Source organism: Papio anubis, chromosome 5, assembly GCF_008728515.1.
Source record: "Papio anubis isolate 15944 chromosome 5, Panubis1.0, whole genome shotgun sequence".
Classification (NCBI taxonomy): Eukaryota; Metazoa; Chordata; class Mammalia; order Primates; family Cercopithecidae; genus Papio; species Papio anubis.
Genome location: NC_044980.1, coordinates 77,972,155 through 78,044,243, shown reverse-complemented (window position 1 = coordinate 78,044,243; position 72,089 = coordinate 77,972,155). Strand labels below are relative to the sequence as shown.

Below are 72,089 nucleotides of genomic sequence, written 5' to 3'. Positions count from 1 at the left end.
TTGGGCACTGGTTCTCAAAAATGTATTTTAAAATAGTATTCAAATATATTTTATCTTTTCTCATAATTAATTTCTTCCTCTGAAGCATAAAACTGTATTTTAGGAGACATTTCTACTAAAAAGCTAACCTATTTCTAAAAATATAAGAATAACGACAATGCTAATGTAATGTTTAAATTATTGTGTTAAATATCAAATTTAGTAATAAAGTCTCAGGAGAAAAGGAGAATAGGTAGGTAGTAAATATGAATGTTTTATGAATGAATGGGTAGGTGAATGAATGAATGACTAAATGAATCAAATTGAGTGAGCAGATAGAGGAGAACACAACGCAGTATGAATGCATCATAGACGAAAGGTGTTAGAAAGAGGGAAGAGTAGTCAGGTAGTGTGATGCCTCCAGCTTTGTTCTCTTTGTTTAGGATTGTCTTGGCTATGCAGGCTCTTTTTTGGTTCCATATGAAATGTAAAGTAGTTTTTTCTAATTCTGTGAAGAATATCAATGGTAGTTTGATGGGAATAGCATTAAATCTATAAATTACTTTGGGCAGTATTTTCATGATACTGATTCTTTCTATGGGCAGTGTCATTGTCATGATATTGATTCTATCCATAAGCATGGGATATTTTTTCATTTGTTTGTGTTCTCTCTTATTTCCTTGAGCAGTGGTTTGTAGTTCTCCTTGAAAAGGTCCTTCACATCTCTTGTTAGCTGTATCCCTGGATATTTTATTCTCTTTGGAACAATTGTGAATGGGAGTTCATTCATGATTTGGTTCTCTGCTTGTCTATTGTTGGTATATAGGAATGCTTGTGATTTCATGCACATTGATTTTGTATCCTGAGACTTTGCTGAAGTTACTTAACAGCTTAAGGAGTTTTGGGGCTGAGACAATGGGGTTTTCTTAATATGGAATCATGTCATCTGCAGACAGACAACTTGACTTCCTCTCTTCCTATTTGAATACTCTTTATTTCTTTCTCCTATCTGATTGCCCTGGCCAGAACTTCCAATAATACGTTGAATAGGAGTGGTGGGGGGGCATCCTTGTCTTGTGCTGGTTTTCAAAGGGAATGCTTCCAAGTTTTGCCCTTTCAGTATGATATTGGTTATGGGTTTGTCATAAATAGCTCTTATTGTTTTGATATATATTTCATCAATACCTAGTTCACTGAGAGTTTTTAACATGAAGCAATGTTGAATTTTATCAAAGGACTTTTCTGTGTCTATTGAGATAACCATGTGGTTTTTGTCATTGGTTCTGTTTATGTGATGGATTACCTTTACTGAGTTGCGTATGTTGAACCAGGCTTGCATTCCAGGGATGAAGCCAACTTGATCATGGTGGATAAGCTTTTTGATGTGATGCTGGATTTGGTTTGCCAATATTTTATTGACGATTTTTGCATCGATGTTCATCAGGGATATTGGCCTGAAGTTTTCTTTTTTTGTTGTGTCTCTGCCAAGTTTTGGTATCAGGGTGATGCTGGCCTCATAAAATAAGTTAGGGAGAAGTCCCTCTCTTTCAGTTGTTTGAAATAGTTTCAGAAGGATGGTACCAGCTCTTCTTTTTATCTCTGTTAGAATTTGGTTATGAACCTATCTGGTCCTCAGCTTTTTTTAGTCGGTAGGCTATTAATTACTGCCTCAATTTCAGAACTTGTTATTAGTCTGTTCAGGGATTCGACTTCTTCCTGGGTTAGCCTTGGAAGGGTATATGTGTCCAATAATTTATCCATTTCTTCTAGATTTTCTAGTTTATTTGAGTAGAAGCATTTACAGTATTCTCTGATGGTAGTTTAAATTTCTGTGGGATCAGTGGTGATATCCCATTTATCATTTTTTTATTATGTCTATTTGATTCTTCTCTCTTTTCTTTCTTACTCTTATTACTGATAAATATTATCATACAAGGCAAAGAACTTTAGGTAATGCAAAAATTTAATCTTGCCATCATATGAAATGCTATGGTCTGAAGGACTGTGTTCCCCTTAAAGTTCATTTAATGAAACTTAATCCTCAGTATAGTGATTTTGGAAGGTGGAGTATCTGGGAATTTAGGTCGTGAGGGAAGAAGCTTCATAAGTGAGATTAGTGCCTTATAAAAGAGGCTTAGAAAACTTGTTTTTCCCTTCTAGCATATTAGAGCATAGCAAGAAGGTGCCATCTTTGAAGCAGAGAACTAGGCCTCGGCCCATACTGAATCTGCTGGCATCTTGATTGTGGAGATCCTGTCCTCCAGAACTGTAAGCAATAAATTGCTCTTATTTACAAACTATCCAGTCTAAGTTGTTTTGTTATAGCAACTTGAACAAGTGAAGATATGATATAAAGCCTTTGTATTTTAGATCATAATTAATAGTTTTTCTCAGAGATAAAACTAAATTTTAATAAAATATATTTCATAAATGTAAAATGTAAATTTTATAAATTTTACAACATCTTACAATGGACCAGTGCACGAATCTATAAGAATTATTTGTTTAAAAAAATCCTGAGATAGATGTGAAAATGTCATATTGGTATGTATCTATTTCATTACTAAGCTAAATATTATGATCATGAGCATAATGTGGCTATGAAGAAATAGTGAATATTTATGAATATTACACTTAAGTATTTAGCTACCATGAAAAAAAGAAGTTACTGAATATTACAATAAACAAAAATATCAAGATTTAACATGTTTATTTCCTCCTAAAACATCATGTTTGGCTATAAAATGTTAATTTGGTGGGAAAAATCATGTTTTTGCTGAAAGAGTTTTACTGTATGTCATTAGGAAGTATTATTATGACCTTTGAGTGATATAACAGATTATTTTATGTTTTAATGATAGCAACCTAACATTTATATTTTTAATTTGCAAAATTTCATGGAGAAAATTATTTAGAAAAAAGAACTTTAAACTAGGAACAGAGAAAAAATCATAGAAAATCATTGAACATTTTATAGTTCAATTCAAAATTATTAAAATCTATTTTAGCATTGTAATATTACCAAATTATTATGAAACCACCTTTTATAAAGTAACTACCACAGACATAGCTGTAATGCTTCTGGAGTAGTCTCAGAAAATCCAGGTTTTGTATTAAACAGAGCAAAGATACAACAAGTGAATATAGATTATTTTCTACTGCAGAAAGTTTGCAGAATCCCAAAAGGCTTTCTGCCTTTTGGCTTTAACCGGTGTCCTTATACAGTCCAAAGTTGCCCAACATCAACTTTTTTTATATGAGGTCATGGGACTAATCCAGTGACCTCATATAAAAAATTAGTAATGGTCTAATCCAGTGACCTCATACAAAATCTGGAGAAGAAATTCTTCAACAGTAAAGTTTTCAATGATTTTTGGGTCAATGGCTGACATAATGTGATAGGAAATGTCACATTGTTAATATAACCTATTTACTTTGTCACCTCACAAATATTAGTCACTTTATGGTCACAATGGATTAGGGCAGAAAGATAGGAAGTTACAGATTTCTTTAGTTAAAAAGTTTCTTTTTTTATTCTTTTTTTTTTTTTTTGGAGCTAATGTCATAATTAACAGGAAGAGACTGGACAATTATTCCATAAGAATTTCTCACCACTTTTATTCAGTTTTATGTACACTTGTGTCCAGTTTCACTAACAAATGAGGTGGGAAAATAAATATAAGCCATCCACATTGAAAAAAGAAGCTGTCTTTTTTTTACAGATAACATTATCACACATGCAGAAGATCCTGGAGATTCTATTAGAATATTGCAGAATTATTATGTGAGTTTAACAGTGTATAGAACACAAGCCGATTTTTATAAAAATCCATTATTTTGTAAGTAATATCAATAACCAATCAGAAATTGAATTTATATGAACTGTGCCCATTCCTATGTCCGAGATGGTATTGCATAGATTTTCCTCCAGGGTTCTATAGTTTCGGGTTTTACATGTAAATGTTTAATGCATCTTCAGTTGATTTTGTATGTGGTGAAATGAAGGGGTACAGTTTCAATCTTCTGCATATGGCTAGCCAGTTATCTCAGCACCATTTATTGAAAAGGGAGTCCTTTGCCCATTGCTTGATTTTTCCTGGCTTTGTCAAAGATCAGAAAGTTGTAAGTGTGCAGTCTTATTTCTGGGTTCTCTATTCTGTTGCATTTGTCTATGTGTCTGTTTTTGTATCGGTACCATGCTGTTTTGGTTAGTGTGGCCCTATAATACAGTTTAAAGTCAGGCAACATAATGCCTCCAGGTTTGTTCTTTATGTGCACTGATTACCTTGGCTATTTGCATTCTTTTTGTTGTTATTGCTGTTCTATATGAATTTTAAAATAGCTGGGGTTTTTTTCTATTTCTGTGAAGAATATCATCGGTAGCTTAATAGGAATAGAAATCAATCTGCAAATTGTTTTGGGTAATAGGACCGACAATACTGCATCTTCCTGTCCATAAGCATGGAAGGTTTTTCCATTTGTGTCATCCCTGATTTCTTTGAGCAGTGTTTTATAATTCTCATAGTCGAAATGGTTCACATCCCTGGTTAACTGTGTACTTAGGTATTTTATTCTTTTTGTGGTGATTGTGAATGGGATTTTGCTCCTGATTGTGCTATCAACTTGACTGTTATTGCATATAAGAAAGCTAGTGATTTTTGTTCATTTGTTTTGTATCTTGAAGCTTTGCTCACATTGTTAATCAGCTGAAGGAGCTTTTGGTCTGAGACTATGGGCTTTTCTAGATACAGGATCATGTCATCTGCAAACATGGCTATGTGCTTTTCTAGATACAGCATCGTGTCATCTGCAAACATGGATAGTTTGACTTCCTCTTTTCCTATGGATTTCTTTTGTTTCTTTCTCTTGCCTGATTGCCTTGGCCAGAACTTCCAGTACTATGATGAATAGGAGTAGTGACAAAAAGCATCCTTGTCTTGCACCAGTTTTGAAGGGGAATGTTTCCAGCTTTTGCCCATTCAGTATCATGTTGGCTGTTGGTTTGTCATTACTGCCTCTTATTATTTTGAGATACGATCCATCAATATGTAGTCTATTGAGAGTTTTCAACATGAAGGGGTGTTTAATTTTATCGAAGGCCATCTCTGCATCTACAGAGATCATAATGTGGTTTTGTCTTTAGTTCTGTCTATGTGACAAATCAGATTTATTGACCTTGCATCTGTGGGATTAACGCCTCCTTGATTCTAGTGGATTAGCTTTTTGATGTGTTTCTGGCTTGCAAATATTTTGTAGAAGATTTTTGCATCAATATTCAATAAAGATATTGGCCTGAAGTTTTATTTTTTTGTTGTGTCTCTCCCAGGTTTTGGTATCAGGATGATGCTGGCCTCATAGAATGAGTTGGGGAGGAATCCCTCTTCTTCAATTTTTAGAATAGCTTCTTAGGGATGGTATGAGCTCTTCTTTTTACATCTGGTACAATTTAGCAATGAATCAATCTGGTCTTGGGCTTTATTTGGTTAGTTTCCTATTTCTTATTGATTCAATTTTGAAGTTTGTTATCGATCTGTTCAGGGAATTAATTTCCTCTTTGTTCAGTCATGGGAAAGGGGATGTGTCCAGAAATGTATCCATCTCTTCTAGGTTTTCTAGTTTGTGTGCATAGAGGTGTTCATAGCAGTCTCTGATGGCTGTTTGTATTTCTGTTGGATTAAGTATATATCCCCCTTCTCATTTCTGATTGTGTCTATTTCTTCTATAATAGCATGGCTAGCACCCTTCTATCTTATTAATATTTTCAAAAAGCTAACTTTTGGATTTTTTGATCTTTTGAGTGGTTTTTTGTGTCTCGACCTTTTTCAGTTCAGCTCTGATTTTGATTATTTCTTATCTTCTGATAACTTTGGGTTTGATTTTTCCCTTGCTTCTCTACCTGTAGTTTTGATGTTAGGTTGTTAATCTGGGATCTTTCTAATTTTTTGATGCGGGCATTTAGTGCTATAAATTTTCCTGTTAACATTGCCTTAGCTGTATTACAGTCATTCTGGTATGCTGTATATTTTTTCCCATTAGTTTCAAAGAACTTCATGTCTCCCTTAATTTCATCATTTACCTAAAAGTCACTCAGGAACAAGTTGTTAATTTCAATATAACAGCATGGTTTTGGGTGACAGTTTTAGTCTTGATTTCTATCTTTATTGTGCTGTTGTCCAAGAGTGTGTTTGATATAATTTCAGTTCTTTTTCACCTGCTGAGGATTGTTTTATATCCGATTGTGTGGTTGATTTTAGAGTATGTGCCATGTGGTGATGACAGGAATGTGTATTCTGTTGTTTTCACATGTATTATGTTTAGGAGTTATAAAGCCACAATAATATAGTGTTGAATTGATGCTAAAATGGGCAAAATATATTAACAAGGCAGAATAGAGTCTAGAAATAGCCAAATACATAAATGGCCAATTGATTTTGACAAAGGTACAAAAGGAATTCAGCTGATAAAATATAGTATTTTCAATAAATAGTGGAGTTTCACTAAAAACAAATCAACAAATAAACCTTTTGTTTCATATTTCACACTAGCGATTTCCTTTTAAGGTGCGCTTGACTGCCTTCATCTTTCATGGTTTATAGGAAACATCCAAACATTCTTTGCCTTGATAAACTCTGAGAATACAGGCTGTTTCCAATCCATCCAAACATGTTCTGCTGTCAAGATACTTTACTTTTTTATACATAAGTTTAACATTCACTCCTGTGTCCCAGTGTCAGGGGACATAGGATAGATAACCTATGCATAGTCACCATAAAGTCATTTTCATGAGACTAGAAATGAGAAAGGACTACTCTTTTACTTCTCCGTGGAATGAGATAAAAAAAATACAATTTAAAATTTTAAGAAAATTTTTCTCCCATTTCCAAATGTTAGTCTCTTCAACTTCACTCTCTGTATATACTATCAAGCTGACAGTTTTTAATTTCATATTGTTTCTTTTTCAGAAAAGTTATCATGATGACCTGTGATGTTAAAAAGCATGTTGTTTTTCTCTCTTTTTTTTTTTTCCTGTATTTGTTGTTTGGTTCTCAGCCTTTTGTGGTCCCATTGAAAACAGTACAGAGCGTGTCTTAATTTTACACACTATTTTTAAATTTAATACTGAGATTCACTTCTTCTGATATCACATCAAAACTGCTCTTCCTGATAAGGAAGTTAAGGTTTTTTTGAAGGACTTCATATATTTTCTGGCCATTCTTTCCTTTTGGTATGATTACAAGTTTCACTTAAATTTCCAGAAATGATTTTCATATCTCTTGGTTTTGTTTCATTCTTTCTTTTCTCATTACATGTTCTTTAATTTTAATGCTATCATCATATTATGAAGTAAGTTTCCCCAGTTTCCATTCATTAATCAAGATTTTAGGAACTTTTCTAGAAACCAAAGTAATCAATGAGCAAGCTTCCTTTAAAGTTTAATTATCCATATTTTTACCCCACGTAGGTAACCAGAAGATAATATATGTCCTCAGAATGATCATGTATAGAATAGCATCATCTAATTCCCTTCCAGTCCCCTGAATTGGGGCAAATTAAGCTTCATTCAAAGGTCTTAATGAATTTTCCATGGTCTCTGGAAGGTTTATGGCAGCTGTTAGTTACAAATCTCATTAATATCTTTAATAAATCACCAAATCCTTATTGAACACCTACTTAAAGACATAAAATATGCTCTGGGGAAACAAGAAATAATAAATCCAATCCTATGAAACTTAAATTCTGGAGCATTGTATGTTAAAATGATTATTTTTGCTATGGATTAAACATTCACAGTGATGGCAAAGGAAGTGACTGAAAAAAAATTACTATTATATAGTTTGGATAATCAAAAATGGACACTATGAGATGATATATTTTGAGCCAAGATGAGGAAAATAATAAACTGTGAGGCTGGGGAAGAGTTTCTCAGGCAAAGAAAATAGGAAATGCGCAGTCTCTGAGGGAGAAAGCCTTTGCACAATTGATGGCAGAAAACCGAAGCTGGTGTCAAGATCTTTGTAAGAATGAAAATGACATAGACAAGATCAGAAGTGTAGGAAAGGATGAAATAAAAGAGGGCATTTAAAATCATGGTGAAGAGTTCGGAGAATTTTAAGCAATGACACAATGATATAATAGAGCTAAGTATGTGTTTTTTTTGTTTTGTTTTGATTTGTTTGTGAGACAGAGTCTCGCTCTGTCGCCCAAGCTGGGGTGCAGTGGCCTGATCTGGACTCACTGCAAGCTCCACCTCCTGGGTTCACACCATTCTCCTGCCTCAGCCTCCTGAGTAACTGGGGCTACAGGCGCCCGCCACCATGCCCGGATAATTTTTTTTTTTCTTGGATTTTTAGTAGAGACAGGGTTTCACCGTTTTAGCCAAGATGGTCTCGATCTCCTGACATCGGGATCTGCCCGCCTCTGCCTCCCAAAGTGCTGGGATTGCAGGCGTGAGCCACCGCCCCTGGCCACAGCTAAGTATGTTTTTAAGAGTCAACTATTTTGTGTGTAGTATAGATTGATGTGTGTGGTGTGGATTGGTGATGCAAAATGAGAAATGAAAGCTAGTTACAAAGTGATTACAGTATGTTGCTGCACAGTAAAGGTAAATTTAGTAAGGTACAGGCATCATACTGATAAATAAGTGGATAAATCAGATTTATTGTGAGAGAAAGTTGTTAGAATTCATTGATGAGATTGAAAATCAAGTTGAGGAAAACAGAAATCAAAGTTTATTCCAAATTTTTTACTAAATAAATTGATTGATCATGAGCCCCATTAATAAAAGAAAAATCTAATTAGAAGATCAAAATAGAAAAAAGAAATCTCCAGTGTTATGCCTCTAATGTTTGGATTTAGACATGGTTCTTTACCCAACGTTTAGAGGATGGATAGAAAAAAAAAAAAAGAATTAGTCAGTAAAGGGGTATTGAGAATGAGTTTACTCTAAAGTAGGAGGATGCTAAAGACAGGGTTGTTTCTCCAAATGGAGAGATTTATTTCAACGGGTAATGAAGTACACAGCTACAAAACTTCAAGTAAATGAAGGAAAAAGGTGTTGTTCTCTCTGGTTACAAAAAGGTTGTCAAAGACTATGAAGTGACAGTTTCAATGAAGGAGTTAGGATGACACTAAGATTAAATTGGATCTGAGAATAAATGGGTAGTGAGGAAATGCAAATACCAATTTTAGACATTTGTTCCAAAAAGATTTTCTATAGATAATAAAATTAAAAAAAAAAAGAGCAATAGATCGAGGGAACATCCGATTATAAAAGGGTTTTGATTTTGTTTGGGTTTGAAACCATGGAAAGTTCACATAGTATGGTTATATCCTGATGAGAATAATTTGGGAGAAAGGGAGATATTGGTGATGCAAAAGGAAAAGTGTGAATAGCTCCAAGAAGAAGTCTCAAAAAGTCAAGAGAGTATAATATTGCAACTGTGAGTTACAGGTTTTACTTTTGATTGACTAAGAATGTTTATCTCAAAGTAACTAGGAATAAGACCAAGAATACAGATAATGATGCAGACAGTTTTGTAAACCAATTAAGTAAAAAAGAGAAAGTTTTTATTTTACCTCTTGTATTTCACAAAATAAAAGTGAGATAAGGCCATCAATTTAAAATGAGCATGGAAGTAGTAAGTTTGAAAGCAAAATGTGAAGATAAAAAACTGATTGGTCCAGGGAATTGAACAGTAAATTAGTAGATTACTCAGGCAGTTTCAAGTGCCCATCTAAAGCTTGCGGTCATTACCTCCAAGCAAAAACAGTCAAAGTGTTTTTCCTGCCACCTCCCTCTAAACTTTCTTCATTAGTGCTTGTGCTCAGGCAAGAATAAAAAAGTAGTCTGGTTTAACTACTGTTTGAGTTATATGTCAATACTGTGATTATTCAGCCTATTTGTGCAATTGAGGAGTAGGCTAGATTGAAATGCCACCAGGTATACAAAAGAGCTAAGTTACCTCCAAAGGAGCAAGCATATGGATATACTATGGAGTTAGAGTTAGTAATGGCACTGTGAGGGCTTGTGGGCAGGTCATGGGTATTGGGAGCAATTGTAGAATCGGTGAATAAGAACTCCAGTTGAAGTTTTGAAATGCAGGGTTCTGAATAAGAATAAAAAATATAAGATAGTTGTGAGAAAATGAGCTAATTGGAATTGAAATTCTGTGGGTTAAAAAAAAAAAGTTGTGGGCCGGGCGCGGTGGCTCAAGCCTGTAATCCCAGCACTTTGGGAGGCCGAGACGGGCGGATCACGAGGTCAGGAGATCGAGACCATCCTGGCTAACACGGTGAAACCCCGTCTCTACTAAAAAATACAAAAAAAAAAAAAAAAAAAAAAAAAAAAAAACTAGCCGGGCGAGGTGGTGGGCGCCTGTAGTCCCAGCTACTTGGGAGGCTGAGGCAGGAGAATGGCGTAAACCCGGGAGGCGGAGCTTGCAGTGAGCTGAGATCCGGCCACTGCACTCCAGCCTGGGCGACAGAGTAAGACTCCGTCTCAAAACAAAAAAAAACAAAAAAAAAAATTTGTGGTGTGACCACCTAGATAGGCTGTGGAAAGAAGAAACCAGTGAATATTTTTGAGTTCTTTGGATGAACCACCTCTGTAGATATTAAAATCCCAGAGAATAATGCCAGAAGTGTATGTAGGAAAATAAATAGTAAGTTTGGGTTGATAAAGTCAGAAAAGAACTTTCTGTTATAAGTCTAAATTATCCTCATAGATGATACACACAAAGAGTAAGATGGAGGTCTTTAATGGGGAGTAATGTCTAACAACAGTAGATGCTAACAGAGTATGGTTATTCTTGGCCAGTATTACTCTGCTCTTATATCTGTATTTTATATCTAGGCCCTTGTAATTTTTCTCCTGTTACAACTTAATAGTTTTGCTTCATTTCTAGTGTCTAGTCCCTGCCTTGTTCTGTACTATTGCCTCAAATTTTGCAGAGCAACTAGTTTCTTGGTAAGGTGTGTGTATTATTTACTGATGCAAAATGTAATTACTTTATACTTACTATGTGCTAGCTATATAACACGATGTTTGGGTTACTATGTGATTTGGACACTTAGCAAAAACTATTGGTCTTCAGTTTTTCCAATGTGCTTATCTTTGCTATCAATTGACCTTTTCTAAAGTGAGTTGTTTTATTATGATTTCTTCAAACATATTCTCACAGCAGAATCTTATGAATACATAAGAAATTTAGCAATATTAGGTTACAAAATAACCATTAAAACACCTTGTATGTATTTCATATTATAAATGATGAAGATCTTAAGAACTATATACAATACTCTAGGTCTCATCTCAAACACTGAAAATGGAGTCTACTGGTGACCTACTCACTTTATATTTACATCCACCACATTTGTAATTGTAAATAATGAGCTAAGCGCAACCATTGATTTCTTGGATTTCCATCAATTTCACAGTTATCATTTAATGTCTTTCTAAATACCTCATTTTGTGCTCTTAGGAAACCTGCATTAAAAAAAATCACATCATCTGTTTGAAAGTTTATGTGACATCCACAATGTACAGAAGCACATGACTTTAATGTTTCCAGAATAAAAAGGCTTTGATGTTTGCACTTTGTGGTGCAATTTTACAGAAAAAAAAAAAAATTAAATGGTATGGAGGCTAATAAATACTTTGAGTAAAATGTTGTCTTTGTTTTGTGCAAAATGCGTAAAAAATATGCCCTTTAACCTATTAAATATTCTTGAAAGATAGAGGTGCTTTGTTACTGTAACTAAAACAATTGTCATTTAATTTTTTAAAATGCGGTATTTTTCCCCATATTTGGTGTATGTTATTTACGAAATAGTGTGTGAACGGTGATTTTTTTCACTTTTCTTCCAAATCTCTCTTGTAAAAAGAGGAATCGATTTTGGCTAATAGATTTAGTAAACCTTTAACATTTTATCTGCCATTTAAACTGTGTCTTCATATTTGAATACTTTATACCTTTTAAATATGTTAAGTGCCATAATAATAATGTGTGCTCATGTTCATTCAGACACATAAGGTCTCAGAATGTGGGGTTATAATTCTGCGGAAGGAATAGTTTGCCAAGTTGTGATATCCTAGTGGGAGACATTAAAAATATAAATAAATGAATAAAAACACAAAACAAACAAGAAAGTAGACCAGGAAACGATTGAAATATCATATAAAAGTAAAATGTATGAGGTTAATTTTAGTGACTTTTGAGGAAAAGTGTTCATGATATCTTACTAAGAGAAAAAACATCAAGTAGAAAAATAGCAGCTCATATTTCAGAATTGATAAATGAGTTGTAGTACATTCATGCAAAGAATATTATACTTTACAAGATTAGAACAAATATTGCTACAGTCAGCCCTAGATTATCTTAAAAACACAGCAGATGGGGTTAACAATACCTAACAGATTAGGTATTGGAAAAAAAGATCAGTAACCTTAGTAGAAAAAAATGAAAATAACATCAGTGAACTGTAGGATAATGTCCAGCAGCCCAGTAAGCTGAAAATATTTCACAATAAAACCCACAGATACAAAGAGGTCAATGAATGCCAGCACAAAAGATAAAGAAAACTATATGAAGGCACTATATAATCAAGTTGTTCATAACCAATTACAAAAATAAAATCTTAAAATCAGCTACAGAAATGCAACTTTATGTAGAGAGCAGTAAACGTAAGAATGACAGTAGGTTTCTCTTCTGAAACAACACAGCTAAAAGGAGAATAAGACATCTTTACATTAATAAAAGAAAAAAAAAACCCTGCCAACAAATATTTCATCATTCACTAAAAGTATCTTTAAAAGTTAAGCAAATCAAAGGCTTTTTCAGACATACTAAATGTAAACAAAATTCATTAACTCTTGATGCACATTTTAAAATATAATACAATTTATATTTTAGGCACAAAGAAATGGTACCAGATGAAAATATGGATGTACATAAATAAAGAACCAAAGTGGTAGACAAATTTCTTTCTCAATTTCTTTAAAAGATATTTCACTATTTACGTAAAAATTAGTGTGGAGTTTATAATATGTAAAAGTAAAATGTATGAAAATTATAAAGTACAAAGGGAAAAAGTTACAATAAACTTTTAATACTATAAGTAAAGTCAAATACTATATTTTGAAAATAGATTGTGAAATGATAGAGTTATGAATGCAACCACTAACATAATGAAACATAATGAAACTAAGTTTTAGCTACTAAGTCAACAAATGAAGTAAGCCAAATAATATAAGTATTCAATTTAGCCAAGAGAAAACAGAAAAGAAAGAGAAACCAAGAACAGATTGAACAGAAAACAAATAAAAGAAAATAGATTTAGCTTTTGCCTCATCAAGAAACATTAAACATAAATGATTTGAATAATGTAATTAAAATAATTAAAACACAGATTAACAGACTGAATAAAAATACAAAGGCCAACTATAGACTGTCTACCAGAAATGGATTTTAAATATGAAATCACAAAGAAGCTAAAAGCAATGGGAAAGAAAAAGAAGGCACACAACACTATTCCTAATTTTAAAATGTTACAGGTATCTGCACTCATGTTTATTGCAGCATTATTCAAAATAACCAAGATACAGAATAAATGTAAATATCTATCAGTGGATGAATAGATAAAGAAAATGTGAAATATATGTCTATGTACAATACAATTCAGCCTTAAAAAATAATAAAATTTTATAATTTATAACCACATAAATGAACCTGGAAGACATTATGCTAAAAGAAATAAGCCAGGTGCAAAACGACAAATACTGGATGACCCTATTTATACAAAAACCTAAAAAAAATTGAACTCATATAAATAGAGACTATAATGACAGTTACCAGAGGCTAGTGATAGGGGAAATGGGGACATATTGGTTGAAAGATACAAAGTTACAGGGAGAAAGCAAGAATAAATTTTTGAGATCTACTGCACAACTTGACAACTGTAGTTAATAATAATTTATATTTCAAAATTCCTAAGAGATTCCAGTTTAAATGTTCTTACCAGAAAAAAATAAGTATTTGAAGTGATGGATATGTTCGTTAGCCTGATTTAATCATTCCACCATTTATACATATATTAACACATCACACTGTACACAATCAATACACATACAGTTATCATTAGTTAAAACACATTTGCTCATATGTGCATCATGGTGCTATTCACTATAGCAAAGACATGGTACATATACACCATGTACTTTTTATTGCATCCCAGCACTATTCACCATAGCAAAGACATGGTACATATACACCATGTACTTTTTACTGATGTGTAGTATTCCATGGTGTATATGTACCATGTTAAAACTATGTCTTTTTAGAAAGATGGATGTAGCTAGAGACCATTATCCTAAGTGAACTAATGAAGAAACAGAAAGCCAAATACTGCATGTTCTCACTTATAAGTGGAAGCTAAACTTTGACTACACATGGACACAAAAATGGGCACTGGGGGACTGCTTGATGGGGGAGGGTGGGAGTGGAGGTAGATTGAAAGGCTGCTCATCTGCGGCTATGATCATTACCTGGGTGGTGGGATAATTTGTACACCACACCTCAGCAGAATGCAATTTAACTAGTAACAAACCTGCACATGAACTCCCAGAACCTTAAATAAAAGTAGAAAGAAACAAAATGTAAAATATTAGAGTAGCTATTTTAATACTAGATAAAGTACACTTCAGATTTTTTAAATGTCATCATAAATAAAGAGGTTCATTTCACAATGATGGATCAATTATTTAGACAATACAATGATCTTAAAGGCTCACACATCAAATAACACGGCTTAAAACTTCATGAAGCAAAAACTGACATTAAGTTTGAGGTAAATAGACAAATCCACAGTTATAGTCAGAGATTTCACTATGCTTCTTTCAATAATTAATAGAACTGGTAGACAGGAAATCAGTGAAGAGATATAAAGCTTAAATAGAATTTCCAAAACAACTTGAAGAAATTGACATTTATAGAACATACCAAACAACAACAACAGAATGAATATTGATTACAAGTACATAAGAAATACTTCCCAAAGTAGACTGTATCTAGGCTAGCAGCCACAAGCCAAATCCTGCCCATGGCTGATTCTAGAAACCCACGAGCTAAGCATGATTTTTATATTTTAAAGGGTTAAAAAAGAAGATTATGTAACAGAAACTGTACATAAATAATTCAAAAAACATACAATATTTGCTATCTAGCCCTTTACAGAACATTTTTTGCTGACCCTTTTTATAAGCCATAAAACAAATGTCAGTATATATAATAGATTCAAATTATACAAAGTGTTTTCTCTGACTGCAATTTAATTACATTAGAATTGAGTAACAGAAGGATGCCTTAGCAATCTTTAAATAACGCACTTTGAAATAACGTATAGATTAAAGAGTAAGTCAAAAGAAATATTAGAAAGATTTTGAACTAAATAAATATTTAAATACAGAATATCAAATTTTGTGGGATGGTGCCTAAGCAGTAATTGGGAGATGGGACTCATGGCATGAAAGGGTCATATTAAAAAAAAAAAAAATTGCAATTTTGTGACTTCAGTTTTAATCTTAATAATCTAGATAAGGTTCCAATTAAATATTAATAAAATAAAATAGAGGAAAATAACTAGAAATTGATTAAATTTAAAAAACAGAGAAATGATAGAGAAAGCCAATATCAGTAAAAACAAATTTTGAACAAGACCAACAACATTAATAAACCTTTATGCAGACCGATCAAAAATAAAAACAGAGAAGGTAAACAAGTCTAAGTAAGTGAAATTGCCACTGACTTTATTTATTTAAAAAGATTATAAGAATATTATGAACTACTTATGCCAATAAATTCAACAAGTTCGATGAAATGGACAAATTCACATGAAAAACAATTAATTAACACTCATTCCAGAATAAATAGATAACTAAGTCTCTTAATCACATTTGGAGTTTAAAATCCTTTTACGCAAAGGCTTCACTAGTGAATTCTCCAGAACATTTAAGGAAGAAATAATACTATTTCTATACAAACTCCTGGAGAAAATTAAAAAGGATGCCTTTCCAACTCATTTTGTCAGCATTACCCTGATACTAAAACTATAAGAAAAGATAAGTGTAGGTCAATATCTGCCATGAACACAGATGCAAAAGTTCTAATTAAAATTTTTAGTAAATTGAATCCAAAAATATATGAATTGGTTAATACATCATACTAATGGAGCTTATTAGTGAAATACATATGGGTGTGTTTTGTGTGTGCATTTTCTTAAGTAAACGTGAGTCTGCAAAGCTAAAATACAGATCTTTGAGAATATAAATGAAAAAGAAGGGGAAGACGAGGGAAAACATACTAAACTTATGTGGGCATGTCTTATTTAATAAATTTTGTATTGTAATCATAGAGCTATTTAATATAAAATATAAATTACACAAAAATAAAAAAAATAAATCTTTTTCAAATTTTTTTCAAAAGAAAAAAAGAAAGTTAACTAGGTTTGTTTTCTATTGCTGCCGTAAAATAATTACCAAATCTTAGCAGCTTAAAACGGCCTGAATTTATCTTATAGTTATACACATCAGAAGTTCAGTATCGATCTCAGTGGACAAAAACCACATTGTCCAAGGGGCAAATCATTTTCCTTGCTCATGTACGTTTATGGCAAAATTCAGTTTCTTGTAGCTCTATTCTTGCTGGCTGTAAACTGAAGCTAGTTCCCGGGTTCCAGAAGACGTTGCCTACCTTGGCTTATGGCCACCCACCTCTATCTTTAAACTAACAAATGTGAGTCAAGTCCTTGTCTTGTCACATCCCTCTAACCTTCTGTCTCATCACTCTGACTCAGATGGAAAGGTGTTACACTTTTACAGACGCATTTGATTAGATTGGGTCCATCTAGATGATACAGAATCCTCTCAACATCTCAAGTTCTATACCCCTTGTCACATTTGCAAAATCTCTTTTGCCATTTAAGATAATGTGTTCACAGTTTCCAGGGAATAGAACATGAACATTTTGTGGGGTGGAGGGGTTCATTATGCTGTCTACCTCAACAGCTTTTATCATAACCTTACATACAAATATATACACACACAAAATATTTCAAGTAAATTTCTATTAGAATAACACAAAGCATAATTATATTGTGATTGATAATATAAAAAATTATCAGCATAATGGAAAACATCACAAATTTTAAATAACGTAGCTTAAATATCAGTGCTAAATTTGTTTTGGGAATGTAAGTTTGAGTTTATACACCATTTTCATTTAAAAAAAAAACTCTAGTAATTCCTAGTTCAGATCAGTAAAAAGCCTAGAATTGACGATGAAAACCTTATATTATATATATAATATATATTATGTATTATAATGAGCACTTATAATATCAGATTGCATTTTGTAACTAAAGGGAAAAAGTCTCTTTCAGGGTGTTGCAGTGGGAGAGGGGCAGTGATTGATCCCAACTTTGGAACAGAAGATTTATATTGTATAATTTAGCTTGGAATAACTTGCCGTGCAGAAAGACTACTGGGATCATGTTATAATGACCTAAATTCCAATCTGAAAGATCTCTTATAAGCCAAATATAAGATACTTAAGCCTCAATGAAATAATAACTTCAGTGATTTGAGATATAGCAGATATTTCAAAATTAATTAATTCTCTTTGAAATATGCTAAGAAAGCTGGGGAAAGGTAGTATTTTCTGTCTCATGGGGCTGAAGACAAATAAATTTAGAAATCAGAATGCCCAAGGTAGCATCTTATTTGAGGATATCTTATTATTTTGAAAAGTATTAAATAAAAAGGATTTTGTAATACCTCAAGTGCTTATCTACACAAACAGTACCTCATGAAAACCAAGTAATTGATGAGGAAAAATTTAAGTTTCTTTAAATAAGTATTCCAACTACAATTTAAGTATAAATGATTCTTGATGTCATCACTTTGCCACTAGAATAATGAATCTAGGCAATGATTAGCAAAGCCCATCCATATCAAAAAAGGGAGATATGTAGAAGTTACATATCTTCCATACATGCCACCTTGTAGAAATATATGACTCTACCAATGAAATATTTTTGCCAAAACTCAAACATGATAAATATCAGCATTCTAGTGGTTTCCCATATGTCCAATAAACAGATGAAAAATGTATCAATCCTAATAGGCATAGCAAAATGTAAAAGTGGTAACTGACCAATATCAAAGTGCTGTTGGTTTCTCAAATGGCCAACAAATAGATGAAAAATGTGTCAGTCCTAATAGTCATAGCAAAACTTAAACAAAACCAAAATGATATAGCACTACAGATATACAAGTTTGGGTAATAGTAAAAGACTGATAACATGTTTTGGCAAAAATGTGAATTAATTGGGATTATCATTATACTACTGGTAGGAATGAGTGTTTGGACATACCTAATAAAGTTGAAAATGCAAGTATTCTGTGACCCAGTACTTTCGCTTTTAGGAATACAGCCAAGATAAATGTAAAAATACTTGGAATACATTTTTTTTTTTCTTAGTAGGAATATTTATAATGCCCAAATCTTGGAAACAACTAAAAGGTATCTAGATATCAGACTTATAGATAGTAATAAAAAATAAATAGATAAATGGCGACACATTTTTCAATGAATACTATTTAGCAAAGAGAGTTGATGAGCCACTACTTTACTCAAAAACATGAATGAATCTCATGAACTTAGTTTTGAATGAAATAAATCAGATGCAAAATAATGTAAATTGTCTGATGCCATGAACATAAATTTAAAATTAAAATATAGGGTTACGGCCGGGCGCGGTGGCTCACACCTGTAATCCCAGCACTTTGGGAGGCCGAGGCAGGCGGATCACGAGGTGAAGAGATCGAGACCATCCTAGCTAACCCGTCTCTACTAAAAATGCAAACCAAAAATGAGCCGGGCGTGGCGGCGGGCGCCTGTAAGTCCCAACTACTCGGGAGGCTGAGGCGGGAGAATGGCGTGAACCCGGGAGGCGGAGGTTGCAATGAGCCGAGATCGGGCCACTGCACTCCAGCCTGGGCGACTGAGCGAGACTCTGACTGAAAAAAAAAAAAATATATATATATATAGGGTTACACATTTATGGCATTAGAAATCAGGAGAGGGATGAGAAGAGCTGTCACTAATAGAAGAATAAGGACGCTTCCAAAGATGTGGTAATGCTGTGTAATTTTTTAAATCAGATTAGTTGTTTCACAGATTATTAAATTGTACAAAGTAATCAATCTGTAGTTTTTATGTATCATTCTATTAATAATTATACTTTGTAAAAATATAATTAGGTACATTTAAAATTTTCAATTAAAAGTTCTTTTAAAACTTGTAAATGTTAAAATATCATGTAAGAAGTTATATTAGTCACAATTCAAAAAAAAAACCTTACAAAGTGTAAATACAATATTCATAAGTACTATAAATAATTACTTTGCTTAAAATGATAGACTGTACAAAAATGTCATACATATACACCATGAAATAGTTTGCAGCTATAAAAAAAAAAAAAGCATGAGATCATATCCTTTACAGGAACATGGATGGTGCTGGAGGTCATTATCCTTAGCAAACTAATTCAGGAACAAAAAAACTAAATACCTCATGTTCTCACTTTTAAGTGGGAGCTAAATGATGAGAACACAGAGACACAAAGAGGGGAACAACACACTCCGGGGTCTATTGGAGGGTGGAGCAGGAGGAGAGAAAGGATCAGGACAAATAGTTAATGGATACCAGGTTTAATACCTGGGTGATGAAATAATCTGTACAACAAACACATATGACAGAAGTTTATTTATTTAACAAGCCTGTACATATTCCCCTGAACTTAAAATAAAAGTTAAGAAAAAGAGACTACTTTGAGGAATTGATAACACATATTTTTTTTTAAAAGTACGTGTAGATTTCAGGAAAATAGATGTTTCCAAATAACTTATTTTTCAACCGTCTACAATTCTACCTTCAGGTTTTAAAAGAGACTAAAGACTTGGGACACTAAGAATGTAGTATAGGTTTGGAACAAATTAATTACTTGAGACATGCCCTTTAATTTATATTAACTATTTTTACACAATATGCTTCTATATATTCTTACACATTAACTGAAAAATATCAGCATTTTAAAGAGTAAAACTTTTACGAGGTTTCTAATTTAACATTAATGAAAGCACAATGGTATCACTGGTCATGCATTGAAATAAAGTAGAAAGATATCAGTAACCTTTCAATGACAGCTTCATGGAAGAATATGAAGACAGCTGCGGGTTATATTCCCACATAAAAATGCTTCCTCATTTAATTGGAATTCATAAAGAATTAAGAGTAAAATTTCAATAAAACATTTCATGTCAAACTATTAGGGGCAACATATTTTAACAATTTTTTATAACTTTTGATTGCATTTTGCCACCAAGTTCTGGAGGCTTTCTTCAACTTTTTGTAAAGTAACATAAAATTATTTATGTAAAGATTAACCCATTTATAACAATTCTATCAAATTGTTTTACAAGTGAGGCAAGACTATAAAACGCTCCAGAAGACAGACGATCATCAGAAGACAGTAATGTGACATTTAACAACTGTATTTTCTAGTCATCAACTTCTTGTTTGATAGTCTGTGGCATGCTTTTAAATTTCTGATGAGTTTGAATAGCACTTGAAAGTTGAAGGGGAAAAAACACCACTGTTTCAGATAAGTGCACTTTTTTTCATTTTGAATAATTCTCTGAAATGTATCAGACAATAGCAGTACCATTTAAAAGTTAAAATTTATATACATATATAGGATAATTCAAGCATTTGTTTTCCAGGAAATTAATCTGGATCCTATATACTTTCTTTTGCTATTTTTTTTCCTTAAAGTCATTTTGGTTTTCTATGTTATCTGAAATTTTAAAAGGTAAGCATGCATGCTCATCACAGGAATAGATCCTCTTGTTAGAATGTGGTAAAATTGTGGGATTTATTATAAATAGTCAATCTAACAGAGGGATGAAGGGGCTCTTAGGGATGTGGTAATGTTATCAGATGAGCCTTAAAAGTATGATACATTAAAATTAATACAAATGGAATGATCTCTTGTTTAACAGTTTATAGTGGAGCAGTAAAGTCAGTGGTAAAGCTCTACTTGTTGATTATTTGCAACCCTGGTACCCTAGGATTGTCCTTCCTACTCCAGAAAGAAGAAAGGGTTTCAAGAACATGCAAAGAAACTCCAAAAGCATCAGTACCTGAAATTACCACAAAGCAAAAGTACCAGACCTGAAATTAGTGGTTATTACTTCAGATCACATAAAAATGTAGTCATATTTGACTGCAAGGGAGACTAATGTAGATAACTCAAAATGGTGAAAACATTATTGATTAGGAAGAAAGGACAAAATATAAAGTTCCACATTTAGATGCAAAAAAATATTACATAGTCATAGTATGATCTTGAATTATACATACCTCCTGTGAAAAAGATCTGAAAGTTCTGGTGGACTGCGAGTATACTATAAATTTTGTAAGTTATAGATACAAACAAAAGCCTCAGGTCAAGGAAGTTAACAATCCCATTTTTCTCTCCACTGACTTGTCCACATATGGAATGGGGAATTCAGTTAAAAGGACATATTTAGTGTTGGATTGACCTAGAGGCTGAGAACTATGTAAATGATGACAAACAAGCAATCACAGGAAAAGAAGATATTTCAGTGAAGTTTAGATATTCAAATGCCTTCAGAGGCTAGAGAAGTAAATCTATTTTCTTGAGATAGAACACATATGTAAGATAAATATCTGAAGTGACTAAATTTAAAATTTATGTGCTCATCTCATAAAAAGGATTTTTTTTCGATCAATAAGAAAGATCGAAGAATTAGAATGTTCTACCTCAAAAACAACAAAACAGAGTTTTGTCCACCAGTGGAAATATGCATATGTAGTTGAAATGATTAACTCTGATGCAGGTTTCAGTACTGGATAAAAGGTTTGATTAAATTTTATGTAATTTATCTTTGACTTATAAAATGTTATTTGATTTTTGAAGAAGCAATTTTCATGTAACTCTTCTTTTTAGGTAAAATGTTGACTTTTTAAAAAAGTTTATGATTTGAATTGTGTTCAAAGGGAATACAATTTTGAAAAGCAAATGAATGTTATCTTCTGGTATTAATTTGCATTATAGTTTTCATATCAGATTTAAAAAAACGGATGTTAAACTCTTAAAGTTGTTCCAAGCTTACAGATAAAATGTCGACACATATGTATACTCATTTTCTCTCAACATTACGGACTATAGAAACACAATTTATTCTGGCTCTGTTTAAGTGAGAAATACAAAACTGCTCTTCTAAATTTTGAATTTTAGGTTTCAGTTGCTATTTTGCCTGTGGTTAAGACAATTGCTAAGGCTTTATCCCAAGTGATTCAAATTGTATGCCAGTGATAATTGTGCCTAAGTGCTCTTAATTTGATTTACATGGAATCTTTAGATGTATTCCTTCTAACAAAAATGTAATTGTAATTTAGTGTTATCAAATTGAAATTCTAGTCTCACATCCCTGAGGATGTTATGGTCATATTCATCTCTCCATTTTATAGCACTGATTTTAATTTATGTGTAAGGGTTATTTTCCTAATGGAGATGTTGATTTTACTGAATTTGCCAACAGAAACAATTGTATGAGAGAAAAATAGCACACTATATAACTGGATAGAATTTTTTTTTAACATTCAACACCCATTTCCTATTTATTCTCAAAATTTATAATAATTTTTAATATAGAATAAACCAGTGAGCTCTTATTAAGTGCAAGACATCCATATAAGGTGCTTACTTGTATTATCTCAGTTACACTTTCAAAAAACTTATGAATACACTGTTCTTCTATTTTATAACTTTATTTAACTAAGCGTTTTTTCCTAAACTATTGATTATATCCAGATTTTTTTTTATTTATTCTGGTGGCAAAGTCAATTAGAAGTTCTAGTTTTTATGGCATATAACCATATTCTCAACTTATTGTCTGTGGGGCAGTAGATGTAGAAGGGCAGAGGGAGCACATTTACCACTGTTAAACTACTGCTACTTCGTTGCATGCTGGGGCGCTATCCTCCCTTTCAGCGCCATATGGCCAAGTAAAAAACATTAGAGCACATTACAGATTCATTATAAAATAGATATCTTGTTGCTACCATACTGCCCTAGATATTCTAGGCACACATATGTACACATGCTGCCAACAGACTGTCATTCATTATAGAGCAGTTTTATACCTTTTTAAGAAGGTGAATGTATTTTGGACTGCAGAGGTGAGCAGAGGGCAGGAAAAGATGAAGATATAGAGATTTAAGGGTCTGAATAATGCCCACAATTGCAACTGCAGGCACATCAGTTTACACATTCGTCAAAATAAGAGTGAGAGTTCAGCCTAAAATTTCCATTTTTTTTCTGTAAAAAAAAAAAAAAAAAATTGGGGGAATTCTAGGAAAGCATTTCTCTCAGAATTGTATTTGGTAAATCCTGTTGCCCATTAAGAAAAGATTTACAAGTGATCTTTAAAAGGGAGTTTGTAGTGCCACACATTAACAGAAGGTGGAGAGTAAAACATCGTCTTAACTACTTTCTTTTATGGCAAGAAGTATTGAAACTCTTTTATACCATTTTAAATTTGCTTAATTTAATCTCCCTATTAATTTAAAAGAACATAAAACTGAAGATTTTTATCATCATGCTTTATTTTTCCCTCTGCGGACTTCTATTTTAATTAATGCCATGGTAATTTTATTCATATAAAAATAGGCTCACCTAACAGCACCTCAATGATCTCACCAATCACTGTGTCATTCACTAAAATAGGGATACCTAATCTTCTCTTCTTTTACTTGTGCTCCTTCGTACATGTATAATGAATATAAAAGAAAGTTCTTTTCAAGGAAAGTAACAAAATGCAATTTTTTCAGTATTTTTCTGCTTTTAGGAACCTTGTGAATGATCTACACATTCTGCCTAGTGTTCATGGTTGCATTTTGGGAGGGGACTGGTAGAGGAAGGGCAAGTCATATGTCCCTTAATTGCGTCTCCTCATTGCAATTGGGACAGTAGTTCTATGTGATTTACAGAACTACTCCAAGGAGACTTTTTTTTGCTTATAAAAGTGTGGCTCCCATGGAACCCTGGCCATTTGTAAAAAGTATGGTGAATACTTTTAGTCATCCTCTGAGGACAAAAACATATCTGGAATTCATTTATCACGGGATTGCTTTAAGATCACATGTACATGAGAAACAAGGCTATACAATCACTTATTTCCAGTGTTCCTTGAAAAACAACTTGCAAGAGTGATCATACTCCTCTTCAATCTAGTCCTTTAATAATTAGCATGTATCTATTAACATTATAATAATATTTACAACCCTTATAGATGCCATACTGTGTATTGAGACATAGCCGAAAATTGTATACTTATTTTCTTACGGATTCCTTATAATTAAGATGAGAATAATAGGAATAGGGAAATAGAATGCAGAACTTTTTGAGTCTCAGATGTTGTCTTATGGAGTCCTGAGATAACAGGCAATCTATCCTAGCAACAAATCCAAGACCACCCTATTACCTGCCTTAACAATGTCCTTACTAGAGAAGATTTCTCTCAAGCTGTGTATGTGGCTACCTTATTTCTCATAAGAAATAATTTCTAACATTTTGGAATTCTCTCTGCAATACTTTACATAGACCCTATTTAAATCTATTACTAAAATATAGTGACAAGATTTAATACAGGTTACAGATAAAACTCCTTAATTATGGTGATTCATTTATATACTTGAACCATTCCTGCAGTTTACACATGGATAAATGGACTCATCTGCAGAAGTAATCAGGTCACAAAATTATTGAAGAAAAATAATTCAAAATGAACAGCTGTTTGTGCCTGATAACCCTGCGTTTTTTTCTCTTTCATGGTTTGTTTTTTTGAACATTTTAAAATATTTTGCCCTTGTTAATATATTTAGAATTGTTCACGTCTAGGTAATATGGCACATTTTTTATGTGCTCCTAGAAATTTAAAGTATTGTGAAACATTCATCTTGTGGAATATAATTACTTTCAAAATAAATCTAATGTACAGTAACAGTCTACAATATAATGTGAATGTAGACAACAACATATTAAGTGACAATATACACATAATTACATACAATATGATATACATTTTATAAATTATAAAAAATTTTTAATGCATATACTCTTTAGAGATAAAATAATATAAACAATAAGGCTGGGTAATCATGAAGACTGAATTTAGGATGTTGGTTGTCTTAAAGGAAGAGGCAAGGATTTGAGATAAGGACAGACCACAGAGGGAGATTTTTGAGATCTTTATTTCTGGTTTTGTAGGTAGATTCCTACGTTCTTATTAAAATACGAACGTATAATTATATACATATTCATACTTATGTAAAATAAATAAAAAGAGGGTTTTATGTAGATTCATGATCAGAGTGTGTTGTGAGGCAAAAATTATGGTGAATCTAACTGTATCTTAACAGAAAAATAAATATGAGTTAATGAGATTAAATTTCAGCTCAGCAAATTTCTAGCTGGGATTTCTTGAGCAAGTAACTTAATACTTCTGACCCTAATTCACTTTATGCATACATGTGTGTGTTGATCAATAATACTTTTGTCTCCAGGGAGTGTTGAGAATTAAATGATGCACTTATTCTGCTTCCTGGTTAGAGTAACAAAGGTTATTTTATTTTTCTTTCTAAGGAATCAAAGTTACTCAATTTTGCACTAAAATTACTGAAAAGACATTTGTGACTAAAATTTCACAAATGTTAAAAATTTATTCACAGTTGTGTTTGCTACATTTCTATGAGTTGTTGTTACACTACGTTCTTTACGATACAGGATTTTTCTTGCTCACTTTGCCAGCAAGGGAACTCCAGCCAGCAACACTTCAGCTCAGGCCTCACTCAGGCATGCTACCTGCTGCAAGAGGTGGCCCACCCACTTGTCCTGCCAGGCCTCACCTGGCTGCTGCACTGGCTCATCTTGTGGCCAGGCTGCACATGCCCCAGCCACCTATATTATAACTCGTACCCACTTTCAGCAGTTCCTGGGTCCAAGAAGAAAGAGAATACATTGACAATTGAAGGGTGAGGAGGGTGGATAATTTTATTGAGTGATGGAACAGCTCTTGGTGGATAGGGAATGCAGGAATAGCTTATCTCCCATTGTGACTGAGTCTGGGGCTTTTATGGGCTCAGAATAGGGGAGTGCATGCTGATTGCTTTTAGTATGCAAAAAAGGTTAAAACAAAGGCACCCCCCAAAGGTGGGCACAATAGTGTAAAAACCAATTAGGGAAAGGTAGGTATATGTAAAATAGGTGAAGGGTGGGGATCAATCAGAGGAAAGCATGGCGAACAGGAAGACAGGTTCTCAATCTGGTCTGTGCATTTGGCTTGTAGCTTGGCTTTCAGGTTTTAAACTGTCTTTGGCTTGGAGGTGGGGTTTCACCAGAGACCCACCCCTCTCTGCCTAGGTATTTGTCTGCTTCCTGCTGCTATTACTTGCAAAAATATATAATATTACAAGCAAATGTATAAAAATAATTTATCACATAAAATGAAGATGTGAAAAATAGTAATTAGGCTCTAAGAAGTTAAAACCTGACACTAGGTGCCAAGAAGTTAAAATAAATTATCATTCTTTGGTGAACCTTAGCCCTTTTAAATACCTTATGTTTTTGCTACCCTGTTACTAATTAGCTCACTTATATTGAATCCAAATAAGCTTATATTTCCTGAGCAGATTTCCACATTCTGGAAATATCTTTTACCATCTCAATTGAAATAACCCGTTTCTGCATAAATTTCTATATATACTTAGGTGTCTTGCAAGAAAAAGTGATAAAATAATTCATGCCAAAGCACATAAGGTGTTGGTACCCTTGTGTTTTACTTCCATAGGTAAAACATTTCTATTTCAACCAAAGACTTATGATATTACAGTCATAGTATCGGAGCAAGTGTATTGTCATATCACAGAAAATGAGTATTCAACTATTTTGACTTGAGATATTCTTGAAATTTTCTCCAATAACAAAGCATTAGTTTTACAATGTGAGGGGAAAGGTGTTTTTGTTTCATTTATTTCTATAGAATCATTCAGGCTTCACCTAACTTCTTTAATAATGTCTTTGGAAATACATTCTTTGAAAACTAGCTATAATTTATGTAGCCAGTCAAAAAGAAATCAAGATTTAATATTGTGTTTCCTAAATTTCAGAGTCAGATTGATACTATAAGAAGCCTATAGAAATACCTCTGCACATTTATTAGAATATACAGATCAATACTGTGGGTTCAATACAACAGAAAACAGCTCTGAAGCAGTGGTGAGTATTCATATACAAATCTTATTCTCAAATTGTCTCTAGCCTATCTTATCCAGAAAAGCTTATGTTTGGATTACAAATTCTAAACCTCTTCTATTTTCTAGTATTTGAATCCTTGGATGTATATATACATATATATGTGCGTTCGTATGTGTGTGTATGGGTGTGTGTGTGTGTGTGTGTATATATATATATAATATATATTTGGGGGTAGAATCAGTAGTATTGACACTTTCTAAGGAAAGTCCTTAATCCTGGTATTAATATTTATTTTTGCAACAAATATTCGATGATTCCTAATTTTAAGGGTATAATATCCAAAGACTAAAGCTCTATGTCAAATATATACAGTTTAAATTTAATAGAATGCTTTGCCCATCTGATTCAAGCTTTTTTTGTAAGTGTTTTTCAGGGAGTATCACATTGAATTTTTTAAAAGTCAATGAAATTGTTGCTATTATTTTTACTCCACGTCACAAATGAAGTAAATAAGCCAGAGATTTTAAATCATCTGCCCAAGGTCACACAGTAAGTCAGTAGCTGGGCTTGGAACCCAACTGCTAACTCCAACCCATCATGTTTTCTACTTACACACTATTGTGGTGTATGGGGAATGATAAATGAGAATTTCTGATAACCAGAGCTCTAAATTTTAATGGCTAGAGACGACACACCAGTTGGCCTGTTAAGATATGGCTCTATTGAGAAGGTTTCATTTGAAGCACAAATAGAACATAGACATGTTGCCAGAGTAGTGACAATATGTTAAAATTATCCACAAGAGAGTACTGCTGAATGGCCAGCTACCATTTATTCATTTCCTTATTATTTTAACAAAGCTTCGTTGAACATTTACTATGTGCAAGGGCTTTTTAAAATTTAATATGTAGTACTAGGTACAAAAAATTATTATAGTATCACTGTTCCAGATCATATATACAGGTGAAGAAAGCAGGATGAATCATAAATTAAATAAAATTACACATATAAAAAGTGGCAGAGGCTATCCAATTCAAAATAGATACTATGACTTACAAGAATACAAGCATGATGATGAGACAGACATTATTAGTAAGGCATTTCTAGTATTCAACCATCATCTACTTTTCTTCTTCCTGGTCACAGAAGTAACAATGTTCTCAGTGCTCTTGTAGTTAAAATAATTAGATTAATTATATTTTATGGATGATAATCAGAAGTGATCCATGCAACTTCTGAGACAAAAAATAGAATAACTGTGACTTCTCCATCGTCCTTCTTTCCCAGCCATGGGAACAAAGACTCAGGGTGAGATGGCAGCACCTAGAGTACCAAAGGAGGTTGGATAGCAGTCAGAAGGCAGCCATACAAGAGAGTTACTCAAACTTATCATGAACACTGAATGAGAATAAACTTGCTATATTAAATTGCTGAGATTTTGAAGTTGATATTTACTGCTGCATAATCTAGCTTAACCAGACTAATGCAATGATTACCCTTGTCTTTTGGAAAATCATGCCTGAAAGGAAGATGTTGTAAAATTAACTGCAGGTCATGTATAATGAGCTAAGGAACTTGGTCTTCATTTTCTAATAATGATTTGCATATATTTGACTAAATTTTTGGGGCCAAGCAGTCATCTCTAAAATCACAAAATTGTATTAGTTATATTTTTCACTTTTAATAGTTCATGACTATATAATGTATAATTTTGAAAAGTTTACAGTGGTAGTTATATGAAAAATATTTTTGACAGAATTGATATGGCCTTTTCCCCTCAAGATGGTAAAGAACATAAAAGATATTACCTGACTTGGACAGCTAAAATGCTGGGGCAAAAGAAGGCATACCAAAGGGCTTCTTCTTTGCAGTGTGTCCTTACTCCTTAGTTCAAATAAAAAATTAATATTTAGTTTGAAACACAAACATTTTTTGTTAAATCTATTGCATTTTCCCTCAAGATATAGCAAATATATTAAATTACTTGCTACTCAAAGCATATGGTAATAGCTTATATTCACTTATTAAACATGCATAATAGCTTATCTAGATCTTCCAGTAAAGCCTTCTTACAATATGCTTTATAATTTACTTTATATGTTTTTTAAATGAGTAGCTGAATCTATTAAATTTTGTTACATTATGATAGAATTTTACAGATGCTTCTATATTATGAGTTACCAAAATATTTTGCATACTTTAATTCCAGAAAGTTCCCTTCAGTAACTCCCATTATCTATTTCATAAGTATAATGAATACAGTAAATGTCAAGTAAAATATTTCTTTCATAAATGAATTAGCCAAACTCTCTTCCTTTCCTGGGAAAAGAGAAGACTCACATTTTTCAAGTAAGAGGAAAAGATACAATATTCTGTTTATCCCCATCTCTGCTTCAAAAAGATATGAGAGTCATGACCATGCAGGTTCAGAATTTCAGGGTGATAGGACTGTGTGGGCCCAAGAAAGTGGAGACAGTAAAATTAACTGTCTAGAACTGTGACCTCTTTTCAGCTGATAGCAATAATTACCAGAAAAGCCCCACCTCCACTGGCTCTTCTTCTGCATAAAATGTCTCCAGATTATACCTATAAAGAAATAAATATGATCCATGTATTACAATCTTTCTTTACTGTAATATGCAATAGAAAGTGCAGTTAGGCATTTCCATATGCAGCCTTGACGCAATTTAGCTCCTTTTCAAACAAAGTTTAGTCAGAAATTTTCTTGTCAAGTCTAGAAATGAATACTTGCTCCCTGCAATATTTTTTCAAAGATTTAAAATAATAAAGGAAATATTTTGTTCATTAACTAAAGTTATTTGTAAATATTATTTCCAAGTTACTTTTTATTTATTTTACATTTGACCATAAATGACAAATAATAAGAACTGCATCCCTATGTTCTCACTGTGAAATCTTTGAAGTTTATATTTAAAGATTGATCCTCTTGTTCTTCAAGTTGAAAAAGGCAACAAATGATGAGAAATTTTCCACCTGTGTCTCTCTTTGTTGAAACAGATATCTGTCTTTATTCATCTGAAGCTGAATTAATGTATATGATGGAGATATTGTGATGTGAGTGTGTGTGTGTGTGTATATGTGTGTGTGTGTGTGATATATGTGTGGTGAAGGGGGGGGCTGCTCAAGTAGAGCTAAATCACTTTTCTCTTTGGCTTTCAGAAAACTAGACCAAGAAAGAATCTGATAACTTCTCCCAGTTTATATCTCCAAACAGGTACAAGCCCTAGAGGAGATAGCAACCCCACGTAACACTGTTACTCTCCTTACTGTCAGAGAGAATGAAACTAGTCTTTCATAAATATAAGTTAGTAACAGAATAACAGGTGTCTAGACCGGTGTAGCCAATAAGTGCTGTTTAGGTTGCAAACCAACTAAGTCACGAAGTATCTTATCTCTTTCCTTGGCTAAGAAAGCTTATGACGAACCCTGTTATTTAGAAAATGAATAAATTAATGCTGTTCTTCTAAATTATATGGATGTGACAATATATTAATTATATTAATTTCACGGTTATGCCTAAAGCAAAATATTATTTACATAAAGGCCTAAAGTGAAAGTCAAAGGCTTGAATGTGTTCAGCAAGCTTAAAGATTACTTTTAAGCCTCTATATTGCTAGTTACATTTGTAGACTTTACTATAATTTCCCAGGAAATTATAAGGAAATTTAATAAAGTCACATGTAAGAACAGATGCTTTATGAAATATTAGCTATTTTATTTTGTTAGTAGTATTCATGTTTAGTTTCTCTCTTTAGAGGACTATGCAAATGATGAAAAATATTATATCATAGTGGATGGATTTCCAGATATTAAGATATTATTCTTTTACCCTGACTCATGAAAGTTTAATTTAATTTTAGAAGTATTACATCTAAACAACAAAGTTTTTCATGCTTTTTGCTTTTTCACCAAGTTAGCAACATTTTCAATAAAACCAAATTTGTATTTTGAATGGCTATCTTGAAGAAAATTAGCAAAAATGCACCCTCCTAAATATTTTGTAAATTGATTTATGCATATTCTAATTATTTGATCTGTGGATTGGGGAGCATTTCTATTTCTGAATGAGATGAACATCTATTGTAAGCAGAGAATTAATGAGGGTTGGGACAAGGGATGCCAGGCTTAAATTGACCTAGTATCTTTGTGTCCTATACAAATTCAAAATAGAATTGGGCAGTGAAATACATGTCTGAAATAGAGGAATGTCAGAGTCTTCAATTTATTTTAGTCTCCCGGCCAGATAAATTATGATTTTCTTTTATGGTTGATAATATTTACCATATGTTCAAAGATGATAACTTGTTCCTTCTTTACCCTCTTTTATTCCCTTTTTTGGTAAATGTATTAAGTTTTCTATAAGATCGCTCAAATGATATTGCCAGATATATCCCTCAGCTTGCCTCCACAGCTTAGTAGTAGATGATGTACTTGGTCCTTCCAGCTAAAAGAGCACCTAACATTAGGCCTGATATTGAAGGGGTCACCTCCCGGGACTCAAGAGAAACATGCACAAAGTACGTTGAAAGTCTATTCAGAGAAGATTGCCAGGAGGTAGTAAAAGGTAGAAAAGCAAAGGATTGGAAGGGTTTTATTTATTTATTTATTTTTTGAAAATATTTATCTTTGTAGATTGGAAAACTTTCTTTAACCCTCTTTCAATTTTTTTTTTTTCTTTAGCACTTAGAACAATAGAGATTTCATCAGAGCTAAAGAATACTAATTGATTAAATTCAGTGTATGATTTTAAATAACTATTCAGTCAGTCCTATAATATGCAAATTTCACGGCAGGAAAAAAGTGATGCATGTGTTCAGAATACTGCTACATAAATTGACTTAAATATCCTCATCTTTAGAAATATTCTACTTTAAAGTAAGACATACAAATAATATTATAGATGTTTCCCTCTTCAAGCAAAAGTGATATTCTGGTTTATATCAGTGATGAACCATGATGCTCAATGCCTGGAAAGAATGTATTTACCCAGGTCATAAAAAGAGATCTCATCACTTGGATTGTTAATACTCATTCTGTGACAATGTTACTGTAATTTTTAAAAAATAGTTTCATAATGTAATTGATATTTTAATGTAAAATGCCTCTACCAATTTTTCATTAAAAAACGTGCAGTCTTTTCTTAATTAACACAGGTTAAGATTGTTTTCTCATTTGATATCGTGGGCCCCCTCAACCTGTATGACTGAGTACAATTTCACACGAGAGTTTAGTGCTGAAGTGGCATAAAAGGAGTTTTGGTTTACTTCAGTAGTATGTAGACAATGAGTTTAAGAAGCACATAGTTAACCTATGTAAATCACAAAGCAAACTAAAAAATTTATGTTAACTTCCTGGTGGAACTTGCTAATTCAATGGAAATATAATTATATTTATAGAAAGACACACATTTGTAGTTATCCAAAGTTTATTATAATATTAACATCATTTTAAGTTTATTTTAGCAAAAGAAAAATATGAAAAATACTTGTTTATTCAAGAAGATACGTATGATTCCAAGTTCAGTGCTTTCTAACTTCTTCTTCTGGCCCCAATTTTCTGATAAATACTATATTATCCTTTCAGCTATAAGGGTAGCACACTGAGGTGTAGTTTTTGATGTTGTGCAGTAGTATCATCTCAAGTGTAGATGGAAAAGAGGGGCTTGAAATAGACCGAAAAAAAAAGAAGAAGAAGAAGAAGAAGAAGAAAGGTCCATAGATATTTCTGTTTTTAGAATCTCACTTTTACCTGGCCAACATGGCGAAACCCCGTCTCTATTAGCCAGACGTGGTGGTGCATGCCTGTAGTCCCAGCTACTCGGGAGGCTGAGGCAGGAGAATCGCTTGAACACAGGAGGCAGAGGTTGCAGTGAGCTGAGATCGCACCACTGCACTCCAGCCTGGGCAACAGAGTGAGAATCCATCTCAAAAAAAAACCAAAAAAAAAAAAACCAGGAATCTCACTTTTAAAAAAGGATAAATCTTTAAGTATTTAAAGTTTGTATGATTCTTTTATAAAAGACACCACCATATGAATGTTTAAACACAAAAATGAATACAACCAGATTAATCTTTGCAGAAAGAGACCTGAGATCTTTAAAATGTACGTTATTCACTCAATGTACATTTCATATGACACTTCATAAGAGTGTGTCTGGTGCATTCTCATGTAGAATGTTCTTTTATTTGTTTGGACCTAGTTGTCTAGTGTATAAATTTTCTATTGTTATGTAATAAATCAGCACAAATTTTGCAGCTTAAAACAACACAAATTTTTTGTCTTATAGTTTCTATAGGTCAGGAATTCAAGTAGTTAGCTGTGCCTGTGGCTTAGGTGTCACTAAACTGATTGAGATGTTGTAGCTAAGGCTAAGATCCCCCTCTGTGGTTCAGGGTCCTTTCTCAATTGTTAGTGAAATACATCTGATTTCCCCAATCTTACACTGAAAGCCTAACCTTTCTCAGATGATCAAGCCTGCCCATATTGAGCAATGAAGATCGGTAGATTAAAAAAAAGTCTAGGTCTTCATATTCTTAGCTCTTTCACCTAAATTTTACTTTTCCTTGATCTAGCTCATCACTCCAAAGATCCTTTTATATTTTTTCTCCTATTCAATACCTTAAAAACCTTTTTGTGTCTCATAATAATTTGCATATCAATGACTGTGCTACTTGTCAATACTAACCTGCAACATAATAGTGACTTAAACAATATGGAAGTTGATTTCTTTTTTCACACACATACAAAAAAAAGGCTAGAGATTAGTTATTTACCACGGAGATTACGGATTTTTACACCTTAAGGATCCAGACTCTGCTAACCTTTCTGCATTATTATTCCTATTGCCCACCTAGAATACTATTTCAGAGTCATGGAAGCAAACACCGACTTCAAAGGGAATTCCTAGCACCACTGCTGAGTAAATTCCCAACAAATGGCTGTTGAATGAATGCCTATATAATTGAATATAGAGAAAGACTGAAAAAGTCAATAGTGTTCTTGAAGTACTTAACTAAATATTAATATCAGGTAGCACTGACACTGGCAGATACTTGATTTTTAAAAATAAACTAGTTTTGATATATTAATAAACATATCCAAAGTATAAAACTGTCATGCTTTGCAGATTGAAAAAAATAGTCTTTTGTTCAATTAGTAGTCATAGTTGTAAGAGATGATTGTTCTCTGCATTTTCATTTTTTTTCAAACTGTTAATAATATATCAGTATCGGATAAAGATATCCTCATTAAAGTAGATGAGTGAATATAAATTACACATCCCATATTTTTAGCTATTGTCTTTTGTAGTCTTAATTTACAATTACTATCATGACTCATGATACCAATGCTACAAATATAAGTTAAATAGTCACAGATAGTAGGCACTGATTTTTAAACTTATTTCTAGTTTGGATTTTACATCTCTATTTTATATTCTATAAACTAAAAAAAATAATAATAATAATTTGACTATTGAAAAGTTTGTAGATCAATACAATCATTTTAAGGATATAAAAAAGCCTTCAAGTCAGATATATTTTATTTAACTTAAATATATGTATTTTATATAGTACATATATAACCTTTTGAATTTTCAAGATAATGTAGGAAAACTCCTTAATTTCATATATCATCTGGATTTGCATAATATTAACAGAATAAAGAAAGCAAGTCTGAATCTTTTGCCTTTCTAATTATAACACCATTTAGACAATATTTGTAGGAATGGCTACAAAAATAATCTGTCTTTCCTAGAAATACTGTAAACTCTATACAGTACCAGAAAACATGAAAGTGAGGCTTCGTCTACTACCCTGGGTATTTCAGGAAGTTTATTTAGTATTTTACTGTATCATGTACATGTTGAGAATCTATGCTTAAAATGGCCACATTTTAGTTTCATGTTTCTTTCTTTCTAATACGAGAATCAAAAATAAAATATCCAGAGGAAAACAAAGACGAAAGAGAAAAAACAGTAAAAGAAATACTATTTGACAAAATAATTGCTTTTTCTAAAGAAAAAAAGCCCAGCTTGTATGTAAGTACAATTTGAAACAAATCTTGATGAGTTGGCATTTGAGGAAATATTTTTGTCATTGTAGAAACTAATTGCATATGTTGAATCACACTTTGGAATATAAAAATTACTTTGTTAAAAATGTAATATACACAATTATATTTTACAATGCACTTTTTGGCATATTACACAAAATAAAACACTGTTCAAAATTTATAGAAAACTAAGGTAGATTTTTTTTTTTTTTTTTAAAAAGGTCTTAGGAAAAATACCAGTTTTTAAATAGGAAATTTTGGGGAAAAGCCAAGGACTTTAAAGTGCTAAAATGTGACTGAAATCACCATACCCACATACTAAGCAAGACATGAGAAACTCATGTTTTTGTCAAATAAAGCTCTCACAGGGATTATGTTATCCAATCTGCTTTGTATTCTCTAGCTGCCAGATTTTTATTTCAATAGCCAATTGGTTCGAATTGAAAGATGTCCTTAGCTTTCCATTCTAGCCTGTGGGTTAATTTAGTTTGTTATGAATCTATACAGAGCTGTACTATTCACAATCCTTTATATTCACAACTTTGATTTATGATTTGAGTTAGAATGTGAAATGGGAAAGGCTTCCACACAAATTCAGAGTCTGAATGCTGTAGGAACAGCTCAGTCAAGCACTAGAACTTGCACTTTCAGAATAGTCATCAAAATGCCAATTATTCCATGCAATAAACAGCAAGCAGAGACAGGAAAATTATTCATATGAGAAGCAAATCTGATGAAAGTCAATTTACAGAATAGAACGATAAAAAATCTGCAATATACTTTTATACAAATTCCTCAGTAGATTAATATATTCTGTAGTTCATACAAATATACATTTTTCATCATTCAAAAACCACTTTGACAACAAAACCAATCAAGCCTTTTGAAGGTTTTCATTCTCTTTCTGGGGTTCAAGACTTTTTGTTATCCACCCAGCTATTTTTGTTTCCCATCGTAAACTCTTTTATAAATGTGCCTAGAATATTCACTTCTTCATTCTCACTGCTACATCATCACAACCTATTTTCCACATGTAGGCATACCTTTCTTCATGTATTTGCTTATATACACCATTGTACACTTTGAACATTGTGAAAGTTTGTTAATAAATAACCCTAGGCTGGGCGCAGTGGTTCACACTTGTAATCCCAGTACTTTGGGAGGCGGAGAAGATGAATCACCTGAGGTCAAGAGTTCGAGACCAGCCTGGCCAACATGATGAAACCTCGTCTCCACTAAAAATATAATAATTAGCCAGGTGCGGTGGCAGGCACATGTAATCCCAGCTACCCGGGGGAGGCTGAGGCAGGAGAATCTCTTGAACCTGGGAGGCAGAGGTTGCAGTGAACTGAGATTATGTCATTGCACTCTAGTTGGGGAACAAGAGTGAAACTCCATCTCCAGATAAATAAATAAATAAATAAATAAATAAATAATAACCCTAGAAAATTAATGTCTTTTTGGCACTACAATATTTTGTTCAGAAGCCAGTCTTTTGTTAGAAGACATTCTGTATGTCTTTGATAACTTGTATATCCCTACCAAATACATTTTCTTTTCTATATATGTATTAATGTGTAGATTTTTTAATCAGTCATAAAATGTAGATAATTTTGGTAATAAAGAACATTTGTCTAGTTACAGCTCCCACCAAAGAATTCACTAGAACTCTCTGTCTCTCTTTGAAGCCCCACTTTTTCCCATTCCCAAATATTTCTGAAATTTACCAAGGTCTGTCTAATCAATACCTGTAAACAAATTTTCTTAAATGTGTTTGATTTTTGATAATTTCCTCTTTTGCTCTAGCTGTGGGGTTTTATGCAGTCATAGAGAGGTACCTTCACTGCTGTTTGTCCCTGTCATAACAAGAACATCATCCCCCTTTGCCTTTGAAGCCACCAGTGCTACTTTTCACCTTTCATGTCAATCCATGCTAATTCCCAAAAGCCACTTAAAGCAAAAGGCACTCACTGAAATTGCCGTTACTACCAAAATGTACTAGCTGAAAATGCAAGCACTGCTCTGCGAAATTATCACAGATTGTGGCCACCAGTTTTAAAACCAATGTGGGCATTAATACTACTAGTTCTGTCTGTTGCTTGTATTGATTCAGAGTAAATTGAAGTGTGCTAATGCTAGGCAACACTTAATCCTGTCTGATGAAGAAAGAGCAATCCTTAAATCTCACCTTTGTTCTACAGTCTTGTAGCAATTAGGATTCATATTTGCAAGCAATAAAGGCTGGCTAGGTGATTAAACAGAAAAAGGACATGAGGGTAGCTCACAGATTTGTTGAGAGGCTTGGAGAGCAAGGCTCAAAGCTACATTTCCAGAAATATTCCAAAGCAGTGTTAAAAATTTATCTTAGAAAAATTTTGCTACTGCTGCTGAGTAGAACTAGATGCTGGAGTTTCATTGCTTTTATTTACGTAAAAGCAACCAGACTTTGCTGCTACTACTACTGTGAGGAGAAAGAGGAAGAGAGAGAGAGACAAAGACAGAGAGAACCAGACAGAGAGAGATCTGCATCTCTCATTTCTGTGTCAGTCTAATACACATATGTTTGATTAATAGAGCTTAGGTCATGTGCAATGGAAGCTAGGAGAGTGAATTCACAGAATCTTTTTAGCTTTTATAGATAAAAGTATTTATTGCTTCCTCAGCAAGACTCATCAACTTGAATGTTCCCAAACACCAAAAAACCTTCAAAGTTCGGTGGCTGAAATAAATAACAAATATATACAGATATATGTAAAATATATTTTTTTTTGTTGTCCTCCTTTGTGCCTCAATGTTTCACAGGGAAAAAATGCAACCACACTTATTTCCACCTAGACTTGAGAAAAGTTCTTTGTTTATAATAGAAGAGAAGATAATCTGAGTTATAAGCTCAATATTTTGCTCAAAATCACCTATTCCATATCGTGCTAAGTCACTATTTTTAGACCCAGCTCATGTTTCTTGTTCTTTTAACACATAGTAAGTTCTGTCTCTGTAGATTGCAGATTTCATATCTTGATAGTCTCTTTGTATAGTCCTCACCACTATCACTCCATGTATAACAGGGTGAATGGGTTTAAGTTCACTTGTGCCACGTTGCATATGATATTGTGATTTAATGATTATGCATTTTCAATTCTGAGCAAGATGGCCGAATAGGAACAGCTCCAGCCTCCAGCTCCCAGCGCAAGTGACACAGAAGATGGGTGATTCCTGCATTTTCAACTGAGGTACCGGGTTCATCTCACTGGGGAGTGCTGGACAATCGGTGCTGGTTAGCTGGTGCAGCCCAACCAGTGAGAGTTGAAGCAGGGTGAGGCATCGCCTCACATGGGAAGTGTAAGGGGGAAGAGAATCCCTTTTCCTAGCCAAGGGAAACTGAGACACACAACACCTGGAAAATCGGGTAACTCCCACCCTAATACTGCACTTTACCAAGGGTCTTACCAAGCAGCACACCAGGAGATTATATCCCACACCTGGCCCTTAGGGTCCCACACACACAGAGCCTCCCTCATTGCTAGCACAGCAGTCTGAGATCTAATTGCAAGGCAGCAGTGAGGCTGGGGGAGGGGCCCCCACCATTGCTGAGGCTTAAGTAGGTAAACAAAGCTGCCTGGAAACCCGAACTGGGTGGATCCCACCGCAGCTCAAGGAGACCTGCCTGCCTCTGTAGACTCCACCTCTGGGGACAAGGCATAGCTAAACAAAAAGCAGCAAAAACCTCTGCAGATGTAAATGATCCTGTCTCACAACTTTGAAGAGAGCAGTGGGTCTCCCAGCACGGAGGTTGAGATCTGAGAATGGGCAGAATACATGCTCAAGTGGGTCCCTGATCCTTGAGCAACCTAACGGGGAGACATACCCCACTAGGTGCAGATTGGCACTGCACACCTCTGAAACAAAGTTTCCAGAGCAAGAATCAGACAGCAACACTCGCTGTTCAGCAATATTCTATCGTCTGCAGCCTCCGCTGCTGATACCCAGGCAAAAAGGGTCTGGAGTGGACCTCAAGCAAACTCCAACAGATCTGCAGCTGAGGGTCCTGACTGTTAGAAGGAAAACTAAAAAATAGAAAGGACACCCACACCAAAACCCCATCAGTACACCACCATCATCAAAGACCAAAGGCAGATAAAACCACAAAGATGGGGAAAAAGCAGGCCAGAAAAGCCAGAAATTCCTGGACTCTTACACTCTCCCAAGACTAAACCAGGAAGAAGTTGAATCCCTGAATAGACCAATAGTAGGCTCTGAAATTGAGGCAATAATTAATAGCTGAGCAACCAAAAAAGTCCAGGACCAGACAGATTCACAGCCAAATTCTACCAGAGGTACAAGGAGGAGCTGGTACCATTCCTTCCGAAACTATTCCAATCAATAGAAAAAGAGGTAATCCTCCCTAACTCATTTTATGAGGCCAGCATCATCCTGATACCAAAGACAGGCAGAGACACAATACAAAAAGAGAATTTTAGATCAATATCCCTGATGTACATCAATGCAAAAATCTTCAATAAAATACTGGCAAACCGAATCCAGCAGCACATCAAAAAGCTTATCCACCATGATCAAGTGGGCTTCATCCCTGGGATGCAAGGCTGGTTCAACATATGCAAATCAATAAATGTAATCCAGCATATAAACAGAACCAAAGACAAAAACCACATGATTATCTCAATAGATGCAGAAAAGGCCTTTGACAAAATTCAACAGCCCTTCATGCTAAAAACGCTCAATAAATTCAGTATTGATGGAATGTATCTCAAAATAATAAGAGCTATTTATGACAAACCCACAGCCAATATCATACTGAATGGGCAAAAACTGGAAGCATTGCCTTTGAAAACTGGCACAAGACAGGGATGCCCTCTCTCACCACTCCTATTCAACATAGTGTTGGAAGTTCTGGCTAGGGCAATCAGGCAAGAGAAAGAAATCAAGGGTATTCAGTTAGGAAAAGAAGAAGTCAAATTGTCCCTGTTTGCAGATGACATGATTGTATATTTAGAAAACCTCATTGTCTCAGCCCAAAATCTCTTGAAGCTGATAAGCAACTTCAGCAAAGTCTCAGGATACAAAATCAATGTGCAAAAATCACAAGCATTCTTATACACCAGTAACAAGACAAACAGAGAGCCAAATCATGAATGAACTTCCATTCACAATTGCTTCAAAGAGAATAAAATACCTAGGAATTCAACTTACAAGAGATGTAAAGGACCTCTTCAGGGAGAATTACAAACCACTGCTCAGTGAAATAAAAGAGGACACAAACAAATGGAAGAACATACCATGCTCATGGATAGGAAGAATCAATATTATGAAAATGGGCATACTGCCCAAGGTAATTTATAGATTCAATGCCATCCCCATCAAGCTACCAATGACTTTCTTCACAGACTTGTAAAAAACTGCTTTAAAGTTCATATGGAACCAAAAAAGACCCCATATTGCCAAGACAATCCTAACTTAAAAGAACAAACCTGCAGGCATCACACTACCTGACTTCAAACTATACTACAAGGCTACAGTAACCAAAACAGCATGGTACTGGTACCAAAACAGAGATATAGACCAATGGAACAGAAGAGAGCCCTCAGAAAGAATACCACACATCTACAGCCATCTGATCTTTGACAAACCTGAGAAAAACAAGAAATAGGGAAAGGATTCCCTATTTAACAAATAGTGCTGAGAATATTGGCTAGCCATAAATAGAAAGCTGAGACTGGATCCTTTCCTTACTCCTTATACAAAAATTAATTCAAGATGGATTAAAGACTTAAATGTTAGACCTAATATCATAAAAATCTTAGAAGAAAACCTAGGTAATACCATTCAGGACATAGGCATGGGCAAGAACTTCATGTCTAAAATGCCAAAAGCAATGGTAACAAAAGCCAAAATTGACAAATGGGATCTAATTAAACTAAAGAGCTTCTGCATAGCAAAAGAAACTACCATCAGAGTGAACAGGCAACCTACAGAATGGGAGAAAATTTTTGCAATCTACTCATCTGACAAAGGGCTAATATCCAGAACCTACAAAGAACTCAAACAAATTTACAAGAAAAATCAAACAACCCCATCAAAAAGTGGGCAAAGGATATGAACAGACATTTCTCAAAAGAAGGCATTCATACAGCCAACAGACACATGAAAAAATGCTCATCATCACTGGCCATCAGAGAAATGTAAATCAAAACCACAATGAGATACCATCTTACAGAAGATAGAATGGCAATCATTAAAAAGTCAGGAAACCACAGGTGCTGGAGAGAATGTGGAGAAATAGGAACACTTTTATACTGTTGGTGGGATTGTAAACTAGTTCAACCATTGTGGAAAACAGTATGGTGATTTCTCAACAATCTAGAACTAGAAGTACTATATGACCCAGCCATCTCATTATTGGGTATATACCCAAAGGATTATAAATCATGCTGCTATAAAGACACATGCACATGTATGTTTATTGCAGCACTATTCACAATAGCAAAGACTTGGAATCAACCCAAATGTCCATCAGTGACAGACTAGATTAAGAAAATGTGTTACATATACACCATGGAATACTATGCAGCCATAAAACAAAAACAAAAACAAACAAACAAACAAACAAAAGGATGTGTTCGTGTCCTTTGTAGGGACATGGATGCAGCTGGGAACCATCATTCTCAGCAAACTATTGCAAGAACAGAACACCAAACGCTGCATGTTCTCACTCATAGGTGGGAATTGAACAATGAGGAAACTTGGACACGGGAAGGGGGACATCACAAACTGGGGTCTATTGTGGGGAGGGGGAGAGGGGAGGGGGGAAGGATGGCATTGGGAGTTATACCTGATGTAAATGGTGGGTTGATGGGAGCTGATGAGTTGACCGGTGCCGCACACCAACATGGCACATGTATATGTATGTGACAAACCTGCACATTGTGCACATGTACCCTAGAACTCAAAGTATAAAAAAAAAAAAGATTATGCATTTTCTGTGAATGAAATATGTATTACACTGGCGATGCAGTAATTTAATGATGTATAATTTTGTAGTTTTAAAAAACTTTATATTTTGTAGCCCCCTCTGGGAATGCAGTATGGAAGAAACAGAACGTGTGCGTGTGTGTGTGTATGTGTGTGTGTGTATTTGTGTGTGCAGAATATTTTTAGAGGCAAATTTAATGTTAGGTTATTATAAGCAGCTGCTGAAATGTAAGCAATCTTACATGATCTCCCCCTATCAGAAGTATTATTGTATCTATATAGATAATAAGAATGAATAAAGAAGAAGAACTGGAAAAATACTCACAAGGCTAGTTAATAATAACCAGCTCAACTTATCAACTAAAACTATATTCTGAATAATTTAGGAGCTGCTTGGGTAAAACAATTTGACATTTTGGATTATGATTTATAATGAGTACTGGAAAACACAGGATGAGAATCTGCAACTTAGGATAAAGTAGAGAGTATAGTCATTGCATTTAATCTTACTTAGGACCTTTGCTTCAGCCAGTCTAGTCAATTAACAGGACTCTTTATCTAGCTCACTTAGCTGTAAATATTCCTTGCTGTCTTAGTCTCGTGCCGTAAAAAGCAGCAATTTTAAAACATATTCGAACTAAAAGAGTTTCATGACACCATATTTTTTAAATTCCATACCGATCCAAAACTTTAATCAAGGTGAATACTGTCTCAAGTATTGCAGCCACTGTATACATTTCTCACGGAACTTCCAAGTGAATTATCACTTTTGTGTGTGTGTATATGTAGGTACTTAGATTTGCTGGGATATCTGCATACCTGAATTTCATGGTGGTCTCTAACATTTTTAGGGTCTAAAGCAAGAGCACAAATGGATGTCAAAAAACCATATGTCTAAATATTCAAATGCTATAAATCAAGTTAATAAAATGTTAATAATACATCACATCCTCCTTCTTTGAAAGAATATAATTTCATAAAGACCAATAAAACCATGCTCCAATTTGAAGTAGTTGAACTGCTTGGGGTTTCACAACATACCTTAGAAAGTATCCGCACCCCTTTCATCCCCATTCATGACTCTATCCTACTCCTCCTATAGACATGTCTGTCAATGTGGGAAAAATTCCAGTTTTAGCAGGGAATCTGAGTTCTCAGATACTTGGAGCATGTTGTAGAAGAAGGATACCGAATACCCTCATCTCATGCACAGAAACCTGTTTGATGGAAGGTGAAAGTGAAACTTCTCAAGGTATAGAGTTCCTCTTTCTGAATATAAAGGCAGTGTTACTGAACATGAAGCAACTCTCTGGTAGGAATGAGGAAGATATACCTTAACTGAAGGAAGATTATTATGTGGTTTATACTCTAAAAAAGATTGAGATAACACAATATCTATGAAAATTCAATAAAAAGGAAAGTGAGATAAAGTGAGATCAAGGCATAGCCCACTGAAATAGGTAACTGCTAAATTTAAGACTGTATTGGAAGCATTGAGTAGTATACTGGGATGGGGGAAATAGAAGTTTTTCAGGAGAGGACACTTAAATTTTTCTAGAATTTTGAGAAAACAAGCAAAAAAAGATAAATGAAAACATAAGAGACATGTGGAACTATGAGAAACTTGAAAATGTTAAATATGTAGAAATAAGTACAGTTATAAGAAAATTGGTAGTTTTTCTATTGTAGAATATTCAGTAAATAAAAGGTAACAAAATCAGCATTTCTTGAAGCAAAGTTTTATTTTAATTAAATATAATTAAATTTTCCTTTTACAAATCTTTTTAAGATGCAAGTTAATGATATAAAACATTTGACGGTACCTACTTCAGGAAAAGGCCAATACAACAGCACAAGCAATATTTTTACAGTATGTAGAGAGAGTTGAGCAATGCTTTTATATGCTATAGCTATCATATACCAGCATCATCTTCTTGAGAAAATCTAGATATTGAACTCATAGATATTTAATAAAATATGACAGTTGCATAAGAATTTTTAAAATGTAGCCAGCATTTAAAATTAGCTTTTTAAAGATCATTTGTTTTCCCCTTAGGGTAGCTTCCTCCTCTTTTACTTAATAGACATCACTAAGCACTGCCATTTTAGTGTGTGCTCAGTGAATTAAAATCTTTCAATATTTTCTAGACAAAACATGGTTCAGGTGGCAACTTTGTATCAAAAAATGTATTCTCAAAATTAATACACAATTTTTTGGGCTTTTCTATGTTGTTCGGCATTTGCTTATATTTCATTTTTATTTCACAGAAACATGTTTTTGAGAATTAAAAGTTCTGCAGATATATCAACAATCCAGCAAGCAAAATTCATCAGTTCAAACACAAATAACAAATAGTTTTATGTGGCCAGCATGTATGCAAAACATCAAATGAGGATTACTAATTTTTAGAGGCATACAGACTGATTTTCAATTTGAGAATTTGATATTAAAATTATAAATTCAGTAAAATATATATTTATATGTAGATATAATAACTAAAACATTAATATGTTCAATGCCAACTACTTTTTTTGAATCTAGGATTTTTTACATTTACGTAGTTTATTCTATCTTTGCAACGAATTAGGACAGCAAACATTCAAATTACCTCTTTTGAATTCTGGTGCTATTCCAATATTTTCAAAATAAAATTTTCAGTAACACAAAATCAATTTTACATTTTAAAAACTTGAAAATATTGCTATGTTAGAGTAAAATGAGTATTAATGTGAAAGAAAGAATCTTCTTTTCTGGAAAGAAACCAAGTACAGTATCAGCATTGTCCCAGTGGTACTTAGAATATGCTTTTGAGTGACATCCTTAGCCAGGGGAACACTTCATGATCAAGTAAGAAAAAAATCAAACATTAAATTTATTTTTAAAAGATATGCTCTGTAAATACGATTCTCTTACCTTCTGGAAGGAAAAGAAAATTGTTGTATTGTCAGATCTCAAAACTGGGCTTTCTGAATATATATTCCTTCCATTTCTTACCCCACATGAATTATACTGACATTTTATAATCATTTTCATTTTATAAGACACTAGTTTGATTAACACACTCTGGCCACAGCTGCAAATTCTGGAAGCTTCATAGAGCTATTAGAATAACATACCAGGGTTCCTGAGTTATATATTTGAGATAATTAAATCTAACAGTATATGACCTTGATGGTCATTGAAATATATGAACTAAAGCTGTCCAGTGTTGAATTGCAGTATCCCATTTCAACAGGACATTTTATTTCTTTATTTTTTCAGCCAGCATTGTTCAGCATGTTTAAAAAACTTAATAGTGAATCTCTATTACAGATTTGCATTTAATTTTATACACATTCATTGTACTTTAAAAAAAATCAAGCAAAGTAGCAATACATTTTTCTTGTTTCCTGAATTTTGGAAACTTGCACGAATTTGATGTAGGTCACATTTTGAGTTGTTCTCTTCAATATCTTATGCAGTTTGTATCATTAAATGCAAATAACATCTGTGTCGCATCAATAACCCTAAGTGTTAATTTAGTCAGTTGACTTACAGAAAATAAGGTATGGCAGAGCAGCCTAATAATTAATATTATTACAAAATTCCAGCACAGGATTTTCAGCTTTTGCCGTGGGGTATAAAGATATGGAATGAGTATCATCCCTACCCTTAAAATGAAATATGATTATCTTAAAACTCATTGGATTGTGGAAATTTTAGAACAATCAACTAACCAAAAAGTTAAGGAAACATAGTACTGACAGGCAGAGTGGGGATGTACAAACTGGTGGCCTTTGGCTAGATTCACCTACACAGAGATAAAAATGGCTCAGTTAAATAATTGATAAATTGCCGAAGACCAAGTGTAAACCAGAAGAACATTTTGAAATTTTAATGGATCTCGAACTATGGGAGTCCATATCATCTTCCAGGTTCTTTCTCCATGCTCACAGAAAAGATAGAACCTTAAGAAATAAGCATTGTGATGCAAACCTAAGAAAGAAGAATAATTTTATAGAAGAGGTAAAAAATTCTGCCAGATTCTTCTTCCCTATGTATACTACTGAACAAAAGCCTTAAACTGTGGAGAAAGTGCTGTAAGCACTGTACCCCTCAGGCCACTTGTGAAAACTCATGCAGCTGAAGAAAGGAAAATAAATAAAGCTTATTCCTGGGGTGGGATGAAATTATGCGTTGAGCTGAAAAGTATAGCTGGAGAAGTGGCTGGAGAATAAAACGGCCACATTTCTAAAACCCAGCAACACATGCATACTAAGATTTGGGCTTGATAAAAACACCAAAGAAAGCACCACACTCCAACCCCAACTGCCAAGATAACATGATTTGGATAACCAGTAAAAGGAGAAAACTGCTGGTAGGGAGCAGAAGGAACAAGAACAATCAAAAAGACCCATTTTGTGGCACAGTGCAGAGTAGATCTAAAACTTAAAAACAGTCATCATTCTAATAAACTAAGCTCCATCCCAAACCAAAGATAGTCCTGCAGGAATCTGAAGGCTGTGGTTCATTGAGGCTAATTACAGGAACGACAAATCTAAAACCCGGACTAATTCCTAGATGAATTCAAACATCTCCCTACACTACATGCCTGACAAAGGCACGCTTATTTCCAAGAATAAAAACTGTTTACTTCAATTTCCACTGTTCATACAAAATGACTAAATTTTAACATAAGAAATTACAGGACATGTAAAAAGTCAAGAAGAAGCACAGTCGTAAGAGACAGAGTAATCAAAACAAGACACAGATAGGACACGGGTGCTGGAACTGTCAGACAGGAAATTCAGAATAATTATTATTAATATGACAAACGTGCTAAAATTAGACAACATGCCAGATCAGCTTTGGCGTGACTCCTCTCTTCCTGTGGTTGTAGAGCTCAGCTCCTTCTTGGAGTGAGGGACATACCTCCACAGTGCTCTTTCCCTCATCTACTTTTGGGAATCTACACAAGACTGTTACCTCTATAGGAAAGTAGGGATATGACTATTTAAAAACTGAAAATGACAAAGAGTTATCTAGAATATTGAAACACTAAAAAGATGAAAAATAATGATCAAACCCAAGTTTATTCTGTGAATCCTCAGTAAGCGTGAACCAGTTTTTTTATGAGAAACTTCAGCTCAGAGAATTGAGACACAAATTGTCATTACAGTCTTTTTTGAGGAGTGTGGGGGACTTGTTAAATATATTCTGTAGTGTAAAGTGACTTTTAAGAGAAAACATACAGTAAAAATGAATATTATTTTGAAACTGTAAGGAATTATCACATGGAAATGAAGGGATAAATAAAACAGCAATGGAAATGAAGATGCTTTTGATGGCTTTATCAGTAGACTTAGCACAGAGAAGAAATGAATATGTAAGCTTAAACATAAGTCTGTAGAAATTACCTAAAAATAAGTATAAATAGATAAAAAGTTACAAAAGCAGAGTATCACAAATTTGTGGAACAATATCAAATCTTGTATCACAAGTGTAATTATACCCCCAAAAGGAAAAGAGAAAAAAAAAAAAACTAGACAAAGAAATATTTGAAGATACTTTGATATTTTTAAAATTAATAAGAAAATTCATATTTCTAAGCAATTCAGAGAATATCATGCAGAACAAAAACTATAAAACCAAACAAAATTTTAAGAACAAAAATGTAATCATATTTAAATTGCTAAAAATAAGAGATAACACAAAAATCATTAAGGCAGTTTACTAAAAACAGAAACATTAAATTTTAATGATCACACATAAGATTTAGAGCAGAATTTTTGTCTACACCACATAAGGGAAATAATAGTGCAGTGACACCTCTAATGTAATGAAGAAAAAGGAAAAGAAAAGAACAACTAGAATTCCATACACAGTGAAAATACCTTTTCAGAATAAAGAAGGAAAACAGACTTTCTCAAGCAAAAGCTTAAGGATATTATTGACAGTAAATAAACTCTGTAAGAAAGTTTTAAAAAATATTTAATCACAAAGAATATGATAGAAGTTTAGAACTTGGATCTATACAAAGAAATGATAAACACTGAAAATATAATAAGTAAGATTAGTAAATTTTAATATTTTCTTATTGCTTTTCTGTTGCAAAGATAATTGACTATCATAAGCAAAAATAGAGAAAAGTATGGCATGCGTATAGCATTTGTAAAAGTAAAAGGCTAAACACAATAGAACAAAGGAGGAAAGAAAAAAATCGAGCTGTATAGTATTTAAACTACATATATAGCAGTAATTAATTATTTAAAAGTGTACTCTGATTTATTAAAAATACACATTACATTGTATCACCAAAGGCTACCACTTAATATTTTAAAAACCATATAAATAATAAGTGAAAGAGATGAAATAGAATTATTTAAAAGGCTCAATTAATGCAAGAGAAGGCAGAAATAAAAGGGAGAAAACAGAAATAAATGAGAAAAAGCAGGATGGCAAGTTTTAATCCAATCATATCAATAACCTCTTTATGCATCAACAAACATCAGTTACGAAACAGAAATTGTCAGATCGATTTTAAAAAATTTAAAAGCAAGAATCATCTATATAATATTTATAAGAAAGCAACTTTAAATATGAAAACATATATAAAACTTAAAGGATAAAAAATATTAATATAATACATTTAGTATCAGATGAAAAGAACTCTCTATATGATATATATATTTATATAAATATAAATAAATATATATATATTTAACTGCAAAACATCCTTTATTTTAACTTTTATTTTAGATTCAGGGGATACATGTGCAAGTTTGTTACCTGGGAGTATTGCAAAATGCTGAAGTTTGGGGTACAAATGAGACTGTCACTCACATTTTTCAACCATCGCCCACCTCCCTCTTCGCATCTTTACTAGTCCCCAGTTTCTGTTGTTGCCATCTTTATGTCTATGCGTACCTAATATTTAGCTTCTACTTGTAAGTGAGAACATGTGGTATATGGTTTTCTGTTTCTGTGTTAATTCCTACTTGCCACTTTGTGCCTTTTACATGGGGTGTTTAGACTATTTACATTAAAGGTTAATAAAAATATGTAAGATTGCAATTCTGTCTTGAAGTTCTTAGTTGGTTGCTCTGTAGTTTCTATTGTGTGGTTGCTTGATAGAGTCTGTGGGCTATGTACTTAACTGTGGTTTTGTGGTAGCAGGCATTGTATTTTCATCTCTATGTTTAGAACTCCCTTAAGGATCTCCTGTAAGGCTGGCCTAGTGGTAGTGAGTTCCCTTAGTGCTTGCTTTTCTGGAAAAGATTTTAATTCTTATTTTCTTATGAAGCTTAGTTTGCTGTGATATGAAATTATTGGCTGGAGTTTCTTTTCTTTAAGAATGCTGATCAATAAAATGTCTTTTCTTTGAAAATGCCCAATCTCTCCTGACTTGTAAGGTCTTTTGCTGAGAAGTTTGCTGTTAGCCTGATACAGTTAATTTCGGGCATGATCTGACTTTTTTCTCAAGCTACATTTAAGATTTTTAATATTTTTAGCATTGACCTTGGGCAGTTTGATGATTATATACCTTTGTGATGTTTGCTTTGTAAAACGTTTTGGAGGTGTTCTCTGGATTTCTTATATCTGGATGCCTACCTCTCCAGCGGGATTAGAGAAATTTTCTTGAATTATTCCCTCAAATATGTTTTCCAGGTTGTTGCATTTTTCCCCTTCTCTGTTAGAAATCACAACTATTCATAGGTGTGGTAACTTTTCATAATCCCATCTCTATCAAAGGTTTGTTCAATTCGTAAATTATTCTTTCTTTATTTTTGTCTGATTGAGTTAGTTTGAAAGACCAATCTTCAGTCTCTGAAATTCTTTCTTCTGTTTGGTCTATTTTATTGATAAAGCTTTTGATTGAATTTTGAAATTCCTTATGTCACTCTTTCAATTCTAGAAGCTCTGGTTGATTTCCTTTAAAAATTTTTTATCTTTTCCATAATTTCCTGAATTGCTTTAGAAGTTATTTTTTGATGACTGTCAACATTGTCCAAGATCTCATTGAGCTTCCTTGAAATCCATGCTTTCAATACTTTCTCTATATATTTTTTGTTTTCATTTTGGTTAGGAATCATTGCTGGAAAGGTAGTGCAATCCTTTGATGGGGTCACTACATTAATATTTTTCACGGAGCCAGAATTCTTCAACTGGTTCTTTCTCATCTGGAGGTACTGGCACTTCTATTTTTTTGTAATTATTTTCATGCAGGTAGAATCCTTGTTTTCTTTCTCTATATTATTATTATTTTCTTTCCCCTTCTGTTTCCCCCTCTCTCTAGGTGGTGTGACTATAGACAATGATGCATAGAATATTTTTATTATACTTTGCTTCTATAGCCCTATGACCTTCTGTCAGCAGATTTTATATTGGGCCGTGAAGTTTAACATATAAACCAGTAGGTGGTGCTTATAGGCAAGAGCTAGATGCAGCCAATGCAGCTGGGTACACACTTGATCCTTGTTTACCGGGAGAAGCTTTCTGTTGCCTCAGGCAATGGGCTTATTCATAAAGTGCATGGTGGTCTGAGCACCCTGTTCAGCCCTGAGGAGGCAGACCAAATGGGTGGGCCTGACTGAAATGGCCTGTGTACAGGTCCCCACATGGCAGACACAAGCACCACCATGGGAGAATATAGTGGGTGGCCACAAGGCACCAAGAGTTGTGTGTAGCATGGAGCTGGGAAACTTTAGCCCCAAGTTCCCTGCATAGGGATGAAGGGTGGCCTAAACTCCTAATCCAAGAGAGTGGGGGCTCTAGATGCCTGGAGATTTGCTTGGGTATTAAGCAGACAGAACTCTCCTTCACCAGGATCTCTACACAGGAAGGGTAGGATTTCTCAGGCTTCTGTTCCAGCCAAGCAGGTGTTCTGAATGCCTGGAGATCTGCCTGGGCATAGAGTGGAGATCTGCCACAAGGTCACCACATAGGAAGAGTAGTGCAGAGAGCCCCCCCACAACTCCCCACCACCCACACACCAGGATCTCTGAACAGGAAGAGTTACATGGCTCAGTCTGCTGATTCAGGTAAGCTGGTCTTCTGAATGCCGGGGGATATGCCTGGGAGTGGAGTAGAGAAGGCCTTGCTGCACCATGATCTACATCCAGAAAGATAGCTGACTTAAAGTGTAGATCTAGGACAGTAGGTGCTACAATTATCTGGAGATCTGCCCGGCTGTGAAGCAGAGAGAGTCTCCCTGAACTAAGATCTCTACACAGGAAGAGTGGTATGGGTCAGTCCACTGATCCAAGTGAGTAAGTGTTCCAAATGTCGGGAGATCTGCCTACTAGTGGAACAGAGAGAGCCCTGCTGCACAATTATCTATGTAAAGTAAGAATGGGGTGGTTCTAGTTGCTGGTCCAGGAAAGTGGGTGTTCCAAATGCTTGGATTCCTGCCTAAGGGGTCGCGCGGCACCACAATCTCAGGTGAGCAGGCTGGATCTCCTAGCAAAAGCATGTGAAGACAGATTGCAGGTCACTAGTGACCTTGGTTGCAAGTCTCATTGCTCAGGAGAAACTGCAACTATGGCACCTCCCTTCTTGCTCCAGGCTTGTGACAGGGGAGAGCATGATTTCTACTTATGGAAAAAATGCTCAGCATCAGAAATGCAGATCAAAACTGTAAGGAGATACTATCTCACATCAGTCGGTGTATCTATTATTAAAAAGTCAAAATATAGGTTAGTAAGGTTGTGGAGAAAAGGGTATGCTTACACACTGCTGATGGGAATGTAAACTAGTTAAGCTACTGTGGAAAGGACTTTGGAGATTCTCAAAGAACTTAAAAAAGAACTACCAGCCGGGTGGCTCTTTTTGACAAGTGGCTCACGCCTATAATCCCAGCACTTTGCTTGGTTGAGATGGATTCCCATTTTCCTTTTTGAACTAAAGCTCACAGAGTTGACGCTTATGCACTATCTTCCTGTTTCCAAGTGGCGGAGACATGCTAAAAGCCTCTAATCTGCCATCTTGAAAATAATAAAATAAAACTCCTTTAAAAATTACTAGTAAAAGAAGTAAAATTTCCAGAGGCAAAAAGAATAATAATAATAATGAAGTAGTTGACTAGAACTTCATTATAAAATGGAATAATATCAGGAATAATTAGTGATAATTCATACCAATAAAGGTGTTAATTCATCAAAAGAACATAACGTCTTATGTGTGGCTGCACCTAATTACAGAGTTGCAAAAAGGCATGGGGCAAAAAGATAAAAACTGAAAGGAGAAAATGACAACTCCATACACACAAATTAGAAAACATAGAATAAATGGATAATTTCTTGGAAACTTGTACCCTTCAAAGATTGAACCAGGAAGAAATTGAATATCTGAAAAAACCTTTGTGTCTTCATGTGTCAAATGAGGGTAATAAGTGGACAACTGGTAAAAATACTCACTACAGCACTACACTGGAAGGTTGCATAAAAAGTTTGTGCTTCCTAGTGAGCTTTGAGGTCAGCTGTTCTGAGCAGACATTTTAACTCACTTGTGAATGGCGTGACATTCTAGGAGACACAGAGTCGTGAGATAAACTTTCTGAAAAGCCATTACGGGATCAGGATAGCTTTCAGACTTGGTAGAGTTATGGAAGAGATGTCACATAAATAATTAAGTGAGGTCAAAAGATTAAAACATTTTTCTTTTTAAAATGCTCCTCTCCCCTTTTTTGCCAGGAAATTTGCAGTATACTTGAGTTTAAAAAGTGTATATATATATATATTTTTTTATTTTTATATATATAATAAATATATATAATAAAAGTAACTGTAAATTTATTTATTTATTTAATTAGTTCCTTGTATTTGCTCTCACATAATGCAACAATTTCTGGCCAGACGTTGTAAATACAATATGGATCCACTATGTCTTTTATACTTTCTCATATTTTGTGCCACTTTGTGGACATTTAGGAAGATATTTGTGACTTTATTATCCATACTGTGTATTGAATTTCTCATTTTGATGGTAATATTTGAAATTTTCAATAGTTATTTTTAAATTCTTTTTTCCTTCATTTTTAATATTCTATTTTTATGTTAACTGACATAATATACTTTACAATCAATGTAGTAGGCTCCTCCAGTGCCAAAGTGAGGAGGATATTAAAACATTCACATTAAAAATCCTCACATGGAGTTTGTTCCACATCTTTAAAGAAAGTGGCCAAGTTTTATACCTCAGAGCACACACTAGGCTGTCAGTGGCTCTGCAGCTGAGTGGAGAAGGGAGACATGGAGGAGGACTTTCAGTTCATTTTTATTTGATGTGTTTCAGTTATCATTGACAAATTTGGTACTTGCCAACTTTGATTCTAGAACATTTCTGGATTTCCACTAGTAAACCGACTTGCAATGAAGTGGCAGATTCCTCCTGAAGATATTCTGGCCTATGGTTTTCTCTGTTCCTTTTTATCATCTTCTAACTTTCAGTGAATTTGAAAGTCGTGTTTCCCAAAGACCCTCTTCTACTACATTATTTGTTGTTTTGGGACTGCTCTAAGTTGTTTGTTTGTTTGTTTGTTTTTTGAGACGGAGTCTCACTTTGTCTCCCAGGCTGGAGTGCAGTGGTGCGATCTCGGTTCATTGCAACCTCCGCCTCCCGGGTTCCATAGACTCTCCTGCCTCAGCTTCCCGAGTAGCTGGGACCACAGGGGCGAGCCACCACGCCCAGCAAATTTTTGTATTTTTTAGTGGAAATGGGGTTTCACCATATTGGCCAGGCTGGTCTGGAGGGCCTGACCTCGTGATCCACCCACCTCGGCCTCCCAAAGAGTTGTGATTACCGGTGTGAGCCATCGTGCCAGGCCTGGACTGCTGTAAGTTTTACTCAATCCACCCAAAACACAAGACACACTAATTTCAAAAATACATTTTCTAATTTGCATATTGAACAGAACCCATTAAAAATACAAATATATACATAAACATAGCTTACACTGATACATATTCCACCCGAAGGAGATTTTATTCTAGATTTATTGTCTTATATTCTTTGTGTTTCTATACATAGTATTAAATTATTCCAATGCCAAATTTATCACTTCTGGCATCGATACTAAAATAATAATATATAAGTTAACACAATTTGTTCATCAGACTTATCTTCTATACAGTAGTCTGTATTTATTCATGGTTTTACTTTCCATGATTTCAGTTACTCACAGTCAACTGTTGTCTTAAAATGTTAAATAGAAAATTCTAGGAAAAAAAATCCATAACTTGTGCCATTCTAAGTAACATGGTGAAATCTCATACCAACATACTTTGTCCAGCCTGAGGGTTGTGGTGAATCATATCTTCATCCAGCATATCCACCCATTAGCTATGCATATCATCTGCTGCTCCCGACATTTAGCTATAGACATCATCATGGTTTGGTGATCCAGGATTACCCAAAGCAAATGATCCTTCTTCTGACATATTGTCAGAAGGTCAATAGTACCTTAACACTACATCACAATGCCTAAGTCATTTACCTCACTTCATCTCATCACGTAGATATTTTATGATATTGTATAATCACAAGATGAAGGGGAAGTACAGTACAATGAGATAGTTTAAGAGAGACCACAGTCACATAACTTTTATTAAAGTAAATTGTTATAATTGTTCTATAAGTTGTATCTCTTACTGTGCCTAATTTATAAATTATTTATTATTTAATTATTTATTACAAAATATTTAACATTTATTATAAATTATTTATTTATTATTGTTATGCATGTATAAGAAAAAAGTATATATAGAATTTAGTCCTATCTTCGGTTTTGGGCATCTATTGTGTGTCTTTGAATATCTCTCCTGCAGATAAGGGGGAACTACTATAGCTCTGATATCTTTTATACATGGACCAAGTACAATCATTCAGGGATGAAACATAGTCAAATAATTTCTGTGAAACAATATCTGATACCACTTATGCAAAAGTAATTTTCTAGAGTTAAAGGAATATCTGTATGCATGTGTGTGTATATACATATATATTTTAATTAGAGAAGGGTTCTTACTGAGTAGACCAGGCTGGTCTTAAACTCCTGGGCTCAAGGGATTCTTACACTCCATCCTACCATGTAGCTGAGACTACAGGAGGGCATTACTGGGCCCAGCAACTCTATATGTATTTTTTGAGTGCAGAAAATGCAGAAGTTACTCATTCTACATTATCATCACTAATGATAATATCCAGCACTGGTTATTTTTCAAGCCTAGTAAATATGGGTTCACTTTAACTCTTTTTATGTAAACTTTCTGTTATGGGTTGAATTTTGTCACCGACCACTCATATGTGTGTTGAATCCCTAAATCCCAGTACCTCAGTATGTGACTGTAATTGGAGATAGGGCCTTTACAGTAATAATTACATTAAAATGAGGTAATTACAAGGGCTTTTATTCAATCTGGCTGCTATCCCTCTAAAAAGGGGAAATTAAGACACTCAAGAGAAACCAGGGGGACTTACACTTGCACACAGAAAGGTGATTATATAAGCACGCAGCAAGAAGGGGGCCATGTGCAAGCCAAGAAGAAAACCCTCAGAAGAAACCAAACCTACAACATTTTGATCTTAAACTGTGAGAAAATAAATTTATGCTGTTTCAGCCATACCATCTGTGCTATATTTATGGCAGCCCTAGAAAACTAAAATACTTGCTTAAGATCAGTTTATTAAAAACCAAAAACAAACAAACAAACAAAAAACTAGCTAATAGAAAGCAAATTACCAAATAAGCAATTTACCAAATAACATGTTCAAAAAGAATCACCAAAACATTTTGCCAAAAATTTAGTTTCCAATTGTTATTTGGCTGATAAATTTGACAACAGTTCGCTAAGCCAGGCTTAACAAGTTTAAGCAATTTTAGACATTGAGGCTTAAAAGTTAGAGCAAATTTGGGGTCATTTTATAAAACAAATAAAATAACAAAAATAAAAATACAAAGGATGTCAGTATGTTACAGACAGGAGAGCATACTTCATATTTATCACCTGGCAAACTAGAGAAAAGTTGCATCAAACTGTTTAATGCATCTGTGAAGTGCTAAAGTCATCTGCTATCATCAGCACTAATAATGACAGGGATAACAATAATAATCTGCTACATTTACATAATAGTTTTTACTTTGGGAAAAGATTTTCAAATACATCTCCTCATTTGGTTCTTATAATGACTCTTTGAGAAACTAACGTAAATGTTTTACAAGTCTCATTTTATGAAAGAGAAAATTAGAGTACAAAGAAGATACTGACCTGACAATATCATGTAACCGGAGCTAGACTTCTACTTCAGGTTTTTAAAATGCTTTTAAATTAATAGAGTTCATGATTTGCAATGTTTTCCTAAATTCTATAAAAACACACTTAGAACCATAAATTTTCATTAACCATAACAAACAACTGATAAGCGAGCATGTGTTAAACAATTGAGATATTAGAAAGAAAGATACGTCTCTGATGAGCAGGGCAAAAGGGAATGTAAGTCAAAAGATATCTAAAGACTCTATAGCTTCTGGAATAACAAATTGGTAGTTTTCCTTATTTTTCATTCATTATTTCAGAAAGCATTTAACTTTTGATACTATCACCACTGTAAAATATAATAGTAACAATAAATAAACCTCCATGTTGTCCAAAAAAAAAAAAAAAGTTAGTAATTACTTTGACTAAAGTCAAAGAGTCAATAAATAAGATTCCCAAAATCCAAAATGAAGCTCTTTCATTTTGGTAGAAAGGCTTTTACCACATTTACCTTTATGGTAAAAACCCTAAATGATACAAAGCTTTCTAAAATTTCAGAGTACAAAGCAATATCTTTTCTGGGGTTATTAGATTAGATTTACTGAAAGATGGACTATATCATATAAGATGAAGAAGAATTCATATTTTATTAGAGCAAAGATATAGGAAGAGCATCACAAAGTTTGAGGAATGGCAATCCATTCATCTTGTTCGAAATATATTGTATAAATAAAGAGCTTCTGGAATAATCACATACTAGAATCTGATTATGGCAAGCATTTTCTACAAGTCTAAAATTTGCAACAAATGTATTAGAAAATGGAAAGCCAATCAAGCTTGTATTATTTAATATTCTTTTAATTATAAAAAGATACTTAGGTTGAACATCCCCAATACAAATATTTGAAACCTAAAATGCTCCAAAATCCAAAGGTTTTTGAGCATCAACATAATGCCACAAGTGGAGAATTCCACACACAAGTACTTAACAAAAACTTTGTCACCGACGCACAATTATTAAAAACAATGTGTAAAATCATATTGTGTATAAGGTGTGTAGGAAACATAAATGAATTTCATGTTTAGAATTGGGCCTCATCCCCAAGGTATCTCGTTATATATATTCAAGTATTCCAAAATTTGGAAAAAAATATCAAAATCCAAAACACTTCTCATCCCAATAATTTTGGATATGGGATAGTTAGCTTGTACCAATTCTACTTGGGGCAGAAGAACCTGAGGGGAATTTGGGTACAAAGCCCAATAAGATTTAAAAGTTGGTGTATTATGATGTTATTAACCAAAATACATAAGCTAGAAGAAACTGATGTGCTGTGGAAAGGTAAAGTGGTTCTGTATGTCACAAATATCTTTTATATTAAAGATATAAATTAATCTTTTTGGTAACATTATCCAATTGTGCTACTTGGAATACTGGGTAATTAAATAAAAAATCAAATTACATTATTTTAGTTGGGTCAAGAAATCCATTTTTGAGAGGGGAATATCGAGTTTTTAAAATTATCTTAGAAAATAGATGAATAGGGGTAGGAGAGAGAGAGAAAGAACACTCTCAAGGAACAATAGAGATTCCATACTATTTCCCATAAATCATTTTTCTTTTAACTATATTATTTTACTTGTATTGCCTATGTGACTATGGGATATTGTAGGAAGATTATAATGTATTATTAATGAAGGCACTTGGCTTTTTGAGGGGATGAGGGCACCCGATAACAGATTATAAAAAATGAGAAAGTTTCCTTTACAATGATATAAACCTCAGAATGAAAATTCCTAGATTACCAACAAATCACACTAATTTCTAGTTCCAAAAACCTAAGAGGAATATGAAATATCTACATATTTGCAAGAAAATAAAGAATACATTCCAATAAGTAAAAATTGGTATGGCGATGTTTGTAGAATTTACAATGCCACAAAAAATATAGACATTGCTTAACACTTTTATTTCAGTATATAAAAGTTAACATAATTATTTTAACATAAAGCCAAGAATTGTGTTATTTTATTTTTCCATAATATTAATGTTAGTTTAAATTTTTATTATATATTTTCTTGGCAGCATAATGATCATTTTACAAGCCCTCTTGCTATTTCTTCTTCACATCAAACTCATTCTGGCCCATGGCCATTCTATTTGCTTTTATTTATTCTCAGACTATCCTGATCTAGATCTTTTACATTATTACTGCTCTGCACATTTCCAGTCTCTGTTAGAATACGAGTGCTTCAGAGAACTTGTCTATGGTCACTTTAAATAATACCCACCCATCATTCATTCTTGCTCTCATTTTTCTTCCAGGCGTTCGTAGCTGCTCAGTGTTAGTTTTCCCTCACTGAAAAGACACATTCCAATGGAACAGGAATTTTTCTTCAGAAGCCTGGAGATAGAGTCCATGATCCACTTCTCCTGTGTTGTGCCTAATCTTTCCATTGTCCATTGGTTCGTCTGGCACTGTTTGGCACAAAGAGAGTCACCAGCCACCTGTTTTCTAAATGAATGAATTAAAGAATGAGGCAGTTTTTGCCAAACAATATTTAATGCAAATCTTCTTATTCTTGCGTTCCGATATCTGTTATTCTTGCTACATTTCTTTATTTATTGTTAAAGTATGCTGTGGGCTGTCAGAATGAACTTCCAGTGGCAAACTCAGGTGGACAAACAGAACTAGGTGGCCATCATTGCATGAAGGAACAGTCACACACTCTTGTGTTCTCTGAAAGATGTTGTAAAAGTATCACAATACCTACCTGCCTACAGTCAAGCCAAACTACTTTCTGTTGTGGGTACCAAGATAAACTATGGCCAGTAATCATCTACCCACCAGCAGTTTGAAAGAAATATCTGACAGAAACTTCTGGTTTTGGACTTGGAAAGCAAACAGAGCTCACCTGCCCAGCCAATCAGGGCTCAGCTGTATCAACCAATCAGGGATCCGTTGCTTTGACCAATCAGAACTTAGCTGCACTGGCCAATCAGAAATGAGCTTTCATCCTTAATCTGCATAAACAAACTTGGTTGGGAACCTGGTGTGGGGGGTACTGTTGTTCTATAAAATCATAACCCTCTCTTTGTTCTCTGCAACACACTTTCATTTAACCCAAGGTGGTGGTGTGTGCTGGGTTTTCAGACTGGACTGTTCACTGGAATAAATTATTTTTGCTTTAAAGCTCCTTTCAGAGACATTTTGTTCACACCCTCAATTTTGATTCCATTTTCAATCTTCTTCGGTTTGTATAACCTTCCAATCAATCATCAGTTTTTACATTTTCTTTTTTTCTTTTTCTTTTTTTTTTTTTTTCATTAGTAGTACATCATCACTGTCTTTCCAACTTACATTTGCCAATTAAAACACTGTTTACTTCATACCTATACTGTAAAATCAACCTCTTGGGCAATGTTGCACACTAATAATTACACCATGCATGTAATTCTAATTGCTTATAAAATGGACACCAACTTGTTATTCTCACACTTTAATCTTGTTCTAAATTATTTTTCTCACACTATTTCCTACTGCTACTTATCACCCCTTATTATTGCTTTAGTAATTGTTGGGCTTGCAATATCTCATTTTTATGTGTTTTAGTTTTCTTTCACTGTACATGAACCATTTTTTCTTTTTAATTTCATATTTTATTCTTCAATACTTAATTTGTGATGCACCTCCATTTATTTCTTTTCTGATTCACTCCATTTTCCAATATTATCTCTTGAAATTTAATGTTTTATATCAGATAATATCTTGCAAATGTAGATTATGATAGAGCATAGTTTTGCTGATTGATTAGTATTTTTCTCACTCTAAATTATTACCCTTACAACTTAGAAATATAAGTGCATGCATAGAAACTTACTGTAAAACTTGGTCTCTGTGATGAAATAGGTTAATTATATACATATTCCTAGAGGGATAAGGCCTAATGTTGTTTTTTGAAACACACAAGCTTCCTAAAGTTAGCAACAGTATTTAATTTTAAATACAATTTTCTGAAATAGTGAAAAATATGGTATAGGAATGTTTATAAAAGATTCCTGTATTGTATAGTAAGTAATAATTTGTCAAGCATAGACAGTAAGACTAATGAAGAGAACAACCAAATGGAGAGACAAATGGGTCTGTATACGTTGTAAATATCTTTGTTGTAGGTAATTTAAAAGATAATGTATTAAAGGATAGAGTAAACTAAGAAAGTGGGAAATTAATGCTTTCTGCCTGAATGCTTATTTGGCTAGAACAGATATTCAATTTACATCGAGGTAAGGCCATTGCTGTCAAATTTTGGTCTAGATGGTTTCACACCGGGTGTTACTAGGTTTTAAGTATTCTAGAATAATTGATTTTTTAAAAATCTATTACAAGATTCTGATGAGCAGAGTTACAACAGTCCAAACAAGTTGGCTAAAAAAATAAATAAATTAGACTAAAAGTAAAGATAGGTGAAATTTATTTGGAGAATGCAGATTCTAAAGCTGATATTGGTTTTGTTTTTGATGTTAGAGTACGTAAGTCTTGGTTGTAGTGATTAACCTAAAATCAACTTATTTCTTTGGGATATTGAATGAGTATAATCAAAATCATAAGTGAGTAGCAAAAAGTCACATGGGTTCCAATGCCACCAAGATATAACAGATCAACAATCAGAGTTTTTGCCACAATCATATGTAATTACTTATCCTTTTAAAGTTTAGAATTCAGAATTCTGATAGTAAAGAAATTCTAAAAATAAATATGATTAATTTTTTAAAATATGTAATAGCTACTGCATTATTTTTATATCATTCTTAAAAAAGATAAAATCACAAGAGCTAGTCAACTTCAATGAAATACTAGAATAAATAAAATGTTATAAACTATCAAAAAAAAAAAAAAAACAAGAGTGTTGGAAATGATTATTTCTTTGCATCTATTCAGCTATATAGGCAAGTTACTTTAACAGATTCCGAAGAGGTTGATTTAACTATCAAAACAATACAGATTGAGCACCTTTAAACTGAAAATCCAAAATTTGAAATTCTCCAAAATTTGAAACATTTTGAATGTCAACATGACGGCACAGGTAGAAAATTCTACATCTGATACCTTTGGTTTCTGATGATTTGATGTACAAAAACCTTGTTCATGCATAAAGTCATTAAAGTTCATGCATAAAGTCATTAAAAATATTGTACAAAATTACTTTCAGGCTATGTATATAAGATGTGTATAAAACATAAATGAATTTCTTCTTTAGACTTGGTCTTTATCTCATTTTGTATATGCAAATATTCCAAAATATAACAAAATCCAAAATGCTTCTAGTCCCAAACATTTTGGATAAATGATACTCAACCTGTATAATTTGTATTCACTTTTGAAATGGGCTTTCACTTTAATTTTGAAAATGACTAAGACATTCAGGAAAACATGACTTTTGCAATTTGTCGACTGAACTGTGGAGTGATTATCTTTTTGCTCACTTTCCCCCCTGCAACCACACTTCTCCTTGTCCGTGTAGAGGAACTACAAAATCTGGTTAGTATCTGATGTATTCTGAGTGGAGATAACATGTTGTAGTGTTTTGACCTTTTCAATATTCTACACTTTAATTGGCTGTCCATTCTATATCCTCCCTACAGGTTAGTGGGACAGAAAGCAAGGGAAAAATGCAATGAGTAGCCGATCAAATCACAGAACATTGAAAAGGTCAAAGCTGTATAGTAGAAGACTGTAATCGACAGAATGTATGAGACATTAAAATTCTACCACTTCATTCTTATGGCAAATACTATAATGAAATAGAAAATGGCACTATATAAATCTGTTTGTATGATAATCATTGTTCTGAGAACTGAAAACATAATTTAACATATTCCAATTATAATTTTAAAAATTGCATTATTTTGGCATCCTACAGATTTTGTAGTGTAGTTAAATTACACACTGTTAGCAGAACTAGTTGTTTAACAGTATATATTCAGTCTAACACAGGATGACATATTAATATTACATTAAATGGCTCTACATTTATAAAAATCTAAAGAGACATCCCTAAAATAAAGAACTAAAGAATACTTTTTCTCTTACACAGGACTCACTAAACTTACTTGAAGAACTTATGGAAATCATTTTTTTGTTTTTAAAGAGAGAAGTAATATGAGAGAGTTTTTTTTTTCCGTTTAGACAAAAGCAATCTTAATTGATGATTTTTTAAAAAGACTCAGTAGTCCCTAAAATAAAGCTCTACAGCCTGAAGCAAGAAATATATTTGGCATCTGGTTCTTAGATAATAATTAAGGAAGACAGGTTCAGTCAGAACATTGGTCTAGAAGCCACAATTTAAGTGTCACTTCATAGAGTCAATATTCCCTTGACCACTCACATCTAAAGGAGATCAACTGAAAAAGAGGGGGGGGGGGGCGGGGAAAAGACTTACAGAATTTCAACAAATGATTTTGTAATGAATGTTGGCATAATTCAGATGGAATAAAAAGTTTACAATGAATTGTTACAGAACATGATATTTTAATACCCATATTTGCTGTCAAATTTTTAAAAAGATCATGCTTATACATAGCCATTAATATTAATAACAGTTGGTGTATAATTGCCTATAGAAAGGAATCAATGTGTTTATAATTTGTTTTCAGCTGTTATTTTATTTACATTTTTAATAAGTTTGATAGTAAGAGGTTTTGGAAGAAATGAAAAGCTACATATGTACATTTTAAATTTCCTACCAATGCCTTTTTATTGTAACTCTATAGATCAATGAAGAAGTCCAGAAATTCTTTCCCTTTTTTGGGAAAATAGAATAGTTGCTTCCAAACTTTTAGTCTCTTAACTGGAATTATATCAGACTTTGTGTTAAAAGTCTTTCAGCTCAACTTTAAGTAGGAAATGCACACGTGAATTAAAAAAAAAAAAAAAAAAAAAAAATTAGGCACCAGCATTTCCCTCCATGAGCAAACAGGTAAAAATTACTATCAGATTTTTCAGACATTGAATATGCCTAATTTAAAATTATGAAATAAGACTTATTTTCTAATAATACTAACTGTATTCTTTTCTTTTTAATTTTGGCAATCACAAAGTGGGTCTGCAATGAAATTCACTTAGCTTTTGGGATACTGTTTCCACTGATTTCAGAGTTCTGGGAAACTCAGTCAATTTTTATTTATCTTATGATTGCTGAGCATTGTTTAAGATTGTACCCATTACCTACTGCATTTACAGATGTCTAAGTATAAGCAAAGCAGTGGCGGTTACACATTGCCCTGACTTTGGAGAAAGGAAATTTTGTCTTAGTGTCATCCTCTGTCCTCCTGAACAGCAGCAGCTTTTGGAGTAATACTTTGAGTTTACTTTTGTGGCTTTGGCAATATATTAGTGTACACGCTCTATAACCCTTCTTCTTGAAATCCAAATAATTTGTTTATTTCTTATCTAAACCTTACACTCGTTGGATCCAACAATGTGCTTACAGTCTCTTTGACTAAATAGGTGACAGTGGGGATGCAGCTCAAGGATGATTTTTGGAAAATTTTCTCTAACATTTAAATTATCTCTAAAATTTTCTCTAAAGCCAAAAAACATTATAAGAATGTTCTGCTCATTAATCCAAATGCTTTTTAAAATATATTTGTTAATGTACAAACCTAGGCACCACATTTTTGTTAAATATTTACTAGGTTGATTGTTTCCTAAGCCAAACTGTGGATATCAATACACAGATATGTTCCTAGATTCCCTTAAAACATAAGGGAATAATGTTTAAATTTTCCTTTTCCTGTGTGTCAACTCATTACCTCAAATCAAAATCTTGTGACACCATTTATTCTTAACTCCGGGGTTCAGCATAAAAACTTCATATTCTCTGTTTTTCAGGACTTGTTCTTGATAGAAAAAGCCAAACTTTTTATAAAATTACAAATTATTGCTCTTTCATATAAGCCTAGCTTTTACAAATCAAGAGAATTGGCATTGACAAATTGTCTCTGATATTTGACAGTTTGATATTTATCTTTTAAAACTGGAAGCTAAAACACAATTGACCTGGTTTATTCAACAGCAACATCAGATGTGTATAAAAGGGGGAAGGTGGAGAAATTATTAATGGGTAAATTAAAATGATGGAAGAGACATTTCAATCAAATTAATGGATACTTGATCTTGCTCAGATCTCAATCAAATAATGTATCGGAAGAACCCGCTCCCGATGGTTACGTGGGTTCTTTTCTATTTCCTAAGTGTCTTGGCTGGTTTCATAAATAAAGGGAAAGAGCACGAGAGAGAGAAATTTAAAGCTGGGTGTCGGGGGGAGACATCACATGTCGGCAGGATGCGTGATGTTCTCGGAGCGGTAAAACCAGCAAGCTTTTATCAGCAATTTTCAAAAGGGGAGAGGGTGCACGAATAGGGTGTGGGTCACAGAGATCACATACTTCACAGGGTAATAAAATATCACAAAGCAAATGGAGGCAGGGCGAGATCATAGGACCACCAGATGGGGCGAAATTAAAATTGCGAATGAAGGTTCAGGCATGCATTATAATTGATAACATCTTATCAGGAAACAGGGTTTGAGAGCAGACAACCTGTCTGACCAAAATTTATTAGGCGGGAATTTTCCTCATCCTAATAAGCCTGGGAGCGCTACAGGAGACCGGGGCTTATTTCATCCCTTCCGCTTGGACCATAAAAGACCGCACGCTTCCAAGGGGGCCCGTTCACAGGCCTGCCCTCAGGGGCGCATTCTCTTTCTCAGGGATGTTCCTTGCTGAGAAAAAGAATTCAGCGATATTTCTCCTATTTGCGTTTGAAAGAGGAGAAATATGGCTCTGTTCCGTCTGGCTCACCCGCGGCCAGTTCAAAGTTACCTCCCTTGTTCCCTGAACATCGCTGTTATCCTGTTCTTTTTTCAAGATGCCCAGATTTCATATTGTTCAAACACACATGCTTTACAAACAATTTGTGCAGTTGACACAATCATCACAGGGTCCTGAGGCGACATTCATCCTCCTCAGCTTATGAAGATGACGGGATTAAGAGATTAAAGACAGGCATAGGAAATCACAAGGGTATTGACTGGGGAAGTGATAAGTGTCCATGAAATCTTCACAATTTATGTTCAGAGGCTGCAGTAAAGACAGGCATAAGAAATTATAAAAGTATTAATTTGGGGAACCAATAAATGTCCATGAAATCTTCACAATTTATGTTCTTCTGCCGCAGCTTCAGCCGGTCCCTCCATTTAGGGTCCCTGACTTCCTGCAACAATAATGCATGTATAAAAAATTTTTTGAGCAGATGTCAGTATGAACCGAATATTATAATGATCTATTATGATAAGGCTACCTTAAGGAAAATGGTCTTTATTATTTACAAATATATAATAATATTTTCAGGTTAAAAGATAAAATTTCTGATACTTTCTTTCAGAAAATCTAGAAAAAAGTTAAAATATAAATGTGTATAATGGATGCAGAGACAGATAAAGCAATATAGTGAATGTAGAGACATATAAAACATTACTGTGGATGGAGAGGCATATGAAACAATATTAAAGAGACAGATAAAACAATATTGATAGAAGATTAGTTATTACTGAAACCTGATTATGGATACATAGAAATTCATTGTTTTATCTATTTGATATTAATGTTTAAACAGTTTTAAAATTCTAATTTTGATAACAATAGTTTATCAAACTAAAAATTCTTCTGACAGTAAAAATAAACTCTGCATTCTCCATAAAAATACTGTTTGATGGCACTGCACGTTTATGAAAAACATAAAGAAACTGGAGGAGATAAAATCCTTTAAAAAGGGAAACATATCATGTAAATCTATATTTAATTGACTTTTCCATTGAAGGCACATTCCAGTCAATGAAGCACATAGGGACCACAGCTTAAGTAGTAAATGGGAATCTGATGGGCTCAGAATTCAGGCATAGCGGTGTGGTTGATACTTGAAAGGAGAATGCCAGAGAGTAGGGAAATTAAGAGGAAAGATATTAGATCCTGTGAACAAATGTTCTCTGAAAAGGAATCTGAAAGAGAGATTTGTATTCCAGTGAATAGTTTGCAAACTGGAGAGACCCAGTCTTGGGTGTAAAATGAATGTACTTTCCAAAGAAAAAAAAAGAAAGAGGGTTTGGATTTTATATCAAAAGTCCCTGCCCAGTTTCCCAATCAGGTATGGTATGCAAATACAGGATTTAAGCTTTCCTAGGTTCCGATTATTTGGTGCAGTGGAGTTGTGACTGGTTGATACAGCTGAACCCTGATTGGCCAGGGCAGATGAGTTCTGATTAGTTGGTTTCCAAGCCCAAAACCAGAGATCACTGGTTTCTTTCAAACTGGTGGGGGGAGCAGATTTGTGTCCACAGTTTATCTTGACACCAACAACAGAAATTGATTTGGCTTGATTGTAGAAAAGGAAATCCTGTGATACGTTTACATCTTCAGACAGGTGAAGGTGCAGCAGCTCAATCAATTATAATTTACTGTAGCATCAAACTCGTGGACTCAAGTGATACTCCTGTCTCAGTCTCCCAACTAGCTAGAACTACAGGTGCAGCATTGTGCCTGGCTAATTATATTTTACTTTTCTGTAGACAGGGTCTCCTTATGTGGCCCAGGCTCATCTGGCACTTCCAGTCTCAAGTAATTCTTGGCCTCCCAAAGTGCTGGTATAACAAGTGTAAACCACTACGCCTGGTCTACAATATCTTTCTTAGAACAAAGAGTATATTATTGCTCCTTTACCCAACCATGTTCACTTGGTTCTGTTTTAACACTGAACACTTAAGTTTGCCATGGGAGCTCATTTTGTTTGTTGGTCAGGGAGATAACTTTAACAATCTGAACATATGTTCTCATTTAACCTTTGTCTGCCTACTGTTTGTTTGTTTTGTTTTAGTTTTTTTTGAGAAGGAATCATGCCCTCTGTCTCCCAGGCTGGAGTGCAGTGGCGCGCTCTTGGCTCACTGCAACCTTCACCTCCTAGGTTCAAGCAATTCTCCTGCCTCAGCCTCCCAAGTACTGACTATTATATTTCACATTTAGTAGTGTATGACTCCAAGAAGTCCAACAGAAAACAACAGTTTTGAGGCAGAAGGTGATAAATGTTATTGCCTAGTGCACGGCGCAAAGGTTTAGTGTTCAAGTCCTGACAAGTTAGACACTTTGTGGTCTCTGTTAAAATATCAGATAGACCATATCTTAGGAATAAGGAAGGTATTTTAAGAATGAATTCTGCATGCTCAATTTTAAGTAAATATAAGTGAAAAAATAAACTATGAAGGAATATAACCTGAATGAGCTCTAGGGCAATACCGAACAATCTAACATTGTGTAATTTAAGTCCCAAAAGGAAAGAAGGAGAGGATATGGAAAGATATTGACAAAACTATTGGCAGAAAACTTTTCAATTTTGGTTAAAATATTAATTTATGAATTTAGGAAAATTAGTAATTCATAATCAGGATAAATACTAAGGAAGTATTTTTCAGATATCTCCTAGTCAAACTGTGGAAAATTTATTTATAATAACTACAAAATCTTAATAGCAGCCAGGAAAAAAAAAAGAGAGATTATCTAGGAACCAATCATAAAGCATTTGAGGAGGAGTGACTCCTCTCTAACTCATTCTCTGAGACCAGCATCATCCTGATACCAAAACCTGACAGAGATACTGCCAAAAAGGAAGCCTTTAGGCCAATATCCTTAATGAACATCAATGCAAAAATCCTCAATAAAATACTGGCAAACTGAAACCAGCAGCACATTCAAAAGCTTATCACCCTGATCAAGAAGGCTTCATCCCAGGGATGCAAGGTTGGTTCAACACAAACAAATAAATGTGATTCATGGCCTAAACAAAACTAAAGACAAAACCCACATGATTTCTCAATAGATGTAGAAAAAGTCTTTTGATAAAAATTGAACAGTCATTTATGATAAATACTCACGGTAAACTAGATATTGAAGAAACATACCTCAAAATAGTAAGAGCCATCTATGACAAAACCACAGCCAACATCATACTGAATGGGCAAAAGCTGGAAACATTTCCTTTGAAGACTGGCACAAGACAAGAATGCTATTTCTCATCACTCCCATTCAACATAGTATTGGAAGTTCTGGCCAGGGCAATCAGGCAAGATAAAAAAATAAAGGGTATGCAAATAGGAAGACAAGAAACTATCCCTCTTTGAGATGGCATGATTCTATATCTGGAAAGCCCCATAGCATCAGTCCAAAAGCTTCTTAAGCTGACAAACAACTTCAGCAAAGTCTCAGCATACAAAATAGATATGCAAAAATCACTAGCATTCCAATATACCAACAATGGTCAAGCTGAGAGACAAATCAGGAAAGAATGCCCATTCAGAATTGCCACAAAAAGAATAAAATATCTAGGAATACAGCAAACTATGGAGGCAAAGGATCTCCACAAGAAGAATTACAAACCACTGCTCAATGAAGTCAGAGATAACACAAACAAATAGAAAAACATCCAATGCTTATGGACAGGAAGAATCAATATCATTAAAATGGCCATACCACCCAAAGCAATTTATAGATTCCATACTATTCCTCATAAACTATCATTCACATTTTTCACAGAACTAGAGAAAGCTGTTTTAAAATTGGTATGGAACTAAAAAAGAGACCAACTAGCCAAGGCAATCCTAAGCAAAAAGGAACAAAGCTGGAGGCATCATGCTACCCAACTTTAAACAATACTACAGGACTACAGCAAACAAAACAATATGGTATCTTTTACAAAAAAAAAAAAAAAAAAAAAAAAAAGACACATCGACTAATGGAACAGAATAGAGAACCCAGAAATAGGACCACACAGCTACAACTATCTCATCTCACGCCAGTCAGAATGGTGACTATTAAAAAGTCAAATAATAACAACAGATGCTAATGTGGTTGTGGAAAAAATAGAAAACATATATCCTGTTGTTGAGAGTGTAAATCAGTTCAACCATTGTGGAAGACAGTGTGGTGATTCTTCAAACACGTGAAGACAGACATACCATTTGACCAAGAAATCTCATTACTCTGTATACCCAGAGGAATATAACTTTTTCTATTATAAAAACACACACAGGCATATATTCATTGCAGCACTATTCACAACAGCAAAGACATGGAATCAACCCAGTATGGTTTGACTGTGTCTCCATCCAAATCTCATCTTAAATTATAATTCCCACAATTCTCACACGTCGTGGGAAAAACCTGGTGGGAGGTAATTGAATCATGGGTGCAGATCTTTCCTGTGCTTTTCTCTTAACAATGAAAAGGTCTCAGGAGATCTGATGGTTTTAAAACTGGGAGTTTCCCTGCACAGGCTCTCTTCTCTTGTCTGCTACCATGTGAGATATGCCTGTCACCTTCCACCATGATTGTAAGGCTGTCCCAGCCACGAAGAACTGTAAGTCCATGAAACCTCTTTCTTTTGTAAATTGCCTGGTCTCAGGTATGTCTTTATCAGCGGTGTGAAAATGAACTAATACAGTAAATTGGTACCAGTAGAGTGGGGTGCTGCTGTAGATACCCCAAAATTCGGAAGCAACTTTGGAACTGGGTAACAGGCAGGGATTGGAACAGCTTGGGGGACTCAGAAGAAGACAGGAAAATGTGGGAAACTTTGGAACTTCCTACAGACTTGTTGAATGGCTTTGACCAAAATGCTGATAGCAATATGGACAATGAAATCTAGGCTGAGGTGGTCCAGATAGAAATGAGGAACTTGTTGGGAACTGGAGCAAACTGGAACTGGAGTTATGTTTTAGTAAAGAGACTGGTGGCATTAGGCCCTGCCCTAGAGATTTGTGGAACTTTGAAAGAGATGATTTAGGTTATCTGGTGAAAGAAAATTATAAGCAGCAAAGCATTCAACAGGTGACTTGGGTGCTATTAAAGGTATTCAGTTATAAAAGGGAAGCAGAGCATAAAAGTTCAGAAAATTTGCAGTCTGACAATGTGATAGAAAAGAAAATCCCATTTTCTGAGGAGAAATTCAAGCTGGCTGCAGAAATTTGCATAATTAATGAGGAAGCAAATGTTATTCCCCAAGACAATGGGGAAAATGTCTCCAGGGCATGTCAGAGGTCTTCATAGTAGCCCCTTCCATCACAAGCCTGGAGATCTAGGAGGAAAAAGTGGTTTCATGGGCCAGGCTCAGGATCCCCATGCAGTATACAGCCTAGGGACTTAGAACCCTGCGTCCCAGTTGCTCCATGTAGAGCTCAGGCAGTGGCATCAGAGGGTGCAAACTCCAAGCCTTGGCAGCTTCCATGTGGTGTTGAGCCTGAGAGTGCACAGAAGTCAAGAATTGGGGTTTGGGTACCTCTGCTTAGATTTCAGAAGATGTATGGTAATTCCTGGATGCCCAGGGCAATGTGGAAGGAAAATGTGGGGTTGGAGCCCCCACACAGAGTCCCTACTGGGGCACCACCTAGTGGAGCTGTGAGAAGAGGGCTACCATCTGCCAGACCCCAGAATAGTAGATCCACCGACAGCTTGCACTGTGCACCTGGAAAGGCTGCAGATACTCAATGCCAGCCCGTGAAAACAGCTAGAAGTGGGGGTATACCCTGCAAAATTACACAGGTGGAGCTGTCCAAGGCTGTGGGAGCCCGCCTCTTGCATCAGTGTGAGTTGGATGTGAGACATAGAGTCAAAGAAGATTATTTTGGAGCTTTAAGATTTGACTGCCCTGCTGGATTATGGACTTGCATGAGGCATGTAACCCCTTTGCTTTGGCCAATTTCCCCCATTTGTAATAGCTGTATTTACCCAATGCCTGTGCCCCATTGTAGACAAGAAGTAATTAACTTGCTTTTGATTTTACAGGCTCATAGTTGGAAGGGACTTGCTTTGTCTCTGATGAGACTCTAAACTGTGGACTTTTGAGTTAGCGCTGAAATTACTTACGACTTTGGGGGACTGTTGGGAAGACGTGATTGGTTTTGAAATGTGAGGACATGAAATTTGGGAGGTGCCAGGATGAAATGTAATGGGTTGGCTGTGCCCCCACCCGAATTTCTTCTTGAATTGTAACTCTCACAATTCCTACATGTCATGGGGGGAACCTGGTGGGAGGTAATTGAATCATGGGGGCAGGTCTTTCCCATGCCATTCTTGTGATTGTGAATAAGTCTCAGGAGATCTGATGCCTATAAAAACAAGAGTTTCTCTGCACAAGCTCTCTTCTCTTGTCTGCTGCAATGTAAGATGAGCCTTTCACCTTCTGTCATGATTGTAAGGCCTTTCCAGTCACGTGGAACTGTAAGTCCATCAAACCCCTTTCTTTTGTAAATTGCCCAGTCTCATGTCTTTATCAGCAGCGTTTAAACAGACTAATGCACAACCTAAATGCCCACTAACA

General features: G+C 34.2%; 1 long non-coding RNA gene across 1 annotated transcript; it reads left to right on the top strand.

Annotated features, from left to right (window-relative positions):
- Positions 1 to 29,609: 29,609 nt before the first annotated feature.
- On the top strand, positions 29,610 to 63,581 carry LOC116274923. Its single transcript, XR_004183760.1, has 2 exons — positions 29,610 to 30,610; positions 58,994 to 63,581. It is a non-coding gene; the product is annotated as an uncharacterized LOC116274923 (long non-coding RNA).
- Positions 63,582 to 72,089: the final 8,508 nt, after the last annotated feature.